Source organism: Phoenix dactylifera, chromosome 2 (genome assembly GCF_009389715.1).
Source record: "Phoenix dactylifera cultivar Barhee BC4 chromosome 2, palm_55x_up_171113_PBpolish2nd_filt_p, whole genome shotgun sequence".
In the NCBI taxonomy this organism is placed as follows: Eukaryota; Viridiplantae; Streptophyta; class Magnoliopsida; order Arecales; family Arecaceae; genus Phoenix; species Phoenix dactylifera.
In genome coordinates this window covers 21,063,805-21,135,893 of record NC_052393.1, presented here as the reverse complement: position 1 = coordinate 21,135,893, position 72,089 = coordinate 21,063,805, and the positions used below count along the sequence as shown (strand labels likewise).

The 72,089-nt window shown below is 40.8% G+C and overlaps 2 protein-coding genes across 6 annotated transcripts; one reads left to right on the top strand and one right to left on the bottom strand.

Annotated features, from left to right (window-relative positions):
* Positions 1-5,442: 5,442 nt before the first annotated feature.
* LOC103720772 lies at positions 5,443-15,459 on the bottom strand. Its single transcript, XM_008810652.4, has 8 exons — positions 13,606-15,459; positions 11,721-12,250; positions 10,624-10,674; positions 10,428-10,535; positions 6,269-6,364; positions 6,067-6,168; positions 5,928-5,987; positions 5,443-5,823 (listed from the first exon to the last, which is right to left on the bottom strand). Exons 1-8 carry the CDS (start codon positions 14,120-14,122, stop codon positions 5,758-5,760), a joined length of 1,530 nt encoding a protein of 509 aa, XP_008808874.2. The 5' UTR covers positions 14,123-15,459; the 3' UTR covers positions 5,443-5,757.
* Positions 15,460-31,498: 16,039 nt separating this feature from the next.
* Positions 31,499-64,861, top strand: LOC103720771 (pre-mRNA-processing protein 40A-like). Of its 5 annotated transcripts, XR_003388227.2 has the most exons (32): positions 31,500-31,695; positions 32,271-32,346; positions 34,177-34,239; positions 34,386-34,454; positions 34,543-34,872; positions 34,983-35,186; positions 36,358-36,434; positions 36,645-36,714; positions 39,625-39,677; positions 40,007-40,064; positions 40,149-40,534; positions 40,635-40,707; positions 43,588-43,686; positions 43,756-43,824; positions 43,904-43,981; positions 44,155-44,241; positions 44,325-44,359; positions 44,549-44,654; positions 45,840-45,920; positions 46,013-46,105; positions 46,187-46,240; positions 46,323-46,439; positions 46,542-46,640; positions 48,438-48,485; positions 48,570-48,662; positions 50,167-50,274; positions 50,409-50,473; positions 50,569-50,671; positions 53,829-54,155; positions 54,265-54,394; positions 62,634-62,758; positions 64,273-64,861. XR_003388227.2 is itself a non-coding variant. In XM_008810646.4 (31 exons), exons 3-31 carry the CDS (start codon positions 34,207-34,209, stop codon positions 62,642-62,644), a joined length of 3,156 nt encoding a protein of 1,051 aa, XP_008808868.2. In that variant the 5' UTR covers positions 31,500-31,695; positions 32,271-32,346; positions 34,177-34,206; the 3' UTR covers positions 62,645-62,994. The 5 variants fall into 5 exon arrangements, 4 of the variants coding, with proteins under 4 accessions (XP_026665667.2, XP_008808868.2, XP_008808869.2 ...); XM_008810646.4 differs by lacking the exon at positions 64,273-64,861 and having other exon boundaries at positions 62,634-62,994; XM_026809866.2 differs by lacking the exons at positions 53,829-54,155; positions 54,265-54,394 and having other exon boundaries at positions 31,499-31,695.
* Positions 64,862-72,089: the final 7,228 nt, after the last annotated feature.

Here is a 72,089-nt window from a genome sequence, read left to right as displayed (position 1 = left end):
GATTTTCAGCTAGAGCCTCCCTGGGTTCTCCCACCGGTCCGGCAACATTCATAGAAGCCTCGGTTTGGATGCCGCCAGCGGCCTCAGGAGCAACGTCGGGCGCTCCTTCAAAAGCGCCTCCGGCAACTCCCCCGGTGAAAGTCCCCCGAGCGGTCTCCTCAACCGCTTCGACTTCAGCCTCGACCGCTTCTTGCTCGACCTCAAGGCCCGCGGGCATTCTGCTGGCTGAATCGCCGTTCGTCGGACCTTCGAGCACACCCTCGTCCTCGTCGATCCCCCCGTCGGGCTGAAGACTACTAAGATCGAACTGAGGGCAGATACGCTTCAGTTGTCTCCAGAAGTCTTCAAAGCCGCGGATAAGTCCATCCACGGCTTCTTCCTCCAACAACTCACGGAACTCTTCCGACTCTTGAAAGAGTTGCACCGCATTTTGGGCCTACTCCAAAGCCCTCTTCTCTCGAGCTTTGAGATGCTCGATCTTCAGCCGGGCGACCCTCGCCTAGTGTTGATGGCCGGCGATCACGGAGCGAGCTTCGGCTAGACGCGCCTCGGAGGCGCGCACCTCCGACCTAGCCAAAGCATGCGCGGCCCTCTCCTCCTCGAGCTCCGCAGTCACCGACCGCAGCTCGGCCTCGGCGGATTCCGTCCTCGCAATGGCCTCCCTCCACGAAGCCTCGATTTTGCTAAGCCTCTTCTCGGCCTCCTCCTGCCCCCTCAAGCACCTTCAGGCCTTGTCCCAATAGTCGGCCGCCACAGAGATCAACATATCGACCTCATGAAGAAACTACAAATAGAACAACGAAGTCGTGAGCCGAGACCGAAAATCGAATACGGGAGTTAAGGCCGAAACTAACTTACCCGAATGGCGGAGCAAAAGGTCCCGTCGATGAGGCTGTTGAAGTCAGCAGACTGGAACTCGGCCCGATCAGCCGGAACTAGTGCAACGCGGAATACTTGACGCGCTATTTGGGCATCGTGAAGAGTCGAGTCGCCCTCGAAGACCACCCACTCAGGGCAGTAGGGCCTCCTCTCCTAGAGGGTCTCATCCCCTGAAGGACCCGAAAGATAGGGCCTCACTGGGCTCGGCGAAGACGAGCTCGGGACCCCTAGACCGCTCCCTGCCTTGGGGACCGAGCGCCGCAACCGGACGACCAGAATGCTGAGAAACGGGGGCTGGACAAGCAAGGGCCGCAGAAGTCCCCGCAGAGCTCGAGCCCGCACGATCGGTGCCCGGAACCTCCTTCCGGACAGGTCTGGAAGTCTCGACCCCGAGGGCACTCGCTTCGATGGCCGCGCCCGCCGAAGACTTGGCTTTCTTCCTAGGCTCGGGTGGGACCCCACCGGCCTCGGCCGTCTTTTTTCTAACCAAGCGTAAAGAGCCGCATTTTTGGTCACCATCTTTGGAATATCTAAAAAGACGAAAAAAAAAGAAAAGCCCAGATGTCAGGTCGTCACCAAAGAAGAAAGGGAAGGGGAGACGAGAGAAAAAGTAAAACGAACAAGACGAAAAACGACAGAACAGAGCCATGTAACCGCCCTTACCCTGGGGGCGCGCCGATCTCAAACCGACATTCACCAAAGCCACCTCGCTCACGAGGTCGTTCAGAAGAATATCCTCCTCGAGGCCGTAAAGAGCGTCGAGGATCCTCTGCTCGCTCTCTGAAAGTATGGGGAGCTTATTGGCGGTCTTGAGCCGGGCCTGCCCCCACCTAGGGTCAAATCCCCACGAACGCTCGAAGAAAAGAAAGAAAAACTTCTTCTTCCACCTATGAATGGATGTAGAAGCACCCCGGAAGAGTGACCTACCGCCCCGAAGGGCAAGGTAAAGCCACTCTCCATCTCCCGAATTGGACTTCAACAAGAAGCACTGACGGAAGACATTGATCGAGGTCGGTATCCCGTGCACAAGGCAGAGGGACAGAAAATCGACGATGGTCCTCCACGCGTTCGGAGCGAGCTGCGCTGGGACAAGCTGATATGTCGTCAGGAGCTCGTTTACGAACCCGTGTAGGGAAAACCGCAGGCCGGCCCAGAGTGTCTCTACGTACACCCCGATCCGACCTGGAGGAGGCCTCGTCACCCGATCCTCCGACCCCGTAGGTTCAAGACGAAACCCGCATCGAGGAAAAAACTACTCGGTGACCATTTCTAACTCCTCCTCGCCCAAAGTGGACCCGACTTCATCTGGACCATGACCCATCCCAAAAAGAAGAAGAAAAAAGAACAAAAACTTTCCGAGCAAACGAGAGGGGAGGCACCTACTGAGATTTCCACCGGAAGCGCCGACGACCCGGAGGTGAAAGATCAAGATGATTGCCTGAAAACGCCTCGGAGTGCCGCCGGAAGAAACTGGACAACAGAGAACAAGGGGAGAAGAAGCAACAACAGCGGCAGCCAAACATGAGCTCTTAGGGCCAAAATAAGGGTTTATATAGACCTTTTCAATGGCCCAGATCGGCAAGATAGGATCCCGCCTTCTATCCAGATCGTGACACGTGCCGGCTCCGAAGATCGAAGCGGCATACCAACCTAGATCAATGCCTCAGAAGCGGAATTGAGGTGGCATCCCGTCGGATCCCGCAGCATCATCATGAGCCCACGATGCGAAGCAACCTCAAAAAACAAAAGGGCGTCGCCCCGTCTCCTCTCATTAAGGATGCCCCGAAGCGCGCGAAACGTCGAAATATTTTAAAGCTTCCTAGCCCCACTAGTACAGTAAAGGCAACTACTTTCCTCACCCGAGCTCGTAGCAGCTCGAACTCAGAAGTCAGGGGGTAGTATTGGGGAAAAAATGGATCGCCCTGAAGCACATGAACGCATCGATAGCACGTGACTAAAGGCGCCCGGCCTCAGGGCGTCCGACCTAGGCACCCGACTTCAACATTCTTGACCTCGGAAGTCCGAACCCACCATCTACCTGCTGCAGTCACATCCTTCTGCGGCTCGACCACGCCCTGCCACCGCTGTCAACAGTTAATGCGCATGGCCTCCGCAGATCTCCGGCTCACTCAACAATTAATGTGCATGCTATCCACGGGCCTCAGGCCCCCCACGGCAACCAATTGACCTACATAGCTACATCCAATCACCCACGACGACTCATTGACCCCAGCCTGATCTCCCACGGCAATGCATTAACTCGCGCGATCGTGCTCAATCATGACGGTAACTCGTTTGTCCCGTCACATCATAGGTAATCCTGTACTCCTCTAAAAAAGGGAAACCTCTCCCTCTTGGGAAGGGGGGACTCGGAAAAAAAATGGATGGAGATAATTTCTCTCCCTCCACTCAATAGCTCTCTCTAACTTAAGCATCGGAGGGACGGCGTCGGAAACCCCGGCTACCGGCTTCTTGCAGGACCCCCGGAGGACACAGCCCGCCGACGGACCGCCACCCGCCACATTCGCCGGAGCCCCTCCTTCTCAGCAAGTGGTCGCCCCCGAGTTAAAATTCTTTTTTTTAGTGAAGTAGTTTAGAGCGTTTTTTCTAAATTAAAATAATATTCGAGGTTAAAATAACTGAGAAAAATGAGCAACGAGGCCCTTGTTATGTGCACAAGAATAGTTCTTGGCAACACCAAGAAAAGAAAAAAAAATTGGTGCAACTCGCAAGATTGTTTGCTAAACACAAAATATTTGTTGATTATGGAGTTGATACACAGCTGAATGAATTTTTTCATAGACAAATAACAAGCACCCGAGAGTATCTTTCAAGAAAAATAATTATCTATATAATCTCTTCTAGCTAATTCTGCATGCAACATTCCACATAGCACATAGAATTTTGGTACTAGTAGACGGAATTGATGTATCGCCTACTGGAAGGTGCTTAGAATTAGCAAGCCCAAGCAAGTTTACATAATCGATGCTTCAAGTATAAAATAGGTATATAAATTGTATATAAATTGAAATAAGCCTTATATCCACCAAACAATATTTAGGAAAAAGATATAATGAAGAATAATTATGAAGATCAAACTTGCTTATCACAAGCATATATGTTCCAAGAGGGAGCTGTTTGAAGTTTTTCCTCGACACAAAGGTACCTTTTATACATAACATTGTTGGGTTAAAAAATCACCATTCCGAAAGAATAAAGAATGATTTTGAGTGCAGAAACTTTGATCTTTCTCTGTTACATATGTTATTATTGTAGAATCGGTGGGCCATCATCGTCCCTAATTAGCAGGATCAATCTCCCTTTGTTCATAGTGCGGTCTCAGTGCTGCTCCATCCATCTGCCAAAATGGAGCTAAGGAATAATAAGGCGGTTATATTGGCATGGGGCTTGCTAGAGTGCACACAGCAACCACAGCAACAAGAGTTTGTTCGTTATGGCAGTAGACACGACAGTGTACGAAAGCACACCAACAAGGAAACGGGCAAAAGTGGAAGGAATGGATGGCCTGGATGGAAGTGAGGAGGGAGCAAGGGTTCTCTTTTGTCATACGAGAACCGTACGCCAGAGTAGTGGCAGCAGATGGCTGCAAATTATTTGATACTTCAGTCCCCAAGGTAGAATTGAGGGCTGCCTGCGGGCCTCTGACATGCGAGGCGGGTGCTACAGGCCAATTCGGTCATCTTGGAGGGCAACTCAGCCATAATAATCGGTTGGATCCAGGAGGGTTCGAGAGATGTGAGCTTAGATCATCCTTTGCTTCGGGACATCCGATGATAACAAGGGATGTTGGGGCCTTTCAAGTTGAGTATGTATTTAGAGAGGCCAACAAGGCGGCCGACTGGGTGACTGCTTATGTGGCTAACCATTCACAAAGCACCTTGTGATCAGGAGAGAAGAAGTTACCTCGGACACTCCGTGAGCTTGTGTTTTCTGATTTTATTGAGTATATTCGTACACGCATTGTATGATGAACCCGCCAATGCAAAAAAAAAAAAAAAAAAAAAAAGATACACTTTCCCTCTCACAAATTCACTGCTTAATGGCCCACCATGAACTCCTGGCCGTTTTCAAAGCAACCAGTGGATGAACCGATGGTAGATTCGTGCGAAGAAAGGTAATTTTTTTTATTCACACCAAAAAAAATCAGAGAAAACTAAATTACTTCTTTAAGTTCATACTTCATACACCTAAAAATGCTTACCGAATCCATGAAAAAGCAACGATGAATCCCATTTCTAGTCCCGCCCTAAATGTATATATCATAGGAACTGATGCTTTTCAGGATACTAAACCGGTCTTTGTGATGTGATGAACAAACCTAAAATGTAAATTGAGTTCCAGCGATGCTGAAAAATGACCTGGTGTACATATCAGCCTCCTATTTTTATAGATCCGTTTTGTTACTATTATGATATAATTTTATTGTCTTAAAATCATTCTATCTCTATTCATGAACCAGCAAAACAACACCCATCAGACGGTTAAGAAAAATAAAAATTAAAAAAGCTTAACGAAGAAAATTGAGCATGCATCAACAACATATTGATAGGGGTATCTTTGCAGATTTACCTGCGTGAGATCTCAACTATGCTCATCGAAAAGTCTGTCATGCCTAGAAAACCATGATCCAATCTTATCTCGTCTTCATATACATTATGCGGACATGCAAGTTGCTTGTGATTATTCAGTACATAGACTGGAAAGAGAGGATGGTTGCAAAAATGGCTAACAACCTAAAAAATATCAAGAGGATTTGGCTTAGCTTGCGGAGAGATATCCCCGTAGCCTGCAACACCAAGAAATGTTGCAAACAGAAGAATTTTTTATATTGTAATGGAGTGCTCCGATGTGATTGCTTCATAACAAGTATGTTTCAACAACAGTTCGTCCAAACTTCTCCTGGACATCCTTCGGAGTTTCAATCTGCATGGCAAAGATGACATCGAGCAACATGAAGTTCTGAACATGATGACCAATCATAAGATAGGTAAATTTCTGAGATCAATGTCAGTAAATGTTCGACTTACAGCATTCAATGCTTTGAAAAGAGCCTTCACAACATTAAGTGGGTTCCTTGAGCCAATGATCTGAAAGAAAACCCAACATCAGAATCATCTGCCATGGAAAAGAAACATAAGCATAAGTTTTCCATTAGCAGCAGTGAACCTTTGATTTGACATTGTTGAAACCAGCCAGACGCAGGACAGTTTCAACAGTTCTGCTTGCTGCTGACATCCCACTTCTCATTGGACCTGGCCAGAGGTATACCTGACAGAAGTTTCAACACAAATGGGACAAAGTTAAAACACATCAGACCCGAAATGACATGCAAGAAATTAAACAAGAAAAGAGCTGGGTGTGTGCGCACCTTGGTTTTCTCATAATTCATATGGATTGCATGAGCAATAGTATGCCCTTCATATCGCTCCACGTAATGAAGATTCTGGAAGCATTTCTCATATGCCTGAGGATTATAGGAAAAGCAGATATTAAATTTCCCATGGCAACCATACTTCCATACAAAGGCAACCTTTCACACAAAAGGAAACAATATCATCTAATTTTGCAGCAAAAATACATCATGGAAGGGAACTCCACCAAAGCATTATAAATCATGGTCCCCGTAAGTGCTACACTTAATTGCCTCAAACTTAGTGCTCATGAAAACCCAAATCATTTAACAGTAAGTATAGGCTCACACCATCTAACTTATATTACCTATCAAAGCACGACAAATAACCCAAATTCCTATCTGACGATTTCACATACCTTTCATTCGTCATATGAGTTGATACATGGCTAGCATTAATGTTTCATCGTAACTAGCACATGCGTCTCCTTGTAGGGGTGTATCTTATAGGCAGTGTACCCTTGAATATGTTATAGATCATTGCACTCATGAATTTTACCACTTCAACCACTGCTGCTAGAGTTTATTGATTCACTTGTCTGATTCGGTATGTAGGCACAGTAAAAGTGTTCCTGCTCAAGCCAAGAAAGTCTCACCCCTCTTGTTAAATACAATAGTCCATAGGTCTGAGGTGCAGGAACACAAAACATCGTAATAGACTAGCTAAACCCAAATGTATTACACTCTTTTAAGTCTTAACATTGGTTTAGATGTTAGTTGCATGCAGATAAATCTTAAGACAGCATTGGTGGTAATGCTTGAAAGTCACTAGTCAGAATTTGCAGTATAGTCAATAAGGTCAATGCATAATCATCTTCCTTTTATGCACACCAAGTATTCAAAGTTGTAGCAAGATCATGCAACTCTATAACATACCATTCAAGTCCACCTTTGTGCAGATCCCAACTATAATAAATTTATACTTCATATGAAAGGGCCAATAAATTTCCGTAATGAACAATCTCAAACACTAAACCCTGGTCGACAAAATTGTCAAAAAAAAAAAAAAAAAAAAACTTAAACAGCCAGATCAATTTTTGATTAAACCAAAATTCAACCCAATTCGTCAACCCGATCCGACCCACTCTCCTTCTCCTCCCCAAATGAACAGGGAAGGAGATGGCTTTTGGTGGTTGATCTGCTATGGGCAGCCCGGGCAATTTATCACGACCATCACTCTCTAGGACCCGGTGGAGCTCCAACCACCGAATGATTATCTATCCACTGATCTGAAGCACTGAAGTTGCCATAGGCTGATAGGCAGGTTTCGAGGTAAAGACCTAAAATCCCCTTTCTTCTCTTTTTCCCCCAAATCCAAGAGAAAAGTGCATTTCTCAGAATTCACTGCAGCAAAAGGTTCATTTGAGTTGAAATCCAACATAAAAGAGAGATTTTCTTACTTTGTCTCTCTTCTTTAGCTTGACTCCGGCTATCACCCATTAATTCCTTTTTTTCATCCCAATGGGAAGCAACCAATTGAGTAGAAGAAGTTAGCCAATGAAAGTTCTTCTTACACTTTCGTCTTTGTAATTCCGGGTATGATATACTACTTTCTTCATCTGAACTTGATCTCCTACATAATGCAATTAAACTGTTTATTGTAATGCCTCTTATGTAGAGATTCATGATTTGCATAAAATAATTCCAACATACCTGTCCAAAAATCCAAAAATTATTTGAGTTCAAGTCTTTATATTCGGTGAATAGATTCTTGAAACATGTGCTTTTGGATGAATTTCTTGCACATATACCATTCTTGGTAAATGAGGCTTCTTTGGCTTTATTTTATGCTAATATTTGTTTACTTTCCTGCATGAATACGTGCAAATGAATGAGGTTGTTCTAGATATCTACTAATCTATCATGTTGCCCATTTTCCTTTTTGCTATTCATGGGCGAGAATTCAGTACACCAACTCGTTCTCCTATTTGGAGGGGTGAAAAACAAAACAAAGGCCCCGAAAGAAAATACAACAATGGGCACCTACCCAAGCCAAATAACTAGGACAAAAATCAACCATCCAAATAGCGTCCTCTTTAAGGAATAGGGTACACTAACTTCCTAAAAATTTGATATCCTTACACCCAAGGTTTTATATACCAATACCTAGATGATACCACTTTTTGACCAGTATAGTATGGCATCAGTCCATCCTATACTGATACATGGTATGGGGCTTCGTCTCAATCCAGTATTGGAATACCCAAAATAATTGTTGTACTCTTAGTCCTTTCCAGGTTTTTTCAGATTTTATTCTTTAAGGGTATTAGGGTGACTTCGTTTTGTATTTTGAGTATTTAAACTATGTTTTTGGTGGGTTTGTTTTCTAGATAGTCTAATCTGAGATTAAAAAATTGGAGCATGCGCAAACTATTGATGCAAGCATGCAACAAATTTTATACTCAATTTCCAATTATTTTATTTTATTAATAGTCTAATATGAAAATATTAATAATTTTCAGAAAATAAAATATACAACAAAAAATAACCATGTTTTAGGGTGCTGTCCACCCCACAACACGTCAGGAATTTAAGAAAATGAGTTTTCCTAATTGTTTTTGTTGTTGCCATTTTTTGATCCCAAAAAGAAAAAAAGGAGGGGGAATGAAGAGCCTTACCAAATCCAAAAGCCTTTTCCTCCATGTCGCCGATGTCCTCTCCCTACTGAGACCCTCCACCGCTCTCCTCTTGCTTCCCTCTTTCTCTTTTTTCTCTCTCCCTCTTTTCTCATAGCTTAGGCAAAGGAGAGGCTTACCCTCTCACAAGATGCCTAAAGGCATCTTGGGACGCCTCGCTAGCCCCCCTTGACCTCCCATTACAAATTCTTTTAAAAAAATGCCCTTCTATCAGGACAACCATGCTACTAGTCAAATCAAACACGGAATTCGGTGGTGCCTGCATGCATCAATACGGGCCAAACCATGGTCTGTACTTATTGGTACCAGCTGGTATTGACCCCATCCAACCTGGATGCCCGGACTTAACATGTTTAGGCGACCAAAAGAATGTCTTGGCACTGATTTTTGGCCAAAATGGTATGGGATTGGTTGTACCATCCCATTCTAGGCAATATTTAAAACCATGCTTCCACTTTTTATTCCAATAGACCTCTATTTGACATTTAATGCAGATACTATTGAGTCGAATCCATCCGATTTTCAAAATCCGCAATACTAGTTATCATTCACTTCATACTCTCAAACTGATTCGTTTAGTTCATGTGTACATTTTTATTACATCATTGCAGTATTTTTATTTTAATAATTTTGCAAAATTCCTTACTCAATTTTACATCTGAGCCTTGTAAATATAGTAACATAATCATGGATCATGAAACTTACCAAGACAAAACATTTTGATCTGTTTATTAAGTCTTTGCCTAAAAGAAATGCTAAATGCGCATTGAGTACATATGAAAGTGTGCACCAAAACTCTCGTGTAGCCACTAGTTATATTTCATACATATCAATAGGTTAGACAGAGAGGATTGCAGAAGAGCAACCCACTAAGTTACTTCCTTGTTGATTGTAGGACACATGACAAAACATCTTCAAATAAACAATAACAATCAAGAGATGTTCATAATAACAACAATCTTAGAATTATTAATCTAGAGATTCAGTAATTTATCTTTTAGGTTATACGGTTTATTCAGCTTTTTGTTCAGGATCTCACAGATTTTCTATTTTTCATTAGGTTGCTGACAGGTACCAAAGTCAAGGAGTTAACTCTGGTTTGTCCATTTTTGCTAAAAATGCTGACAGGAACTAAAGTACTTCCTCTCCAAAATCTGTCACAAAGCCTCGGCAAGTATATCCAAAATCCCAAATCACCTTATTCTGGTAAATGATAACCAGTTGTTTCTTTTTCACCGACTCCTTTGTCTTGTTGGTAAATCGATTTAAATGTATGTACTTTCATCTTCTCTCTTCGTTAGATGACAAACCATCAATATTGAAGTATTCCAATTTCAGGTTTAGTTATATATACCATCAAAAGAGCACCCAGTACCTTATTGCGAAGAAACAAGCTAACGTGTTGAACAAGCAACAAACTCAGTTCTATTAGCATATAAAATTTATAATTATATCAATCTGGAAAAGTTTCACACTCTTACCCTTTGGATAGCAACCTGAGCTGTTGGAGCTTTAGCTTTAGCAAAACCCACAACTCCATGGTAGTTTCCAGTAGCAAGCAATGCAGTGTACTTCACCACTTGCCCTCCCTGAAATAGGATAAATTAGAAACATATCACTTAACAAAGAAATGAATCACCTCTAGTCAAAGATTCAAGTGAAGTGGAAATTTATCACCTTTGTAACTTTGCATGTCCGATTTACATCGATTACCTTCACATCAAAGCCCTGTATTGATCAACAAAAAAATTAACTTGTATATCAAAAGATGAGGTACAGCTTGTAGAATTCCCAGCAAGAAAAACCAAAGTTGAACCACAAACTTAGCATACAAATGTATCTTTTCAGGAAACTGTTTGTAAGATAGTATGCTACAAATGGCACATGTATAAGAAAACAAACATGTAACATTTTTCCATTTTGTATTACTAATAATAAGATGAGTATCAACGTAAGTAGAGATACACAGATTTTTTGAAAAAAAAAGAATAAAATGGATAAATCATCATAAAGAAATAACATGGCATGATAAACACCTCCTTGGTATGTCCATAGGTGCTCATTATGAATGTCAGAACAGTCACATGACACAGACTTTGATTTGCTTAGGGAGGAAATAAAAATAGTCATTGGTCTTCACAAGGATGATGCTAATATATCGCCAATAGATTTTAGTCTTAACCATGAGAAAGAGTTTGCATTACCGACAAGATATTATTATGCGTGGGAGTGATTACTTGGTGGACAAATGGAGGATCAAAAAATTGGGGTGCCTGCTCGTGAGGATTGTAGCGGTCCAGGCTTGAGGAAAGGGATATGGAAGGTATCAGATGCAGCTAGGTTGATAAAGAAGCAAACACGAAAAGGGCAATACTAGAGGAATACCTATACAGATACGTAAATGCTCTCAGAAGGATCTTCCCCTGAGTATATTTGCCCTTGTCTGCAGAAGGATAAGCTGGTCAACCTAGATCATGAAGCCAAAAAGAACTTCCTAAAAAACAGCCTCAAATCCACTCTATGGCTGCAAATCTAGTTCCTAGATTAAACACCTCAAAAAATATTGATCAATTACAGCACATAACTTTCGCACAGCTTATCTGCAACCATGGTCCGTGGATTGATTACAAATATCATTATAAGCTTCTTAAATAAATTTAAAAATCAAGGTAAAAAAATAAAGTCATAATATAAATATACAGAAAACATACTCCTCGGAAGATAAGTAATTGTTTAGCTTGTGAAATAAGCTTTGTAGTGATGCCAGCACTTACTTTCCGATAGAGAGGTCTTCTTTTCTTTTCTGTCAAAGAATTTCTCTCCTCTACCAGCTCTCTGATGTCCTCCTCCAGAACTCTGCCCTTCTTTCCAAATGTATGGTCCAGTTCTGCCAGCTTCTCCTCAATCCTTTTCTCTATGGCATTTAGTTTCTCCAATAGTAAATCATCCTTCTCTTTTGCTTCAGAGAAATCTTCGTCATCTTCTCCAAGACTGGCCCCTTGAATCATTTGCTTTTCCCTTTCAAATCCAGCATTATCCACCACATCCTCGGGAGAACCAACATGCTGACGCTGGATGACTCCAAAATTTCCAGGATTGTTTGGGTCATAGGCCTCTTTGCACTCCATCAGCCTCACAGCACGATTTAGCTTCTGTAGAAGAATGAATCTGTCTTTTCTCTCAGTTGTCTCCTTCAGGCGATTCATCAAATCACCGATAACCCTGTACTCCAATGGCAGTTTCAAATATCGCTCCTCAAATTTGTCAATTCTTGTCATCCATTTATGAGCTTCATCCAGAGTTTCTGTTTCAGAAATACAAAGACGTAAATGTGTTACCACAACTCAAATGTCAGTGAAGATGTAGCAGATTTTATCAGAAGATGTAAAATTCACTAGCTATGCCCAATGAAAGAAAAAAATCAGGGAAGGCAACTAAAATTATCCGAGACATTAAAATCAGTATCAAAATGTGGGATGTTCTGCATCTCATTTCACAATGATGCAAACCAGAAAGATTCAGAAAGGAGTAATATAAAGTCATAAAAACCTTGTCTAACAAATGATTCACCTTAGACATCTTCTACATATATTTTTGAACCCACTAAATTCAAATTAACAATCGACCATGCTCACAAAAAGAATGTTGGCAACCAGTTAGTTTAAGCATCTAAGCTGCGACATTATGATCACATTGATGAAAACAGACAAAATCCAATATCTGAATATCAAACACTTTTATGGTAAGTGCTTACAACCAATCAATTTAACCGTGCAGCTGAGAAATCTGCAAGACATGAGCACATGGAAGTAACATATATCTACAGAGTGAACAGAAACAACTATGCAGAATGAAAATGTTCTTTTATGAATCAATAACTAAGACATGAAAATATTTGTACGCAACCAGAAATTATGCAGGTTAGAAGGAATTGAAAACATTTGGTAGGACTATGCATCATTCATATGCTTGTTCCTTTGCTCAACATCACATGTAGTTCTCTCTCCATTATCTTTGACAACACCTCAAGACCTTAAAAACCAAAAAAGCCCCCAGTGCTGAAAACATAGTCAATGAAAATCCCTTGTACAAAAAGCCTATTGCTGTATTTTATTTCTACACTCAGTATTGTTAGATGTCTGAAAGGAAGTGCATCTCTCTTTTGTTATCTGCACCTTTAGTGTCACAAGATTCAGTGACTTGCAGCAAAGAAAACAGAAAAAACAAATGGAAGCATCCACCCTCGTCCCAACTACATGGGCTCAGCACCAAATATCCTCATGTATCATTCACTCCTCTCACTTAACAGGCAGTATATTAGAAATCAACTACGAACTGCTTTTAACACTCATTCTTGGATGACTTACATTTTCAGCTTCTCGAGAAAAGGGAAAACGAAAGTCATGTCTTTGGAACTATTCACCTTCCCTTCACAGCGAGAAGCAGACTAGTAATCACCATACCCAAAAAACAACAGCTTACCCTCTATTGAATCTAAGCACTAATATCTAAGCAGTTGGGCCATTCAAAAGGTCAGGTGGATGTATACAAGTGATACGATTTCTATTTCCTGTCAAACTCTTTCCACAGTCCATAAAACATTTAAATCCAAAACTTAGAGAAAAGGAAGGGCAAATGATGGAGATATTGTTCCGGTACCAGCCTCAGCGAAGTTCTTGAGCAGCTCCGCATGCCGCTTGCACTTCTTCTCGAACTCCTCCGCACGCTTCTTCACCTCGTCAGGCGAGAAGCGCTCGTCGTCATCGCTCTCGGAGTCGGTGGGCGCCCAGAACTGATCGATATTGTCGAGATCCTTGACCTTCTTCTTCTCCAGCTTCTCTATAAGCGGGCCCACCCCCATGTAGTCCTCCTCTTCTTCCTCCTCGTCGACCTCTATCCCAGCTTTCTTCTTCTCCTCTCTCTCTCGCTGCTTCTCCCTCTCCACCTCGGCCAGCAGCTCCTGGACCACCCGGTCCCCCATCACTGTACTGGCCGAGAAGCAACGGACGAGCTGGGGCTCGGCTTTTGAGGGGGGAAGGAGGGACCGGATCGAAGGCCTTCGCGCGGCGGCGAGATGGATTGCGGCGCCGTTGGGAAGTTGGGAGAGGGAGCGCAGAGAGAGGAGGCGAGCCCATGGCGCCTTGAAGGCTTTACTGGCGGTGGTTATTACGGCCATCTCTCGTTCGACCGATTGCGTCGCAGAAGAAAAACAGGAGGCGGCGACCGCAGGCTACTTAACCAGCGGCCCAAACCAATGAAGATGAGTGAACGGGAACGGGAACGGGAGCGGAGGTAAATAGACGTCCAACGGAATGAAAGGGTGCTCGGAATGAAGAGAAGAGACGGAAGGAGAGGGCCGCGAGAGCGAGCTCGAGCGAAGCTCAGGGTTTTCTTATAATTGAGAAATTCTAGACCTTTGAAGTTTTATCGAATGGCCAGGATTTAAAGGTCGATATCGGTGACGTTTGAAGATGCATGGCCAGGCTTGACCCCTAATAAACCCTCCCGACCCCCAAATGCGAGTCACTTCTTGGCCTGTTTGGTTCCAGGATGGATCTGAATAGACTTGAATCAAGACCGGTTGGTGAGTGCATCAGTCTTTGTGCGACTCAGCGACTTTTCATAGAGCACTTGGTAGTCCACGGAGATGAGTGAATGTACGGAGAAGACGGGGAGGCGATGGCAGAGGAGGAACGGAAGGCTAAGTGGAAGGATGTAGGTGGTGATCGGCCAGCTCCTAGAGGGGTGGAGAAGCTACCCTCTTGATCGACGGTGGCTCAGGCGCCACCACGTCAACCAATGTGGACCAGCCATCACATAACGGAGGAGGAGCTCGAGACCTTCCAGAGGCACTTCACGGAGATGCTTGAGCTGCCATCAGAGCGGGTGGGGAAGGCTTGGAGGGCATAAGCGTCTACGATGCTTATTGTCCGAAGTTTGGAAAAGAGTGCCGACGGAGTGGGTCGCCTGGGAACTGAGGCTCAAGGGGAAGCTCGACTACGATGTCGAGTCGTTCCCGATAGTGGAGGAGCACCTGACCCTCCGTTTCAGGTGCGAGGGGGACAAGGATGCAGCGCTCGCCAGTGACTCGTGGTTGGTGGATGGCCAACATTTGGCCATGGAGCAATAGATGCCGGATTTTGTCTTAAGCGTCAAGTCGCTGAATTGAGTAGTGGTGTGGATACGGTTCCTCTCCCTCCTACTAGAGTACTGGGAAAAAGATTCGATCTAGAATATTGCGGCGGCGGTCGGTCGGTCGGCCGCTGGCCCAACGGGTTCACCAATTAACTTCGAAAACTAGGGTATGCCAGGTTTGAGGTAGAAGTGGATGCTCTCAAGCTACTCAAGCCGAGGATCTTCATCAAGGGGGAGGTGATGAACTTCTAACAAGCTTTCATTTATGAAAACCTGTCGGCGATCTATTTCAGATGCGCCCGAATTGAGCATTGTCGGTTTCCTCCCCTTTCGTCGGTGTCGACGGAGAAGGATGGGCACAAGGCTTCTCCTGTGCCAATGTTCGTGGAGACCCCTTCGAAGCCGGGGGGAGAGGGGTTCGGTCAGGGCTGTCGGCCAATTTTCGGGCTGTGGCTGGCCACTAACCAAATCAGGCAACCGAAGGCGACCAAAGTTGGGCTACGGCTGAGAGGACAGCCGCATCCACCCCTAAATAGACTTTGGGCCCATCATTGAGTTATTCCAGACCAAGTTTCCCGAGGGTCAGACCGAGTTCGCCCGAGTCGCCGCCAAACTCAGATGGATGGCAGAAGCCCTTAAAGGTGGCGCAGAGGAGGTCACCGGTGAAGGGTGTCTCGGTTGGCGACTTGGCCACATCACGAGATGAGGTGAGGATGGGTGCTCCTGGCTCTGAGTTGGGGGCAAGTCAGAGCAGCGGCTTAGATCGGGCATAGGCTTCGGGCCTATCGGACCGAGCGCAGGCTTTGGGGCTATCGGGTTGGGCTGAAGCGGCCTAGTGCGACGTGGCCATGGGGGAGGCGGGCACTGGGCTTGGCCCGCTAAAATAGGTTAGGAGCCCGCCCAGAGCCCAAACGGAGGACGGGCCAATGGAGGTTGGGTTTGGCCAAGTGCGCCAGCCCATTGGCCATGTGGGGGGCGAGGGTTCAGTAAGTGGGTTGGGTTGTCGGGGTCCATATGGAGCCTGCATGAAGGACGAGACCATAGAGATCAGTCCAGGCCCTCAGGGTCAGTGTCTCGAACCTCTTCTTCGGAGGATGGAGGCTCGACTCAAGAAGGGAGGAAGGGGGAGTGCGACCATCCATAGACTCGAAGCCCTCCATCCTCTCCTACGGTAGTGGAGGTAGGACCTAGTGGAGGCAAGAAAGTGGTTGGTGGAGAGTCGGCTGATAGTGGCGAGAGTGTCCGGACGATGATCGAGGGCCGATCGAGACCCAAGATGGAGTGTTGGCTACCAGAGGCGGAGCCAGGCGGCCGCAGAGGGCATGGGCCATGGTGGCGAGAGCAGAAGCCCTCCTTCTCAGACAAGCAGGGCTAAGGCGGGGGTTGGAGGCGGGTCCAAGCAAAGGGGCTCAGAAGAGCGTCCACATAGCAATTGGGAATCGACCCTATGGTGGTGCAACGGGAAGCATCGATTAAGCTGGGTAGCATCATTGTGGAGGCTGACGATGAGGATCTGGTGATGCCACACGCGGGGCGGAGGAAGGATGGGTCGTAGGCATCTGAGGGTGGGTGGAGATGTGGCGGCAGGGGCATGAGCAGTAGAGGGAGCTCTAAAGAGATTGAAACTTCCAGCTTGGCTGGGGTAAGTTTGAGTCAGGCAGCCCACGGAAAAGTGCTGGTGCAGCTGAAGTTAGCCCTTTAGGGGCTGGTGGAAAGGCAGGACTCGAAAGAGATAGTGGCCAAGGAGGCAAAGGCAGTGGGGCTCGAGGATGGTGGCCAGCCCTTCTAATGTGATGAATGAAGATTTTGTTATGGAATTGTCGGAGGGTTGGGAAGCCATCCTTTTGCTCAGCCTTTCGCAGATTAGTGCACATGCATGATCCAGAAGTTTGTGTGCTCTTTAAAACACGGTTGTCGGAGAGTAGTTTGCTCCAGAACAGGTGGGGTCTACTAAGGTCTTGAGGGTTATATGCGGTGGAGTCACATGTGTTGTCCGATGGTATTATTGTGACATGGAGATAAGAGAATTATAACCTTGATATCTTCCATAAGTGTAATCAACAAATCATTATGGTAATATTAGAAGATAATGGGCCTCAATGGATCCTTTCTGCAGTTTACACTAGCACTGATTATAGGAAAAAAGGGTGCTTTGGGGGCGAGATAGCCAGCTTGGTACAGTAAAAATTTCCAACAGTAGTTGCAAGTGACTTTAATTGTATTGATAAGCCTCAAGAGAAATAAGAGGGCAAGGTGTTCACCACAAGATTGAAGTTAGGGAGTTCTAAGAGTTCATCACAATGAATGGCTTGGTCGGCTGGGGTTCACTGGGACCAGATTTATTTGGTGCAACAACATGCTGGGCCGAGCGAGAGACTGAGAGCGGATTGACCGAATGTTCGCTATGGCGAAATGGATTCAGCACCGGTCGGACTATCAGGTGAGCCATCTACCTTGGATAGCATTGGACTATTGCCCTATCCCAGTAAGTGCCTCAACTATGTGCCCTTATTCTAGTCCTTTTCGCTTTAAGAAGATTTGGCTTTCCTACCCCCGGTCTTGGGAGGTGGTGCGGGAGGCTTGGCAGATATCTGTGCGGAAAAATGCTATATATAGGGTGACCTGAAAGTTGGAGCTGACCAAGTATCGACTGCGAAAGTGGAACCGAGAAGAGGTGGAAAACATTTTCAGAAAGGTTGAGGAGATTAAAGCATTAAATGCTAACCTCCAGGATTGGAAGGAGTAGAGGGGGGGCCTCACAGATGAGGAGCAGGGTGAACTCAAGGCTTAGTTGGCCATGCATCACTCACTTCTTTAGCAACAGAAGATTTTATGAAGATAGAAATCGAGGATTCAGTGGGTTATAGAGGAGGACTGAAATACCAAATTCTTCCACCAATCGGCAATTATTCACCAACAGAGGAATAGAATCAGCAGCATCAGAGAGGGCTGTAGGCAGATGACAGAGGACCTTGGAACTATCAAGAGTGTGTTAAGAGTAGTTCTTCAAACTTTAGGTGGACGGACATGTGAGGTGGCAGGGGCTCATCCTCTAAGCTTGCACCGATGATGAGGGTGTATGAGGAGAAGAATATAGAGCTGATCATGCTGTTATCAATCTTGGAGGCCCAGGAGGCCCTCTAGTCGCTAACTGAGGACAAAGGCCGATCGAATGGCTTTTCCCAGTATTCTTTAAGAGATACTGGCACATTGTTAGGCAGGATGTATCTGAGGTTGTTCATCAGTTCTTCATCTTGGCGAGTATGCTCCGTGAGTGGAAGTGGACCTTCATCATCCTGGTTTTGAAAAGACAGAATGTCATAGAGTCAAGTCACTACCATCCGATCAGTCTGTGCACCACATTATATAAGGTGGTAACAAAGATTTTGGTGAGGAGAGTAAGAAGTATTTTGCTTAAGCTCATCAGTCCAGAGCAATTTGTTTTAGCTCGAAGACTAAGAAACGACTGAAAGAGACCATCATGGAGATCCTGGGTGTGGGCGAGCTGGGGAGCACCTTGAGATATCTTGGAGTTTTGATTATTGGACGATGTCTACGACGAGGTGACTGTTCATCTATTGAGTAGAGTACCAAGCACAGATTGGAGAGACGACAGGCGAGCACTTTATCGATGATAGGCAGAGTTACCCTTGTCAGGTCGGTTCTCAGCTTGATCCCAGTTTATCTGCTGTCAAATACTATTATGCCAGTGGCACCTCTGAGGTCTTTGGAGTGGATGTTCAGGAGCTTCATCTAGAGCATGCGAAGGGGGGGCATAGAGGGCGCAGTATCTACCTGCTCGCTTATGATGTGTTATGTTAGCCAACTAGCTGTAGGGGATTGGGCGTTCGGTCTCTGATTTATGGGTGGAAGATTATGGCGACCAGACACATGGCTAGGTACCTTCTGGAACCTGAGAGTCTCTAATGCACATTGATGAGGGCAAAGTACGGGGAGCGGGTGGCTGGGTCTATCTTTCGCACTGGACGTCGTTGCTCCTTCCTCTGGAGAAAAATATGTGCTCGTGCTCTGATGGTGTTTCCATTGATCAAATGGGCTATTGGGGACGATCAGGCTATTATTGCCCTAGAAGATAGTTGGGTGTCAAAAAACAGCCTCTCGAACGGTGGCCTACTACGTTTGACCCGGGTTGCCAGGCAGGGAGCAAAGTATGCGACTTGTTCGTACCCAAGGAGATAAGATGGGATGAGAACCGCATCCGTCGAGTCTTTGGAGAGCAGTTGGCAAAGAGAATCTTGATGCCGTTACTCACTGGGGAGACCATGGATGAGAGAGTTTGGAGTGCCGTTGGGGGGGACAAGGGTGAGTGCCTGAGACCTACAAATCTTGGTCAGTGAGGGATCAGCCCAACGGATTAACAGAAGGTGGATTTGGAGGATGCATATCCACCCCCGTGTCGCCCTCCTTTAGAAGGTGGCATAGGATTGCTTACCAACCAGAGATGTGCTGGCAAAGAGGGGGTGTGGGTCACTTCAGCATGTGAGGGATGCCCTGGTGTGGAGGAGACCATCAGTCATATACTCTTTGGTTGCCTTCGTACATCTCAGGTTTGGGGCTGTGTTGCAAATTCACTGTAGGGTGTGACTTTGATAGAGAACTTTCTAGGTCATCTGAAAGAGTCCCGACGATGACCTAGCACTATGGAGTGAGGCATTAGATGTAACTATGTGGCCTATCACATATGGCTGGACAGAATATCCGGATCTCTGAGGATAGGAATGTGCACCCGAGGACCATGGCAGACAGTGGTTTACTTTATGCAGTAGAGGTTACCAGTACTACTTCTAAAACCTTACAAGGGTTGACCAGGGATATTTAGGGTTTCCATTTAGCTCGTGTAGTGCCTAGGACCATTCTTGTCTCCTGGGAACCCCCACCCCTTGTCTTCCTCAAGGGTAACTTTGGTGACAATATCTTTAGAGAGGGAGGTTGAGGAGGAGTGGTTTATGTGATTAGGGATCATGAGTCTAGGCTTGGGGCAGCCGGGGGATGGCATATCCTCGATGAGTCTGTCAGTGGCACAAAGCTGAGAGCTGCTTGAGGGGCATTATCTATATCAGGCTTGCTCTGGGAGGAGAGTATATCCATCTTAAAGGTGACGCGACCATGATGATCGGTTAGATTCGGGAGAGTGCTGACAGGCACAGTCGTATTGACATGCACCCATTACTACGAGATATATATGAGCTCATGGGAGGCATCGTATCCGTTTGGGCCACTCATATTTATCGAAAGACGAACAGTGCTGCTGACTGAGTTGCCTTGTTCGTTGCGCACCATTTAGGAGAGTTTTATTAGGAGAGTCTTGAGTCTACTCCTTCCTCCCTTAGTCGTCTTCTTTTTTTTTGACCCTTATGGGTGTACTCATGCACATACGGTGTGAATTACCGTTGTATTAAAAAATTAAAAAAATGTTACCATACATAGGAGGATAATCACGATCAAATTTATCATCGCATATGGGTGTACTCATGTCTACCATCTATTCGACCGTAGCTCAACCCGTTCAATAAAATGATGATAAGGATATCAATGAACTTGAGGTTTGCACTTCTAAGGAACTCTATAAAGGAGATAACAACTATTTTGCAATCAAATATAAAAGAAAATTGTGGATCATTTTTGCCTCACATTAGATGGAATATTTTAGAACTAGATAAGACATACCTACTAAAATAGCTTGTCGTTATTCGAGAATAGCAAATAATGACAATAAATTTTCTTATTGCCAAAAGAAACTAGTTTGTGGTTGCATCTCCCTACAAACCAATTTTTTTTATAAAATATAAAATATCAAAAACAGTTTATAGGATAGATTTTGCAAAATAGAAAATCATTACTACATAATATCCTCCGCAAGAAAAAGCAATTTGGTTTCGTACATTTTTCCTTTGCTAAAATAATCCTTTTTCTTTTGAAGCATGCGACAAGGATCATCCTTCCCATATATATATATATATATATCCAAAATTATAGTTTTCTTTGTCCAGCTAAAACAAGATAGGAAACTGATCACGATAAGCTAAAAAAATGCATCTAGGGGGTAGATACATGTGAGATGCTTGACCTTTCTCTTGAATAGCTTGGTAAACCATGTTATCTTGATCAGATCATTCTCTCTCAGTCTAGTTATACTCTCTTCTTTAGCTCTCTCTTTGCTAGGACAAACTCTCTCTATTTTCTCTCTCCCTCTCTCACTATATCTTACCCTCTTTGTTAGTATTCTTCAATATGTCTACTAGTATGTTTGATGCAGCACCAGTGTGGGGAAAGAGGAGAAGAAGGAAGAACAAGAGAGGGAAAAGGAAGAAGAGGTTGTAGAGACGTAGGAAGAATAGAGGAGGAGAGGAGAAAAAGAGAAAAAAGAACGTAGGGGGAAAGAAATTCCAAATCACTTCATTAAACCCTAATCATGAAAATAGTTCCCTATATATAGGGCCCAAATACACAACTTGCATAAACCCCCTTACACAACAATAAATCCTAATAAGCCCACAAATAACACAAATAAACCACAAATAAGCCCTAAAATGCAAATAAACTCAGAAATAAAATAAACCACAAATAAATCCCTAAATGCAAATAAATGCGTCTGGCTCAATCCGGAGGCTCAGGATCATCTGGATAAAGGGCTCTGATGTCCCCATCAACTCCTCCCGGGTGAGAAAAACTCGACCCCGTCGAGTACAAGTCTGGCCGGCTGTCGTACTGCTCCAGAAGATCGGGATCAAGGCGCTGCAACTGTGCTCTGGAAATCCACGTCACATCAGACTTTGGTCGACCTTTCCACCGAACAAGGTAACGTTGGTAACTACCATTCCTGGTTGAAATAACCTGCTCATCCAATATATGTTCTATTTGTTCTCTGCGTGCATGAGATTTGGAAGGTGGTGGCTCAACAGCAGGTAAGAGGTCAGGGTGTCCAACATGGGTAGGTATATCAATAAAGGGGTCAGAAGGCATGAATATTAACTTTTTGTATGGGATTAAATCTTCAATATAAAATGTCGCACTAATCCCATAGTCATCAGGAAGATCCACAACATATGCATTCGAACTGGTTTTCTTTAAGATTTTGAACTGTTCTGCACTACAAATTTGCAATTTCTTAAACGTTTCCGAAGAAAGTCGTTCAAACCTAATTCTTATCATGATGTAATCTCTTTCACTTAACTCATTATAACGTCTGTGTAAATCAGCAAAGGATTTATATTTTAAGTTATTAAAGTGACTACAATTGCTGATTTCTCGATGCAATGAATGTGGATGTGATACAATTGATTGTGCAGACTCAAAGACTCTATACTGATGAGACATGAAAAACAGGTCTATGGGTTGCCTAAGTTTGTAATCATGCACTACTTCGAATGGACTCATACCTATGGACTTGTTAACCGAACTATTACATGCAAACTCAACTGTCGGTAACATTAAATTCCAGGTCCTAGCATATGCATTCGGTCTGAGCCTATGATGTAGAAGGTTGGACAGAGATGCTCCGGGAACTAGATCGATTGCGCGTTGGATATCATGCATTGGAGAAAGTGCATCCGGAAGATCATCAGGGAGTGCATCATGAAACTCCTCTAGAAGGGAAACTACTACCGGGGAATGTTCAAGGTTGGACTCCGCATGGGTAACTTTAGCTACAAGTGCCAATTCAGATGATTGGCTCTCAATATCTGTCACTACCTCTTCCACAGTTGTGATGTGAAGTGGCTTGGTTGTACTTAGATCACTAGTCTCCCTTTGGGAATCATTTTGGACAAAGTCTAATTCTGTAGGTTCGTCTTCAAAGTCTTCTTCATAGTCTTCTATATTTGGTTCATAGACTTCTTCGACATATTCGGCCTCTTGGTTCCTAACTTCTGGTTCAGTAATCGGGTAGGTCTTAGTGGAACATTGGGGCGCTATATAGCCGAATTGTTGACACCTAGAGTATTGGGTTTGGTGCCTAGGAGAGTAGGGAAGGACTACAGGTGGTGCGACCAAACCGATTTTAGGTTGGGCTGTAACAGGGGTTGGCGATTTAGGGGTCCTAGAATGTTGCACGAGCTCACGGATCTCTTGTCTGAATTCTTTGTATCCAGCCCGTATGACAACGATCTGTTCTAAGATAGACCTCAAAATGTCGGAATTCATGGTAGCTACAGGGGTTTTAGGTTGATTGAGATAGTACTCCATATCACTACAGGTTGGCATGCAATGATGACACTGGGTGATGATGTGAAATGCAGTGTCACTAATGAAACCCTAATAACTATGATGTAGGACCAAATTTGATGCAGGACAACCTACTAATGCAATCTATTATGATTTCAGAAATCAACAAGTCTTCACAATAATAGCTTAAATTTAAATGTTGCTGATTTTTACTTCGGTTATTCAGAATTAAGGATTAAGATTATTCAATTTAAGAAATTAGATTGCAATCAAGTAGTACAGTTGTTCTGATCCTAAATCAATATGATCGAATAATGTTGAGAAACGTCCTGTTACTAGGGTGTGCTAATTTAATGTCAAGATTTAAAGGGTAATAGGACGGGTTCGGAAGTAAGAGGTTCAATGTTCTGAATTATAACAGCAATATAAGTTTTCAAAATGTGGCTATCATGCAAGAGAACTAGAACATAATTAAATGAACAAGCCAGAAAAGTAGAAACCTATCACCTGTAGCGGATGCAGTCAACCAGAATCGTCTGCTCGTGGAGTCTCGGACACGAAGTTGGCGCCGGGCAGAGCTAGCTGGAGTTATGGACCTGCATCTACAGCACAAGGCTTCCGGGGCTGTTGAAATGGGCTGAAGAACAATCTGGTTTGGGCCTGAGATCGGACCTGCAGCCGCTTGGGCTTGGGCCGCGCTCAATTGATGGCGCACGGGCTTGGGCCAGTACAGAAGCAAGAGCGGCTGGGGCCTTGGTTCGTGCGGGAAAGATGGATGGCCAAGGGGGAGAGCAGATGAGGGAGGCGACGGTGATGGCCAAGGGGGAGAGCAGATGAGGGAGGCGACGGTTGGGATGGCGGCCGAAGTCGGGGAGGTGCTGTGGTGGTGCTCGGGGTGGCGGTGGCGAGGATGGCGTGGGTCCGGTGTCGTTCACGGGAGACGTCCTCGGGTCGCAGTGAAGGCGGACACGGCGGCGGCGGCGGACGAGGCTCGGTGGAGACGGAGCCCGGCGGAGGTGGCGCAACAGAGATGGAGCGGCAGAGAGAAGGCTGCCGCGAAAGATGAGCGGCGGCAGACTCGACGAGGCGGCGGAAATGGGGTTGGCACGACGGCGGCGAGGAGGAAAGGCGGAGCGGCTGGTGGTGGCGCTTCAGGCGGAGCTCGGCGACGGCGGCGAAGGGGTGGCACGACGGCGGCGAGGAGGAAAGGCGGAGCGGCCAGAGGCAGCGCTGCAGGCGGAGCTCGGCGACGGCGGCGAAGGGGACGGTGGAAACCCTAGGGTTTCCTTTTCGGCAGAACAGAGGTTGGTTTTTTTTTTTTTTTTTTTTTTTTGAGGGGAAACACGTGCAGGTCACGTGATCCGACTTCTTTTTTTTTTTTTTTTTTTTGAGACACGTGAGATCACGTGTGTTGTTATAACCTTGGATCCGGTCGGATTCGGGTTGTCGGGCGTGAACCGCTCCGATAACCCGTTAGTTCCTCACGTGCAAGGCACGTGTATTTTTTTTTTTTTTTTTTTTTTTTTTTGGAATGGATCCGGGCTAGCAGAGAAACGGGTAACGGGTTTGGATTTTACCCGTTAGGTTTGTTTTCTTCAACCTCCCGATGGTTTCGGGAGAAGGCTCCGATCTTCACGGCGATGGCGGTGGCCGGGGCTCTGGGACCTATGGCGGCGGGCGGGGCCGGTCACGGGCTCCGGCCGGCGGCGCTTCCGGTGACGCGTCGGCAGTCACGGCTGCGACTCCGTGACCTGCAGCGGGGATGGCTGGCGTTCCCGGGTTTGCCACGGGTCGGCCGTGGGCGGCGCGGGCGAGCTGGTGGCGCTGCTGACATTGTGCGCGGGGTGAAGGCGGCCGTGGGCGCGACGGATGGTGGGATTTGGCTCCTCCGACGGTGGGCTCGGGCCTTCACTGGGCAGCGGCGGCGACTGATGGATCAAGTCAGAGAGACGCGAAGGAGAGTCTGGTGCAGGGGCTGTGGCTCTTTCTTCTCTCTCGGCTGCAGAACTTTTTTTTTTTTTTTTTTTTTTTTGCTCTGGTGAAGACACAGACCGAGAGAGAGGGGGGGTCGGATGCGGATGGCTGTCGATCTGGGCCTTCACAGACTCGGCAGTGATCCTTTTTTTTTTTTTTTTCTTTGGTGAGCGGACTGACAGAGGGAAGGGGTCTGTTCTTGTTGTTGATGGTAACCGAGGGAAAGAAAAACTGTTGACGGATCGGGGCTTTGGCAATAGAAGCAAAACCGGTTGCTCTGATACCAAGTTGATGCAGCACCAGTGTGGGGAAAGAGGAGAAGAAGGAAGAACAAGAGAGGGAAAAGGAAGAAGAGGTTGTAGAGACGCAGGAAGAATAGAGGAGGAGAGGAGAAAAAGAGAAAAAAGAACGTAGGGGGAAAGAAATTCCAAATCACTTCATTAAACCCTAATCATGAAAATAGTTCCCTATATATAGGGCCCAAATACACAACTTGCATAAACCCCCTTACACAACAATAAATCCTAATAAGCCCACAAATAACACAAATAAACCACAAATAAGCCCTAAAATGCAAATAAACTCAGAAATAAAATAAACCACAAATAAATCCCTAAATGCAAATAAATGCGTCTGGCTCAATCCGGAGGCTCAGGATCATCTGGATGAAGGGCTCTGATGTCCCCATCAATGTTTCTCCTACATCTATCTTGGTAAAAATCTTAGACAAATCCTTCATTGCTTTACATTTCGAATATAGTGCATGTTTTTGTTCCTGCTTCTCTAAGGACCTTATATCCTATTCTAAGATGTGCTTTCTCTTCCTCTTTCTCTACTCTCACTCTATATTGGTGAAATATAGTTACATGCTCAAGACTAGATCAAATCAAGAGTTGATATAGTCATTATCGAGTAGTATGCTAATACTTTAATTATTTACATTTTGAAAAGTTTTAAAATTGTATAAGATATCTAATTTTCTTATTTCATTAATTTTGCTTGTTCTTCATAGGATTAGTGCAATTTTAATGTTATTATTTATGCACACATGACACTATTTTTGTCAAAATTAATAAAACATAATATATAACACTTTTAATTATCATTGTTGGTGATTTAAAAGGTACATTCTCTATTAATTATAAACATTATTTGACAGGATTCTCGATCTTCTTATTGAATTTTATAATTATAGCTTTCTAGTATTGTATAATATACTCTTACATTCATATATATTCTAGCATTAAAATCTACATAATACTAGGATCATGTTGACATGGGATAAACTATACTAAGCCCCCACATCATATCAATAACAACCAAGTCAAGTAAGTATGCCCTACACCATCGATAATATATGTACCAACCTATATTTGAATTTTTTAACAGTAACCTATTCTCATATCCGGAACTTTATTTTGTAAAGTTAAGCTAATTTATTATATATAAAAAACTACTCATATATCTTACATTGACTTGACATGATCTAGGATGCAAGAACTTGTAGGGTTTAGATATTTAGCGAACATAAAAGTAATAAATTTTTAGAGAAAATAATTTTGTACTTAAATCAAGAAATAAACAAGAGAGATTTCTAGTTTTAATGTATTGAAAGATAATGAAAATCCTATAAAGAATAATTAAATTTGACGGTGAAGATATAATTAAGGGTTTTTTATATACATATCCTCCTAAATATTGAAATTTTATGAATATCCTTCTAAAATTGATATTTGTATGTATACCCTTGTAAAATACTCATTTTACATGGATATTTTTTATTTTTTTCTTATATATATGCCTGCACCATCTAACGCTGTCAAAAAATTAGCGGCTTAAAATTAAAAATAATTGAAATATCCTTAGTGGGTAGATATGCAAAAAGAAACATTTATTAGGCTATATATGCAAATAATACTTTGCGAAGGTATTCATGCAATTTCACATATTTAGGAGGATTTACATACAAAAAAATTTAATTTTGTTTTTTCTATTTTAACCTGTTTTAACACTCGAATTTATCTAATGCCCGCTCCTCAATGTTTTTCATAAAAATATTGCTTAAGAAAAATATTGAAATTGACAATTAGATAACAAAAAGAGTTATGAAAGTTTTTTCACTAATTATGAAATTATTTTACTTTATTTTTCTTTATTTATAACAACCTCTATATCTTATTTCATCGAAATATAGCTTATAATATTTATTATTATAGTACGTTTATAAAGACATGTATTAGAATATAGAAAAGGATTAGAATCTCTTAAAGACACATTAGAATATTTTTCATACTACTGCTATGCTCGTGGGTGGAAGAACAATATCAATCATATCCAAACAAAATCATTGAGAAACTTCAAATATTTAGAAGGGCATATACGTAAATATCATTTTGGAGGGCATTCATGCAAATTCTAATATTTAGAAAGGACGTATCTATGCAAAAATTCAAGAATTTTTTTTTTTTGCATATATACCCTTCTAAATATATAAAATTTTATGAATACTCTCCAAAATTGTTATTTGCATGTATACCTTTATAAACATTTATTTTTGCATGCTTACCTACTAAGGGTATTTTCGTCATTTTAATTTTAAACCGCTAACTTCTTAATGGTGTTGGATGATATGGATAGATATACAAAAAAAAGAAGGATATATATACAAAACAAGTATTTGATGAGGATATACATGCAAATATCAATTTTAAAATAGTATTCACGCAAATTTCAATATTTAGGAGGCTATGTACAAAAAAAAACTTTATAATAAAATGATTAAAGTTCTAAAATTTAAAATAAATAAAGTTTATTTTCATATTTCAGGTATGGTAAAAATTGTAAAAAGGTTATTTAATTTTAAATGTCACAAATAAGTTTCATGTTTCGTAAAAATAAAAAGGAGTAGAGCTGGAAATCTATATTTCAGATCTTATGTATGAAACAAGAAATAATATCTAGAATTATAAGTTCCAATTTTTACAGTATTTGATTTCAAACAACTAATTATCATATGTTGATGTATTTTATAAAGTTTTGAGAAATAAATTTTGGGCTTTAAGTTCCACATTTTGAGTTATAACACAAAAATAATACAAAATTTAGATAAACTTGACCAATTATCCAGCTAGAGGAGCCAATGTCAAGTGGGAAGGCAGTTGCCGATAAAGTGACTGCTATTAAAGATAGAGAAGTAAGGAGAGACTATCTCCAATGAGCACAAAAATTATAGGCTCATGCTTGATTTCCAGCTTGAGATTAGGTACCCTACTTTGTTTGTTGTGATTTCTTGTTGTATGGATGTTGTGGTTAACGGTTTAGGGCAGGGGCTTTGGACCAATCTCTACTTCTCGAAAAGAAAAATTTTAGTAAATGATATTTTTGGAAGAAACTTTTATCAACATGGGCTTATAATAGTCATGTGCTGACTTAAGTTACTAGCTAGTTGACATCATAGATGGATGGAAGAGCAGCATTACACAAATTAAAATTTGAAGGTCTAATTGAGACTTTTTCAGGAAAGGAGGTGTTTGTGCAAATAGCTAAAAGATGAGGGGGTCAAATAGTAAATGTATTTATAGTGATTAAGAAGATTATGGGTTTCTATCATAGTATGCTCGTGCTGCGGTTGGAGGTAGAGCTGGCAATTTATGATTTGATCCATTAAACGGACATGTAAGCAACCCGTTTTAAGTAGGTTCGAGTTTGACATAAATGGGTGACGTGCCTAGACCCATTTATCAAATAAGTTAGGTTTAGGTTTAGACTTTTGACTCATCTAGACCATTTCAACTTGTTTGATAATTGAAAAGAATCATGATCTAACCTATTTAACCCATTTAAAATCTACTCAACTTATTTTTATCTTGTTTAACTTGACCTGCTTAACCTATTTAATTTGTCTAAATATATTTAACTTGTTGAATACTTACTTAAATTGTTTAACCTAATTCGACCTATTTAGTAAATGAATTATGTGGATTGGCTTGATTACATGTTTAATAAATTGGTCAGGTTTAGATTTGAATCTTTGCTCTATTTAATAAATTGGTCGTGTTTAAGAGATTATTCGAAAAGAATTGAGATCCGTTGTACATGGGAGCATCTTTATCGGCCATCCGCACAAGAGAATCAATCTTGCTATAGGAAAGTATTTAGCACACCTTTAAGCTAGGCAAGTTCACCTATCTTTCTAGTTTCTATTCTTCAAAAACTTCAAAATATTCATATTAATCTTTTTAAAAGATGATTTCCTAAGAATAATTCATATTTGTGGTACTATTTGTTTGACATTTTTTCCCTCTTTGTTTGCTCCATTAGCCGATTGGTTTCTTGCCTTTATTCGAGCTTAAGACTCTATATTGGCATCTCTTGAAATCCCTATGAGATATTCTACGCAAAATATGTGGAGCATATTTAGGATCCTTTAAATATAATTTGAGTTATTCTCATGAGCAATAACATACCATTTTGAATAGATAAATTACCAATGATTTGAGATATTTCAACATTTAAGAAACAAAGTTATTCATGAGCATCTTGGGGGGTTGCTAGGCAACTCGGTTCATTTAAACTTCTGCTAAGAAGTGTTTGCTTACATCATTTAACTTGACCCATCAACTTGATTTGATATGTTTCAGTTGTGTGGTTGTGAATCTTACAATGAAGCCCTGAATTTTTTCTGCAAGTTGATTTCAAGTTGGAGCAATGACCTAATTCATGTCTTTTTGGGTCATCATGCATGTATAATATTTAGCTTAACTTCCCCACCACCCCCCCCCCCCCCCCCCCCCCCCCCCCAAGTGTAGATGGTCTCCTCATTTTGCTTCATGGTTGCACTAAAGCCGCCTCAACTTTAAATACAAGGCTTCGGTTGCCATTTCATCCCCTCTCTACAAAATCTGCTAGCCCTAGATCCCCCTCGCTGCTATCACTAAGTAGCAAGTCCAATAATGATCTCTTGCCTCTTATTATCTTGACCTCTTTTATCTCCTGGTAGATCTGAAAAAGATTTGCATATTTCAACACATTCTAGAGCAAACCACCAAAATTAGGCAAGGAGCTTGGGTTCTGAAAAGATTTGTTTTGTTAACTTAGACTCTTTATTGCTAAAAGAGGAACTATGGTTCTTGATCATGGGATCTTATTAAGATGATTTTTGGCTTAGATGATTTGGCCAATTGAGAGACTGACAATTTTAATGTTAGTTTACTATTTGAGATACGAAAACATGTTTATCAGCTTGTGTTTGTTAGATCTGAGATGCAATTTTTTACTCAGTAGCATATTTGGTTCAATAATTGCAATCTCGATAAGCAATCAAGACCGATTCGATCGATCTAGGACATACCATAAAATAGTTTCTTGGCTAAAATTTAATTTAATCTTATCCAATCCATCTCTATACGTATTATTGTAACCAATATAAGGAGATCGAGAGAGACCGAAATTCTATTATTATAATTCACAAACTAAAATCACAATGTTCGGCCAATTTTCATCACCATGAAAGTAATAGTAAAACTTAAATCATCCGCGTCAACTTGCATAATACCTGCTTTTCGACATTACAAAGACCCCCTAAAATGTTTTTCATTCTAGATTTCTTCTGGAAAGGATCTTCAAATCTAGAATTGCATGAACGACAAAACTAAAATATTAGCCTGCCTATCTATGGTATTGTCAACAATTGCAAATCTAATGAAACCCATCATACCTAATTAGGTCTCTATAATCATCGTATCACCAAATCGATTTTACATTCTATGCTCCAATAATGATCAAAGGTGAGCTAAGATTGTTAGATTGCCGTTAAAAATATCCAATGACACCACACAACCTTGTGTGCGCAACCAAATCAAAAGATCAAATGACAATTTCTTTTTGCTCTTACGTCACATTCCGAAGGAAACCAAGCGCAAGCATTGAGAGAGGCAAATACATGCAGGATCAAAGCCTATCAAGTTGTACCACGTCGAAGCTGAGCAGCCCACGACAATGGCAGACATTTAGGCGACGGTGGAGCATCGTCGACTCAAGAAGGTGACCAGAATTTGGAACTTCGGCAGCATGAATGGACATACCCGACCGCTCACTGGCGGTGGCGGTTTGGGTTGGGATCGTTTGCTGCCGAAGCCACCCGGACCAACACCGACCGCCCCGTGCAGCTCCTGAGACGTTGGATCGAGATCGAACGGAAAAAAACAGAAGACAGCGCACGCCTCTTCGCTATAAAAGGCGGCAACGCGGGCGCAGCCTCCTTCGCATTGTTCGCACTCCAGCGGCAGACCAAGCCCTCCCTGATCGGTTCACGAGGGGAGAGAGCGAGCGGAGCGACCGAGGAAGAGACAGCGAGGAGAAGAGAAGGAGCGGGCGAGAACGGGAAAAGTGGCCGTTTTTCTCTCCTTTCGGGCATCGCCGCAGCGTCGTCTCCCCCCCGATTCTGAGCGAGTTCAGGTATTTCCCCCTTGTTTCCCCTCTCTGCCCCCTCCCCTCTTTCTCGATGTCGGTACTCGACATCAGGAGGGCCCTAGAAAGTTTTGTTTCTTTGTTGAACGATCGGATCAGGGCTTCTTTCTCTTCAGTTTTAGGGCGATGAGGCGTGTTCAAAGCGCTGTGGCCCAATTTTGTTAATTTTTCTTTAGAATCCGGTGATTATTGGATCCAAGCATTCGATTGTCGGTTTGCTAGGGTTTTTCAAGACCAAGCATAATTCGTTGTAGGCTTCAAATTATATCAGGAGGCTTGTTTTCTAATGCCCTCAGGCATCAAGATTGGAGCCTTTTGCTTACAAGATCCCTAATAGCATACGTGATTCTTGAGTAGGGAGGGTCAGATAGGGTTTAGGTTTTCCCCCTCTCCTATTTAAATTTCCACCTTTGTTTAGGGTTTAGGTGTTGAGTAGAGAGGGTCAGATAGGGTTTTGGTTTTCCCCCTCCCCTATTTTAAATTTTCACCTTTGTTTAGGGTTTAGGGCTTTTATTGATCTTGCATCGAAGTTGGAACTTTGCATTTGTCTCCTGCTGTATCAGGGCAAAACCAACATTTCCCTCAGCGCATTTCTGTCTACGGAATCCATGAATGGCAGTGCCTTTCTCTGGGTGAAGGGTAAGCTCTTTCCCTCAACCTCTTGTTTATTTGCATGGACTTGGGAGTATCGGATTCTGATTTTTTAACTTCAACTTCTATCTCTCTGTATGAAAAAATTGTACGATCCATGTCTTATTTCGTTCTTATAGTCATACATATCAGTGCTGATATTAAACTGGTTATCTAGCCAACCTTAACCATCCGGCCATGACTTAAAAAAGTATTATGATCGAATGAACATTTTTTATTTTAGTTTTGGTATCAAAATCAAACATGAAGGATCACTAAAGTCAACTGAAAAATTGTTCCTGATAAGACACTGTAAGTTGCAACTTTTGGCTATTCAAAATTTTAACGGTCATATGAGTTGGGACATGCGTGTTACTGTAAGGTGGGTGTACTGTAAACCATTTGCTGTTCTTTTTCTTTCCCAACACCTTGTTTTCTCTTAAAATCTACATTTCAGTCAATTGCTTTTTCACTATCGTTTTTTATTAAGGAAAATAACAATATTTACCTACATATTATGAAAGCCATGTGTAACAAGAAACGTAGGTGCAAGGGTGTAAACTGGAGGAAGTGAGTTAATTGTTTAGGTTTTTTATATAATAACCCCAAGTGGTTATTCCTTCAAAATTCTCTTTTGGATTATCAGAGCATCGGGCTTTGTGGGCTAATGCAGTATTCATCAACAAGACCATCAGGGTTATTTTATGTCAGCTGCTGCCTTGTTTGCTTTGAAAGGCTAGAAATTTATTGAAGAACAAAGAATTATCTTTACATTGCAGGTGCATCTATCTACACATATAAACAAGTGTGCCTATTTATAATGAACATAATGTGCAAGACTATTCTAAATTTTTTGGCATATTAAGTCATCTTTAGTTGGTAAATTTTTTAGCTGCATCATGAATCACGAATGCATTTATAAACTTCCTGAAAGATCCTTGTCTCTATTTTCTAAGGACCGTAGGAGACAAGCCTCTTAAATCATGTTTTGTTCCCTAAGAGGGATTTTTGTATCCTATATATTTTTAATATTCATCCCTGTTACCTACTTATCTTATCAGATATAGGGACATAGATCTCCTGCTGTCCTTTACTATAATGGTATCAGCATTGCTTCTTCTGCAATAGCAGTACGCATAATTATTTTGTTGAATGGTGTAATGATGTTGAATGACAATGTCATTAGTTTGTTATCATTTAGACATGCTTGAGTAAATATCACATGAACAATTACATTATAGTGACTATTTTGTTGGGTCCTTTTAAATAGCATTTTTTTCTAGAAATGAGGTTTTTATGTGATGAGATAGTATATACTGGTTAAGTATTTCTTTTTGACGGAGATTATCAGGGTGGCATGTAAGAAGGTTGAGTAGGGAGGGTTTATCAGGCCATTTACAATTAGGTCTTGCTAACATTCATAATGTCCTTGATGAGACTAGGGATGGTTTATCAGGCCATATAAATTTAGTCCGGTCGACATTCATAATATCCTTGATGAAATTTTAATAACCCAAATGTTGCTTGTGTGCTAGAAAATTGACAGGTGGGACACAAAGTAATACTGTATGCATTTTCTCATTGTTCATTGGTAAGGAATTTAGAAAACTTCAGAAGAAACCAAAGTCAACCGAATGATTATATTGCTTCTGAATGAACATGAAACTGAGCTTATTTCACTGACAGATGCTGCCCTAGATGCATTTATTTGTATTTTTTTTTATAGATTTTGAAAGTTTGTCAGGGTCCTCAGAGATTTGGATCCTTTACTGCCTTTTCATTTTAATCCAATCCAGTTATTCGTATCTACTATTGATGTTAGTCTTACCGCTATTTTAGTGTTTGCTGCCGCTTAAATCTCTGTTGGGAATGGCCAGCAATCCGCAGTCTTCTGGGGCACAGGTAGCATATATAACTCGACAACATCCTTTTGCCATTTTATGGTGTACTGTCCTGTTAATCTGAATGAATTTGTTTGATTTTTCTTTGTTGTTCTTTTTGCCATTGCTTGAATATAATGTGTTTTTTTTTTTTTTTTTTTGTAAAAGCCCCTTAGGCCTGCAGTGGTGGGGTCCACAGGTCCACCTCAAAATTTTGGTCCCCCAATGTCTATGCAGGTGAGAATTTATTTCTCTGCTGGAATTTCAGATATGTTGTTATTGCTTGATTCCCTTTATAAAGCACGTGATTATGTGGATGTTGCAGTTCAGACCTGTGGTTCCGGCTCAGCAAACACATCAGTTCATCCCAGCAGCTTCTCAGCAATTCCGACCTGTTGGGCAAGGTGTTCCTGGTTCAAATATTGGAATACCTTCTGGTCAGACTCAAATGCACCATTTTCCTCAACCTGCACAGCATCTGCCAAGATCAGGTCCGCCAGCACCACCTTCTTCACAAGCAATTCCAATGCCATATGGTCAGCCAAGTATGCCCATGACATCTGGGTCACTGCAGCCCCAGCAAAATCCTCAGATGCAAAACAGTCATCTGCCTAATTTAGGTGGCATAGGAATGCCCCTTTCTTCATCTTATACAGTAAGATCTCTCTTATCTATATTTTTTAGTAGCTACTAACATATTTTCCTCCCCTTTTTTCCGCTTCTGTTAGTTTGGTTATGTGACGGCGTGCTAATACATGACTGCAGTTTGCAACATCTTATTGCCAGCCACCAAATACTCTTAATAACCCATCCCAGTATCAACCAGCATCCCAGATGCAAGCACCCATTACACCTGCGATGGGACAACCGTGGTCTGCACCTGGGACTCAGAATGTACCTCTTGTTACACCTCTGGTGCAGGCTGCACCACAATCTTCAGCTACGGGGGCTGCAGTGGGCACAGCTGCTGTGAGAATCTTCTGTACTTTTTTGAGACTATATTTGGTTCACTGGAATGGACGTTTGAATGGAATGGGAATTCTAGCTTTGGCCCCATTCAAATGTCTAATATGGCAATAAATTCAGAAATCACATTTTCTTTGGAATCATAATTACTTCAATTAAAGAATGATGATTGCTCTTACAGGGGAGGAGTAATCATTGAATGGGAATGAATCATATTTCTTGAAATAGGTTAATTAGTGATATTATGATTTAAAATAGCAACAAACAATATATTTGATATGAGTTAATTATTTGTAATAATAATATAAAGTATAAAATAAATAATTTAATATTAATTAAAAAGTGTAATTTCATTAAAAATTAAAAAAATCAAGTAACATTTATCCTATATATGTAACATTATATCAATTATTACTTAGAGGTTTACTATCTAGTATGCTAACAAATGAGCATTTTGCAATTTATAAATATTAAAATAAATTATTAAATAGTTTTGAATAAAAAAATCTATTAGATAACTATTAGAAAATCAATTAATAATATAAAAATAAAAAAGTAAAGCATAAAAAAGAAAAGAAACATAAAGAGTAATGGCATACCTTATTAGTTATATAAGTATAAGAAAACTTGTTAAATAAAATACAAAATGAATTAAAAACAGGATTAATAAACATAAAAATATAAAAAATACAAAAATAAAAACAAAATGTTAAATACTAACAAAACAAAAGCCTCAATTAATAAAACTAGAAAACTTAAAATAAATAGTATAAAAAAATATAAATTCTAATAATCAGAAAAATATAGAAATGAATAGAAATTAAAATTATTAATTAAAATAAAATGAAACAAAATATAAAAAAATGTAAAGCAAATAATATTACATTGGGTACATTCTAATGCATAACTAGCTAATTTAAAGATTAGAATTGAATTGATATTCCTTTTCCTTTCATTCCTTTCATTCTCATCCAAACACTGGAATAGAAATTGTGATCCCCATTCTTTGCCTTCCATTCCCATGTCATTCCATTTCCCATTCTGATTCTTTTTGATTGTTGTGAACTGAACGTAGCGTTATTTACTTTGCGAGAAAAATATTCATCCCAAATCATATTTGTCATGGACCTTTCTTGCTCATATCTTCCTTTTGTCCTTTTGAAAAAAAATCCAGACAACAAATGCACAACCTAGGTCTTCTGAACAGGTCTCTTCTGATTGGCAAGAGCACACATCTGTTGATGGAAAAAGGTATATGTTTACTGAACATCCATACTCTGCATTCTTTTGCTTAGAGTGTTTCCAGATCTCTGTCGTCTGTGGCTTTTGGTTTTGTTATAAGTGTATACAATCCCTAATGTAATTTCTGCATCGTTCGCCAACTCATTTGAATCTTAAGTTTTGTCTGTTGTGTTGGCCAATTATTTGTGTTCTGATCAGCTACAACATTTAATTATTTAGATATTACTACAATAAGAAGACTAGACAATCTAGCTGGGAGAAGCCCCTTGAGTTGATGACGCCTATCGAGGTGAGTCACATTATTGAATGTCTTCATACTATGATTCTACTTCCTTTTTGTGATCATACAAGTGGTTGCTGTTATGGTTGCTTTCATGAATGCTGACAGTTGTAAACTGTACTAGTGTTGATCAAATTTGTTTTATGTATATTCTCTGTTTCTTTGCATGTTCTTCTACTGGTTTGTAGATGTCTTTTGGCACGTCTGGAGCAAAAAATGACTGCTTTATGTGGTCATTATGAAGACGGGGTTTCAGTTTTCTCAAGGCAGGCAATGATTGCTATTTACCTTTCTTAAATCAAGGGGCTTCCCCCTCTTTTTGTAATGCTAGTGGTGGGTGTGATTTGTGATCTGTTGAAAACATGGAGTAACAAAACATGATGCATTTCCATGTTTAGATAATTTGGCATGATTTTTTTTTGCTTTCAACTGCTGTTAAGACTTAAAAGTTGTCATGTGCTGAACTATCAACCCGATGAAATCTTTAGTTGGCATGAGCAATAGAAATTCCAATAAATAGTTCTTCCCATGCTTTTCATAAATTGTGGATTGTTTTTGAAACTGTGCATTTGCATAATAGCACAGATAAATTCATTTGATACGGTAAAATTCTTAAAATACACATGCAACATTGCAGGCATATATGATGATCATGTGCATGTATAAATACCTATACTTGCATCTGTATGTTAAATATTTTGATGTAGCTGACATGCCTAATTAATTTCAAAACCATTTGTAATAGTACGATCAGTGACTTGATTTCAATCACAATAAGTTATTTCAACTATCTTTATTTCTCACTTACACTATCGCATACTTAATTTACTTTGAATTGCATGGGCAAGATTGGTACTGATGATGAACACAGGTACTTGGTAAAATGACACTGACTTGCCACAGATACTGAAGCTTCTATCTGAAAATTTGATTTTGTTAAGATGTAGACATTATGCTACAATTCATGAGTTCTTTATTTATGTAACTGACATAGCAGATTGCAATTCAAAATTTAACTACCTCAGCATTAATTCCAGTCTCATTTAAATGTCTAAATGTTGTGTAAAATTTTTGCTTTCCATTATGAGCTGGGATTTCAGGACATGTCAAGTTCTCTGTGACACATGTCGCATTTTATCCCTTGCTTATGATATATCTGAATTTATATTTTGAATTTTACTCCGGGCACCTTTTGATCATGAAAAATTATTTTTCCTGTTCGGTTTATAATGGTGATCTATGTAATAGCATAATTTGGATTTGCTTAATGCTGATTCATTTGACACCAATAGTTTCTTAAGGTTGCTCACAGGTACATGATTTATATAGTCACAGGAGAGGTATGACATGTTATGTGTTGAATGTTCATTGCAATATTTCTTGTTCAGATTAAGTTACACTGTATTTATTATTATCTGTTCATCTGTTGCCTTTGAGATTGCTGCGCATCTCTTGTTGAGGCTTTCTGCTTGCAGTTTATTGTGAAGAAAAGTATTTTCCACGATCAAGTCATGTTGCATTGAATTGTGTTACTGTACATGCATAAGCATGTTGTCTCCAGTTTAAACAAAATGTTAGTCACTTGATAATGCATTTTTTGGGGGTAGAACTTCATGATCACTTAGCATATATTTATATTTCTATTAGCTTCTTTTTGTAGCTTAGTACTGTAATTATGGGTGCATTGTGGATTTATTTACTTCTTAATATTGGTGGTTACATGACTTTCTTTTATTCTATAGCTCCTCTTGCTGAAACTCACGCTATGAAGTCTTTTTACTGAAGCTTTAACTCCAAACGCTGTCAGTGAAAGCTTATAAGGGCTATATGGGATCTGCTGTATTGATCATAGTTTGATTAGTTAAGGGTTGAGAATTTTTTACTGCAGGATCTGAACCCTGACATTGTCAATCTGTATATAAATTATAGTGGACATGATAGGCTAAGAAATAACAAGTTGTATTTTATTTCCTTCTTTTGTTTGTTGGCAATCTTTATCTCTTTATAATCTCTCACCTTCTGATTGAATGACATTAGCGGTTACCTTTACCTTAAAGGTTGCAGTATTCATGTATACAAATCTAAGTTTATTTTTTTGATGAATGGGAGCCTCAATCAGATTCTAAGTATGATTCATTATCTAAAGGTAAGTTTTCTTTATTTTCCTCAAGTGTATAGCTGCCTTTTTCCCAATTGAACTGGGCAAGAGGTAGACAAGTTGCAAGGGAGCGAGATTCATTATCAAGAGTTCTAGATTGAATACAAGTTCCTCAAAAGTCTTGAAGAATATCACATATTTTGTGCTACCTGTGAGAAATGAGAGAATATTGTCATATTGTTGGCTTTTACTTTTTCTTACTTTGTATATGAAAAAAACTTATGAGACATTCACATCTATGTTACATTGTTGATTTTGTAGAATTGAAAGAATTGCAAGGGATACAAATATGGTTTGCCAATTTATATGCCTTTAGTTGACTGCAATTTGACATGATTAAGGTGGCATAGTTACTGTGCAGGTAGATGAATCACTGCAGCTATATTTTGGCTATAATCAATTTAGATGAAGCTTTGGTTTTTATTGTTATTGCATGTCACTAGCAGAGTGCTACAATACTGAAATTCTAATTTAACCCTGAGCTGGATAAATTACTAATTCCAGTGAAAGGATGGTATTGTTTGCAGCTGCATATTGTGGTACATAAAAATTTACTACACAATGATTGCTTATCCAAAAATTCTGATATGAATTTGTGTAAGATGCCATGCTGGAATTTTGCTAAGATGAATAAAAGATCTTTTGTTAGTCACTTTGGATGCGCTTTAGTCCTTGATACACACTTTTTTATTAGTACTTGCTTTTTATCAGATACATTCAGTACTCTTCTTTGTGCTTATTTAACCTTTTCACCTGCACAGAGGGCTGATGCCTCGACTGATTGGAAGGAGTTCAGCACTTCAGATGGACGAACGTAAGTAATTTTCTTGTACTTTTAGCCATGGTTTTAAATCCCTCTGGGATGTCCCATAGGATACTGGGACGGGGTACTGTCCCAAATGTTGGGAGTGGACCGTCCTGCGATCATTCTAGGATCTTGATCGGTGCATCCTGGGACATCCCCCCACCCCAGGTATCGGGATGGGGTGGGAGGTGCTGCATTCCATTCCACCAAGCAAACTGGGACTGCCCTGTCCTTATTATTGTTTAATTTTTTTGCCAATGCATGATGTAGTTTGAAATCCTGCAGATGTCTCATGTTGTTTAACAGTCAATCTTTTCTGTGTTCTGAATATTGTACAGATACTATTATAACAAGGTCACAAAGATATCAAAATGGATAATTCCTGATGAGCTCAAGGTTTGAATATGATCAGCCTCGCTGCTCTCTTGTGCTTATATCACCTTTTCAGTTCAATTCTGATTAAATGCATTTATTATTCAGTTAGCTCGTGAACAAGCATTAAGGGCTGCAGCTCAGCAGGCACATACAGAAACTGGAACAGCTTCCGTTGCCCCAGTTGCTCCAACTGTTTCGTCTGGAGAGATCCCTTCTGCCACAACAGACTCTGTGACTCCTGGAACAACATCTGCAGTAGTATCAAGCTCAGTTCCAGTGGCAGTCAACTCAATTACACCACCAGCTGTGATGGCTTCGGTATCACCATCTGTTGTACCATCAGCTGGAATCTCGTCGAGTTCCTCCTTGGGAATTCCAAACACAATTGGCTCATCAAATCTTCAGACAACTGTAACTCCATTACCTGCACCTGTTTCTGCTAATACGGTGGTATCTACTGTTGCAATAGAATCTGCATCATCTAACACTAAGTATGGTTTAATGGGTTGCTATGGATGCATTGGTTTCTTTTATCCTTTGTTTTTGTAGTTGAAAGTAGCCAATCTTCCATTACTCTCAATTTATTTTCAGGAGTAATCATGACAGCTCATCTCTCCTAAATACTGCAAGTGTGCCTGATGGTGCTTCTGCTCAGGATTTGGAGGTATGATTGGTTTGTAACTTCCTGATTGAGTTCTTTCATGTGTTCTGATTTGTCACTTCTGTAATATTAAACTTTTGTCATGGTGGTGTTTCATTACTTGTATTTTGTTGCATATTTAGTTTTGGTTTGTGGTAGAAAGAACTAGCATCTACTTTCATCCTAAATTCAACAATGATTTATTGGTTAGTTAAGTTCAGTATTTTATATATTTATGTATTTAACAAACAATTCTAGCAATAACTTTCCCCTTTAGCTTGGTACTATAGTTATTCGTGTATTATGGTTTCCTAGCTTCTATTTGTTTGATTGCTAAGGACGGACATGTGGCAAAAAGAAATTTCTGATACTGACAATCCTTCTATTATTTTATTATGCATTCACAGATTCTGCTTTTCCCATTACTCTTGAAGAGATGGTGATGATAAGTGCTTTTGAATCTTCAACACCTTGATGACACATTGACACTTAGGACTGTCACATGAAAAAGCTGTTCATGAGCAGTTTGGCTTGAAAGTTGACTCTTAAGAGGGTTTGCTCAATTAGTGAATAAACCAGGCCTGAGCCTAGAATTTGAGCTAGAAATGTAGACAAATTGAGCTTGCTTGTGTTCGGCTTGATTTTTCTGGAAATATAATATAATTTGCTATCTAAAATGACAATTCAGTTCTGTATTTAGTTAGCTTTATAGCTATAATTGATACAAGCACTTAGTAACTATAATTAATATGGGTCTATGTCTAATAGCTGGAACATGCTAATGTTTTTAGATGTTGGATCAAGGTCTAGTGACTGGGACAAATCTTTGAGCTAGCCTTATCTCAATTCAAATAGAAGTCCTATCTTTTGGAGGATTATTGACATGCAGACTTCACCCATTGCATGATATAGCTTCTAACTCCTTTCTCCTTTTCCTCTTCCCAAAGCCTAGTTGCTTCCAAGGGAGAAGTGACAACTTGCAAGACAGATGGGTCCAGTGGATGTCCATGCACGATTGTCCTAGGTCTAGGAATAAAATTAATGTGCAGGCACTGGGAATGATTTATGGTGAAGGAGGCAGATGGGTTTGTAGGTTGTTGGCTACAGCTTCAACTTGGGAGGGTTTCTGTGGGGTAAAAGGGAACTGAATGAAGTCTTGATCTATATTTTACTACTGTTGCTCTAGACTATCTCCCTTCTCGTCTCTCCTTCATCCTCACTCTTTTTCCTCTTGCTTGCTTGTTCACCACTTAAGCTTGTGAACAGCTTGTGTATGCTCGACACTCACCTAGAGCTAATTTTGAGCTTGCTAGCTTGGGCTTGTTTCAAGGATGAGCGAAACTTGAGTTAGGTCGGCTAACAATTGAGTGAAGTTTGAGCTGTCTAATGACACCTAGATGGACTGGGTGTTACATATGGCAGTTTCAATGGAATGGAATATCCATGACACCAATGCCTGGACAAATCGACTATTTTTTTGGGGTGTGATCTGCGATTCTTTCCCTGTGGAGACTTGTATCCATTTTACCTGCCTTGTTGGTTGGGTTTCCTTTCATTAGTCCCACTTTCTACCTTGATCATTTTGTTGAGTGTAATGTACTTCCCATGATTACTTATGTTACTTTATGGTGCATGATAATAGTCGAAAAATGTAGGTAAAAAGCAGGAACATTGAGTGGGTGAAAGTGAGAAGTACACAAATGCAAGAAGATCAATAACCTTGAGTGTCGGGTTTCTGAGCTGAGGGGAGGTGTTGCACCACCTTGTTTGCTGATTAGTTGAAGCTCTAACTAGTCATGTTATAAAGTTTGTGGAGCACCTCCAGCATCAACTTAGCGGCCATATAACTTTGGTTGGTTGCTGGAATATCCATATGCCTTGTGAATTAGAGCTAGGTATGGGTTCCCAAACGAGCCCATCAGGATCAACTAAATGATCTAATTTCTTGGGCCTGGTAGTCTGAATGGGCATTAAGTTTGGGTTCTCCTGTTGTAGCAAGGAGTTTGACCTGGAAATTGATCACCTGACCCTCCTGGCCCAGTCATTTGGTTGTCCTAGCCATGGATTTCCTTGTTTTAGGTGTGCCAGGGTTAAGTTTTCATGCTTGATTGTTTTTTCAGTTCAGCTTGTGCTCACCAAAATTATCCTGGCCTTACTTGCCTGAAAACTTAATAAATATATATATTGTGTACTCAGTACTATATAATTTGGCGAGCACTTTATATATAATATTAATGTATGATATTATTGAATGTTAATGCATAATATATATGTCAAAACACTTTCTGTTTGCCCCTTAGCCTACCCTTGCCTCCTTTGCTTCCTCACATTTGCTGCATGCAGAACCATCACTGCTTGATTCTGTACCCAAATCAGGTACCCTGCTTACTACCACTCTGCCTTCACATCCTCTCTCTGTCTACTTTCCTCCTATTGCTGGCACCTCACCACAACTGTATCCATCTCTACCACATCTGTCCCTACGCCACCTCACGCTCCTGTGCTGCCACCTTTTTTTTTCCATCATCACTTCTGAAACTCATAATTAAACCTACCAAATCCTATGGAAACCAAACTCGGTGGGTATGACTGAAACTCGAATTCAAATATTTGAGCTTTGGATGGGCTACTCTTTTTTGTGATTATTACTTAAACAGAGCGATGTTCTGGTGTTTTTGCAGAACTTTTACCTAATAATAATGTAGGCTACATTAAAGAAGAATATATTGAGTTACTTTCTGGTTATTGTTCCTGTAGTTGTGTTAGGTGAGCTCTGTAGAATTTTGGATCGTGCTCTTAATAGTTGTTGAACTTTGCGTTGTTACTGTTGAATACAATCAGCATAGCAGCTATTTTTAGTTTGATGTCTATTTATAGGCATTTGTGTTGGTGAATTTGTTGTAGGAAGCTAAAAAGGCCATGCCAGTTACTGGAAGAGTCAATGTCACTCCATTGGAGGAGAAAACAATTGATGAAGAACCTTTGGTTTATTCTAATAAGCAGGTATCGTAATTGGTTGCACATCAGCTGGTTTCTCTTTCTTGTTTCTGATATGCTTGGTGTTTCTTTCAGGAGGCAAAAGCTGCATTCAAAGCCCTACTGGAATCTGCAAATGTTGAATCTGATTGGACTTGGGAGCAGGTATCTTTTTCCTGAATTAATAATGTGGGCATTTTTTTGACCTTTACACAGTTATATGATATTGCTTGAAACTTTTTAGGCAATGAGAGTTATTATCAATGACAAGAGATATGGTGCGTTAAAGACCCTTGGTGAGAGGAAACAAGCATTTAATGAGGTGAGTTCACAGATAAATTATTCTCTTATCTGAACTTAAATTTGACTTAACAGGTGGCTGTAGGCACATCGTAGGATTGGTTTTCATTCTTCAGTACTTAGTGAAGACACGTTATCTACGAGTTATTTATATTTTTGCTCTTGTTAGTTAATCTCATCTTCATTTTATCTCAGTACTTGGGACAAAGGAAAAAACAGGAAGCTGAGGAAAGGCGCATTAAACAAAAGAAAGCACGAGAAGACTTCACCAGAATGTTGGAAGTATGTTACATTTTTTTTCTTTAAGAAGGTCCACATAGTAGTTTCTCCATAAGATTAATAATTTTTAATTGTATCTTATGCAGGAATGCAAAGAATTAACTTCGTCAACCCGGTGGAGGTCTGTTCTCTATTTCTGTGCTTGTTTTTATGTACACAAGAAAAGAACTAGTTAAAAGTCTAAATCATATTCGTTACAAAGACCTGCTCGAATTTGAACTTAGAAACTAGCTCTCTGAGCTAGGATTGCCTATGTGCCTTTATGAAGTCTTACGTCATTATTACTTAGTACTTGATTATATCCATTCAGTAAAGCCGTGACCATGTTTGAGAATGATGAACGGTTTCATGCTGTTGAGCGGGCAAGAGATCGTGAGGATCTATTTGAAAGCTATTTGGTGGATCTCCAGAAAAAGGTCAGAGCTTGCCGGATTTTTTTTTCATGTGGTCCTGATTTCTTGTTCTTCTAGAATTGTGAAATGTATTCTGTTTCCTAGACTCAAGATTAATTATTTTTTGGACAAACCAAATATATATAATTAGTTTCTTGTTTTTGTTGCTGATATTCTTGGTGCTCCTACTCTGATGTTAATTCTGCATCTAGACCTTTTATTGATGTGAGATATTTATATTGCTCCGGCACAAAGCAAAATGTGTTTATTTGATAACAGTAGCTGTCAAGCCTTATCCCAACTTTTTGGCCCTGACTTTGTCAATCCTCATTTGTCAGGCATTGAATTTATCTAAAACAGTTGTGAAATATAAAATTTGGATCTTATTATGGTCTATACATCTGCATTGCAGCTTACATATCAGACTTCGGAAACAATGCCTATGGTTGGAATTCACTGTAAGGTTCAAAAACATAACATTTAATTTAAATTTAATATGTATGATAGACATTACAGAGAAACCCCTGATTTTGACATGTGAACTTAGAATTTTAATACCAGACTTGAAAAACAAAAACCAAGTCTTGAATTCAAAAGCACGGAAAAGTTACCTAAAATAATTGTTTTTAAGGACTGATTGTAAAATTTATACTTTAACACATGGCAAGCTTCCATTCACAAAGCATTATTCAAATTCAGGCTTGTTTAATTATTCATTCTATTACATTGAGCTGCTTATTTTTTTCAAGAGAAATGCGTTGAGCTGCTAGTTTTTCTTAACCAATGTTTAGTTTCTTCATTCACATAGTGAAATGGCATGGAAATTGAATCGTGCTTTGTGTTTTTGTTTTTGATATCTTATTATATTAAAATGTGCTTTCCTTCTAATATATCTTAGTAGTTTTGATATCTTCTTTAGGTTGGAGTATTGTAATATTATCTGCAGATGGATGTTTGAACACATCATTAATGCCTTTGCCTCTAACAGTTTGATGAAGCCTATAGCTTGAGCAAGGAAGTTAGACTTATAAAGCCTATGGCCTTTTAGTTCTTGGCTTCCTTTGGGATGTCATATCTTTGAATTTATTCCTGATTTTTCTTTCAGCTTGTTATTTCTTTATCATTATTGACGTTTACATAACCTTTCATTAAGTATTTCTAGCACACTTCTTGTTCCATAATTTTACTGTAATGTGGATACCGCTGCAGGAAAGAGCGAAGGCTGCCGAGGAGCATAAACGAAATATAATGGAGTATAGAACTTTTCTTGAATCTTGTGACTTTATTAAGGTACTGTTCCAAACTAAGTGCCATAATAAGGATACAAACATGGTCATTCTGCTTTAGAATATGGTTACTTATTATTTTCCCTGTATCTTTAGGCAAACACCCAATGGAGGAAAGTTCAAGATCGACTGGAGGATGACGAAAGATGTTCTCGACTTGAAAAAATTGATCGTTTGGAGATCTTCCAGGTAAGCTTTTCTCATCATTTTGTTACCTTGGGAGGTGCTTTTCTTATCTTCCATGCTCTCAAGCATGTCAATTTATTGCAGGAGTACATACATGATCTGGAAAAGGAAGAGGAGGAACAGCGGAAGATACAGAAGGTGCATTAATGTTTTCCTTGTCATAACTTGTGAACTGATTTTTGTAGTATGCTTATATATCATTCATCAATTGAACATACAGGAGCAATTAAGACGGCTGGAGCGCAAAAACCGTGATGAGTTCCGCAAATTAATGGAAGAACATGTTGCTGCTGGAATTCTTACAGCTAAAACTCACTGGCGCGATTACTGTATGCAGGTAACTTAAAAATTGTGGTATGCTTTCATGAGATTGTTGTTCATTTGGAATGTTATCTAACTTTCTATGTCCATATGTTATAATGTAATTGTTGTTTTGCAGGTGAAGGATTTGCCACCTTACATAGCAGTATCATCAAACACATCAGGTTCAACACCAAAAGATCTGTTTGAGGATGTTGCAGAGGAACTTGACAAGCAGGTTGGTTTGTCATTATCCATTTGAAAATTATGCCTTGCCTGTTGAGTGTATTAGGCATGCATTAATTAATAAAGGTCAATAATGAAGTGGGAGGTAAGCTTTGGAAAGTTTTTGATGGTTTGTGAATTATAGTTGAATTGCTTTTTTTTTTTTTTTGTAATTTAATTGAAGAGAATTTCAGAGGAATATGCTGCATCTATACTAACTGATTTCCATTTGCCTAATGATTCAAGTCAACTTAGGTTCATGTTATTCTCTGTTTGACATTTAAATCATATTTTGGGGAGCTTTCAATGGGTGGCATGATTAAATTAAAATGAATGTTGGGGGACTATGCTAATTGTGTACTATATGACTGCCTGTTACCTAATAAGTAATCTAAATTTCAGGTGTCATAATTCGCTCTTAGGTCTACCCTAGCACACATATATATTATATGTGTGCATCTTTTTGCAATCTTTGTGTGTATTCAAGCTTTAACTAGCTGAACTTGACTTGGTTCAACTTGAAATTAATTTTGAATCTGTCTTGCTGGCTGAAGCTTGGTTTGTTTAATTTCTAATCGAGATGTTATTTAGAAATTTAGTTTGTTTGATTTGATCGAGTTTTCTTCTTCCTCGTTCATGTATCCCTCTTTATTTTTTTTTCTTGCTCCCCTTTTGTTTCTTCCCCACTGTCTTTTCTTTACCCCTTCAATATTTAATACTTGCAACCCCATGCCCGCTCCCCCCTTCACCCACCGGGGACCTTACCTTTTTCCTTTTCTTCCTCATATTATGCCTTCTCTCCTGTTTATTTTTCTGTTGCCTAGGACACTAGGAGGACACTAGGCATCTGCTTAGTCTGCCTTGGCTTTAAGCAGGTGATCAGTGTTTCTTTCTACTTGTCATTGACCAATAGATAATTTTTTCATCATTGTAGGTATGTTTTTTAAAATCTCAATTTATTTAATAATGCGGAACAATTTTAGCTTGAGGAAGTGCAATATCCACATTGTTATTTTTCTGTTGCCTAGGACACTAGGCATCTGCTTAGTCTGCCTTGGCTTTAAGCAGGTGATCAGTGTTTCTTTCTACTTGTCATTGACCAATAGATAATTTTTTCATCATTGTAGGTATGTTTTTTAAAATCTCAATTTATTTAATAATGCGGAAAAAATTTAGCTTAGGAAGTGCAATATCCACATTGTTAGCATCTCACATACATGGCTCCTTAGAAGATTTCAGAAACCTCTGTTGGTTGCCTTTTTCATAATATTGTGGGTGGTAGGAACTTCTCTAACTGGTGTTGTCTATGTTTGACCAGTTACTTAGCTTAGGTGTTATGCAAGGCCAATCCTGCCTAAGCTGCTTAATTATGTGAATTAACTTAATGTTGATCTATTATTATTATTATGTAGATTAAAGGGTAGAATTTAAGCTGGATTTTATTTTTTTATTTATGTTTAATCTACAAACATGTACTGATTATTATGCTTGTGAAGTGCATACCACTTTTCCAGTCTCTGTAGTACTGGAATGTTATATTTGAATGCTAGACATGGGCCAAATTGTGAGGGTTAAATTTTTGTCACAGTTGCTGTATTAATTCTTATAAGATGATCAGTGATATTTCTGTAGAGGCCTCTGCCAAGGTATCATGTAAGCTTTTCTTTTGTCTTCCAACAAATGAGTGGAAAACCTAGACCTGATTACTTCTTTGCTGTTGGAGAATGCTGATTATATGAATGTTCCAACTTTAATTCTGAAGTTGATTTTAAGCTGTTTTTCTGATCATTTTATGCTCCATTTTCTGCAGTACCATGAGGACAAGGCCCAGATCAAAGAAGCAATTAAGATCCGAAAGGTGATTGATAGCTCTCTCTCTCTCTCTTGCTTCTGTGTCTTACAATAAAATGCATTGCTGTAATGGTGAAATTCTTATATCCAGATTGCTTTGGCATCTTCATGGACATTTGAAGATTTCAAGGCTGCTACTTCGGGTGATGACAGCCTACAAGGAATATCAGAGACAAACATGAAGGTAAACTTTCCATATTTATGTCCTGTCATCTTTTTTTTTTCTTTTTGCCTTTTTTTAAGGTGGGCGGGACATTTATCCACATTGGTGTGCAGAAGAAGGCCTCCTTGTACAGTTTCTTCCTTCAGCTCTAATTTTCTGTTTGTGATTAACGAAAGTAGTCCTTTAAGAACATTTATTTGTTCCTCCGTTGACTATCTCAGATCTCCTTAGCTTTTATCATTAGACATCTTTCTTGCTCTATTCTCAATCATTTTGCTTCTCCATTATGTATATCTCCAGGCCCTAATTGTCTAACCTCCTTACGAACACTATCCTGCTGTCTGTCAATCCCCTTCTAACTCTCTAAAGCTCCGAAGGAAAATGTGGGCACTCTTGTCTCAAATTTCAGTTGATCTTCTAAGATGGAAATAAAGGGAGAAATATGAACATATGAAAAGACAAAGAAAGGAGATTAATGAAAGTATGAATGTTGGAATAGGAATATTGTAGTTAAGTTAATAAGAAGGAGGTGAAGGGTTGACTAAAAATATGTTCATATAAAAAGGTGATTCTCGGAGCATCTTTTTCTTAGATTTTGAAACTTTTGTTAGATTGTATTTGTTTGTGTGTATTCTCTCTATGTATTTGTACATAGTTAAAACTATACCTGTGTATAATTTATACATCCTCTGTTGACTCCGAACTTTCCCATAGAAACCATAACTTCCCCATAATAGAGTCTGTTTAAAATTAATCCTTTCCCTGCCATTCAAAGTGTGTTAGGTTTTCAAAACAGTTTGCCTTGTTCATTGAAATTTCCTTTTCTTGTTCCTCTGTTGAGATAGAAAACTTACGAATTTGCTTGTTGTAAAGATTAGAGCTGATCATGGGGTGGATCTCGGGCCTAAACTATATTCATTTTTAGTTAGGCTTCGGGTTGGGCCTATTTAAAATTTGACATTTTCTGTACCTAAGCTTGGCCCATGATCAGTGCTGGCAAAGATATTACTTGTTGCTGTTAAGAGTCTTGAAAATTTTAAAGGTTCAATAGTAATCTTATTTATTTTTTAGATTCTAACCTACGTAATGTCTTCTATGATGTTTCAAAGTACTGTCATAAGTCCTTTTCATGATCACGATTCCACTTTTAATCTATAAGTACCATTCCCTACTAAAAGTCATCTTGTCCCAAAAAAAACACACCCACAAAAAAAAGATAAGGAAAAAAAGGAAGAAAACACTTACACAAATGGCCTCCTACCCACTGCCAAATGCACAAAAACATACCATGAAATCCTAGAAATACCAGGTAACTGAAATGCATGTTGAAGTCGTTATGCATGTGTCAACAATTCATTTGTTATTTTTTCATTTTCTGTTCATGTCAATTAAAAATTAAATTTGATTTGTAAATTTTTTTGTGGATCTGCCGTCTTGTGCTCAGAACATCAAGAACCTGTTAATTAGGCAATTTGCTTTTTTCTCTATAGTATAGACCTGATTTGTGGTTTACCCCAATTTGTAGCTTGTTTTTGATGAGTTACTGGAAAGGCTTAGGGAGAAGGAGGAGAAGGAGGCTAAGAAGCGCCAACGTCTTGCAGATAATTTTTCTGACCTGCTTTACTCAATTAAGGTATTCTGAGAGCATGCTCCTAAGAGATGTATGAAGCATTGGTTGACAGTTGTGAAATTTCTGGCACATTGTTGATGCAGATATATTTATGGATATATGTTATTTATAACTGTTTGGTCTTTTTTTTTTTATAGGAAATAACTGCTTCATCTAGATGGGAGGACTGCAAATCACTGTTTGAAGACACCCAAGAGTACAGGTATGCGAAAATATGGCTAGACGACCTGAAAATTTATGGCTAATCTATTCTTTGAGTATCTGGTTTTCTTAAGCAATTGATTCATGCTTTTTTAGGTCCATTGGTGATGAGAACTTTGTAAAAGAGATTTTTGAAGAACATGTAGCCCACTTGCAAGAAAAGCTGAAAGAGAAGGAGCGTAAAAGAGAAGAGGAAAAGGTACCCAAGGTTTTCTGTTTTTCGTGGTTTTCATATTTACTTGATTCTATGTGTACAATTCTAGAGCTTTCCTAGGTTATGAAAGGCTTCACTTTTGATTATAAGTTCATGACCTGAGATGCAGCACATTTCTGTTACCATAATGTGTCATCACAGTGAAAAATTAGATTTTATCATTGTTAATGCTTTTATTCAATCATATGATTGGAAAATGTTTGGTGTGAAAGTATACACATGAACATAGTATGTGTGCGGTTTGATTTCACATCTTACTGTATCAAGCTATTTGCAAACATGCACTGTATAACCTTAATGGGTGTGGTTCTGGTCAGGCTGGGTCTACGCGAAGTTGGCCTATGCATCCTAATACCTGACCCCAACATGACCCAAAAACCTGTCAGCTTGGCAAGATTTGCCAACCACAAGATGCACAATATTTGAGTTGGAAACCTGCTAGCGTCTAAGTTTTGGAATCGGGTTGGGTGTGGTTTTGGGTTAGTAAATGTTATCTATGGGTTTCTAAAGTGCAAGGCACACTTGGTTGCCACCTTGGCACCTTGACTGCCGAGGCGAGCGAGTCCGTGTAGGACCTCAAAAGGCATGCCTTTCATGTGCCTCAAGAAAAAGGCTGGGTGCGAAAAGAGCACCTTATCTACATTATGCATTAGAGGATTAGATCGAGTTTTAGACTTGAGTAGCCAAGGGATAGAAAAAGTATTGTCAATTTAGAAAGGCAAAAGAGGTGGGCCGAAGTGATGAAAAAGGCAGTCTAAAATGGTCACCTTCTGGGATGACGACTACAGCTAAGAAATTCCCTTTACCCTTCTTTAGAAGATGGGCTCATCTTATTTCTTCCTCCTATTCTTTTTCCCCTTCTCCTTCTTCTCTTGGTTGTGCCTGTTTGGCCATAGAAACCATCCCCTATTTCTTATGGCTAGAGAAGCATGACCAAGAGGGGAAGAGATAAAGTGAGGATGATCGGTGGTCCCCCACTCCCCCCCCCCTCTGATGGAATTGTCTGTTACAACCTGCTGCTTTCACTATCTCTCCCTATTTTTTTGTGGGCGCATGCGATGGTGTGGGTGTTTTGTGTGGTGTGTCGACTATGTTGGTCATTGTGGTTTAAAATTTTTCCATCTTTTTAATGCCCATAATACCCTAGTTACATTCGTTCATAGAAGAGTATTTGCTTTTTAATGTCGATAATAACCCTAGTTAAATTTGTTCATAGAAGCAAGGATTGATGTGTCAAAACTGGGGCATGGTCCGATTTTTCGGTGGCATGGGTTGGTACGCCCCTGTGCTGGGCCTGTCCCAACATAGTAGACGAGGCGGGGGAGGGAGAACGGGAGAGAAAAAGAGAGCGAGAAGGGTGAGAGAGGGAGGATGAGAGGAGGGTGGCGGACATCCGGTGGAGGGCTAGGGAGCTGCCCGGAGGGGCGGAGGAGGGTCTCCGCCTCCGGCTCTCTTGTTTCGTTACATATAGGGGTCCTAGAGGGGGTCCTTTTTTATTTTTGAATTTCTTAAGTGAAGTTGTCAAACCCTTTGAAGCCGGCAAGGAGTTTGCCGATTTCACTTAAAAATTTCGAAAATAATAAAGGGCCCCCTCTAGGACTCCTGTTTCAGACAAAATAGAGGAACCGGAGGCGGAGCCCGTCCTTTGCCCCTTCGCGCGGCGCCTCGGCCCTCCGCCGTCCGGCCGCCACCCTCTCTCCCTCTCCCTCTCCCTCTCCCTCTCCCTCCCTCCCTTGCTCTCTTTTCCGATATTTCTTTCTTCTCTCCCTTCGTCGCCGGTTTCTCGTTTTGGTTGTCGGAACCGTTCTGCTTCGCCATCATTATGACTCGGTACGCCTCGAACCGGGTGGTTTGGGATGGTCCCGCTGACTATGCATAGAAGAGTATCCCTACTTTTAATGTCAAAACACACTTCCTAATCCTTCACCTATTGTCACTCGAACTCCTTGTCATTCTTGTGCCTAGGAATCTAATCTTTCTCCAGTTTCTACTGCATGTGGACTCCAGTCCAAAAAAACTCTTCAGCTCTTTCAGTTTGGCAACCCATTAACCATTTTATTTAAAATTTATAATATAATCGAATTGTCTTATGTCCAAAATTTTCAGCAGAAATGTGCATTTGCATAAGCAATATAACTATTTCACAGGCTAATTATATATATATATATATATATTTATATATATTTATATATATTTATATATATATGATGTCTGCATACATGCATGCATGCAAGCTTAAATGCATGTATGTACATATGCATGCGTGTGTAATGTGCATTTCTATATATGTATCTACATAAGTGTACATTTATGCTCCTGATTTTTCCAAAGTGCCGCGCCCTTGGGTTCCAATAAACCTTGGTTCCCTGACCCCTTGGCCGGTAGAGTATAAATGATGTTGATAACTGATTTTTAAGACATTTACATGTTCTCTCTCTCTCTCTCTCTCTCTCTCTCTCTATCTATCTATATATATATATATATATATATATATATATATATATATAACAGATATACAGTATAAATAATTTGGTTGAGCCATAGTCAAGTCAGGTCGACCTAAATCTGGGCCCAGCTTGATTTCTTTGTTGGCTAATCAGGTCAGTTCAGGGATGATAACTTGTTCTATCGAAAACTTGGTTTGTCAGGTCGTGTTCTGGTCAGATCATGCACGCCATCTGTTACATTGATTTTATAGTAATATATCTTCTGCAACCCTCCCATCCCTTGGTGTATCTTAATTTTGTTTCTTCCGTACTTGAATTTTCTTTCATATTATATTTTAGAAATATGATGTTTTTGCATATTATGTCTATTAATTAGCAATCATAGTTATCTTTAACTGTAGTCCTGACACCTGCCCATTCACATACAAACAGGCACACATGTTTGCATATGGATGGATTTCAAGTGTCTAATTAACGAATTGAAGATTATGCTGCAAAAGCTGTTCTCTTATATGACTAATGAGCTTTCATGCAGCTGTTTTTAACAACTATAACATGTCATGATTTAAGTTCCATGCTTGCTTGTTGTCAGTGTTTTTTTTATACTCAAAGCAACGTTAATGGGGGCAAAATAATGTAGTTCTATATGACATCAATGTGGACTGAAGATTTATGCAATTTTTACTTGTTTATAGGCAAAGAAAGAGAAAGAAAGAGAGGAGAAAGAGAAGAGGAAGGAGAAGGAAAGGAAAGAAAAGGAAGAAAGGAAGGAAAAAGAGAGAGAACGCGAAAAAGAGAAGGGAAAGGACCGATCTAGAAAGGATGAAGCAGAAAGTGAAAATGTTGATATGATGGACAGCCATGGCTCGAAGGATAAAAAGAGGGAAAATGATAAGGAAAGAAAGCACCGGAAACGTCACCACAGCATGGTTGATGATGTAAGCTCTGAAAAAGATGATAAAGAGGAGTCCAAGAAGTCCCGTAGGCGTAGGCATAGCGGTGACCGCAAAAAATCGCGTAAGGTACAAAATGTTCTTTTCCCCCTTGTTTTAAATCCTGAAGTGGCAATACGATTATATTCCTATGATTATTTGAAGGTGTGTTTAAAATTCATGTTGGTGTTTTTGGCAGCACACTTACACTACCGATTCAGATAGTGAAAATCGACACAAGAGGCATAAGAAAGATCGAGATGGGTCCCGTAGAAATGGTGGTTATGAAGAGCTTGAGGATGGGGAACTTGGAGAGGATGGGGAAATACGTTAGTGCTCTTCACCTTGCAGCTTTGTTAGTCACTTTATATGTTCTTCACTTTTGCTGATCGAAACTTATTAGGCTTTAGTTTGTGAACAATTACTGGTTGATGGTTGTACTGGAACAACCCTCATTTTCTGTATTGTAGAAATCAACCGTTCACTTCTCACCATTACTTTCTGCATATTATTATGGATTGCTTAACTAGTGCTTCATTAAATAAGTCGAACGTTTGTGGGTAATTGCTGGTAATGTGATCTCTCTTAAGATTGCAAATGATTCTCGGATGTCATTCATTTCATGATAACAGATGCCCTTATGATTCTAATCAATTGTATGACTATTTGGCTTATCGTTGCTTCAGGTGTATCTGTTCATAGTAGTGACTTGATTCTGGACAATCATGTTCCTAAAATTTGTTCTTCTTTACATTCTTTTGAGAAGTTGCACATCAATTCGTCAGTCTGGTATTGCAGTAGCCTCCATCTTCCAGTCTTCATGGTCAATGTCCTCCCTGTTGTTTTCTGGTGCTTAATATTTCATTGCTATATGCTCACACTTTTTAAGAGCACCAGGACATGATTGAAAATGCTGAGTTACATGAAACTGGAATTAGTGGTAACTCGTGTCATTTGGTTGCACACAAGGGTAGTGACTGTGAATGATCTTCTTTTGTTTAGTTGGATATATGCCCCCTTTTTTTGATTCTGTGGGAGGACTAGAAAAAGGTCATATGAACCCTGATGGGGTTTGATGAGGTCATGAACTTGCATTTTGTTTTTTGAATACAATTATTATTTGGTAATATTTGATATTTTTTGATGGTTCTCTCTCACTGATTGTGGCACGTGACTGAGCTAGGTTGGCCATGTTTTACTCCATGGGCAATACTGTAGCCTTTTCACTCTAAGTGCCTATCCCATTCATTATTGACGTTGTTTTGCTACATTTTGGACATTGTCCGACTATAGGCGACCTTTCTGGCCATGGTTGATGATCAATTAATCAGCGCCTGCTGATTGCACGTGGTAAAAATTATTACATATTGTGTGAACTAAAGTGAGGCTAACCAAATTTGATCACCGGAGGCAATTTTCTTCTTGTTTTGACATTGTTGATTGACGCTGACCGAAATCAATCATCTATGCTAGTTTCTGATGATATAGGGCACAACTAGTCATTTCTCAGCTATTTTACCATGCCAGTGCATGTCTAGTCATGATTTTTACCAAGTTCGGACTTTGCTTGACTATGAGTCATTATATAGTTAGCACCCGTACCTGGCCCATAAAAAGTATTCCCAGCTACACTCATATTTAGCTGATCAGGCTGGTTTGTATCGGCAAGCTTTCTCCAATATTGGCACCATACTTTAAATCATAGGTGCTATGGAGCAGTTGCTAAGTGCCAAGGATAATATGCAAAACCTTTTGTTAAGTCGGCTAAATTTTTTGCCTTCTAAGAGTATTGCAAAATCAATGGTGTAAAACAAATCAGAGGTCTTTGTTATGAGAAGTTTCAAAAAGCAAGCAGCATTTCGAGAGCAGCCTATGCCCAAGTTTGAGTGTTGAGTGTGATCTTTGAATGCACACAAGGCAAATGAAACAAAGATTGATCTTGAGGAACACAAATAAATGAAGAAATATGACACGTGAAACCGTGATAATTTGAGACATTAGTGGAGTATGAGATTTACTAGATAAGCTTTTTACTGTGAGCAATCTATAGCATTTTTAAATGAACTTAATGACCTTTATTTGTTGAAAAGTCATGAATTTTAATGCTCTAAGATCAAAACTCATGCAATGAAGGCAATACCTAGAACACCTGAAACATGTGCAGTGTGCTAAGTTGTTAACAAGTGGGTATGGGTTAATAAAAGTAGTGGCATATACGAGGAAAACATGAAAACCTGTAATGCGAGAAATTGAAGTGCAGGAACACATGAAATACATGTCATATTAACTCAATGGTGAACAACATTGGTGACTTTGAACACTAGTTGAGCACCTATGAAGCATGGGCATGCTATAGAGTGTGTATACAACAGGATACATACACATCAATATGGCAATTCCTGAAAAATATGATGCGATATGACTAGATCTTGATAATGTACATAAAATAAATATCTAAAATGCCATATGTAAAGCAAAATATGTTATCACTAGTGAAGTGCTTCGTGCTTCGTAAAATAGTTTCGGCATCCACAAGCTTAATCATTTGGTCTAATTCTAATTCATTCTTTATTTTTTATTTTAAACACTACCTTTTTATTTGTAACATTTAAACGGTTGAATACATAATAATTATTTGAAATATATGCTAACTGTTCTGATGAGTATCAATATCCAGTATGTATCAATACAAAAGATAAGTTGGCATTTTTGTTACTAGGCTATGCAAATAGGATGATACCATCAATTATTGTATCATGTGTAAGAAATGCAAATAGCTAAGTAGAATAGAGTCCATGGAACATACATAAAATTTAAGAGTCTAAGAAACACCAGAAGATAATCAAGTTCAAATGAAACATGTGAAATGCAATTTGAAGCATAGACTTTGTTTTGCAAAGATAAATTGGCATTTTTGTTACTAGGCTATGCAAATAGGATGATACCATCAATTATTGTATCACGTGTAAGAAATGCAAATAGCTAAGTAGAATACAGAGTCCATGGAACATACGTAAAATTAAGAGTCTATTAAACACCAGAGGATAATCAAGTTCAAATGAAACATGTGAAATGCAATTTGAAGCATAGACTTTGTTTTGCTGCAAGCCTTGGAAACTGATCAGAATCTTCATAGCCCATGTCTGAAGTTTAAAAAAAGCTTATACAACCAGTACCAGAGCATAGTTGCAAATTCTGCATTTTATTGTTGTTTTGGTAAAGGAAACAAATCTGAATTTGTTTCGATGAGTTTAGATGGGGAAAGTTTTTAAAACTTTAAAAAGTGAAAGATATTTAATATTGTTGAAACACTTGTGTGTTTTTATAGAATAGAGTTGATTTGCTCTGATTGGGGCAAGACTGTTAACTTGCTGCTGCCTTAAAATTGTTGCTTTTACCATTGATTTTGTATTCATGGGGCTAGTTTTACCATTTAACACAGAACCTGAACCAAAATGTCAAGTAATCATCACAAGAACTATTAGTTATGATGGCATGATTTAAATAACCAAAATAGCCCTGCAGAAAGAAAGCTGGCCAGCGAAATTCATCAGGGGTAAGCAACTTCAAACTTGCTTTGTTGGACCAATGCAGTTCAGCCTACACATACACGAGTATAATGCACGCGGTGCGCGGAATAACAATTTAACGCATCAGTGAATTCAAAGTTGGTTATGGTCTATAAAGTCTAAAATGCCTATTAAAAAGATACATGTTTTATTTACCCATTGCCTATAAATCAAGTTGTCTCAAAATTAATTAATGCTATGATACAATGTTTTAGTTTTAGGACAACTTGATGAGTAGGCAAGGGGTCTTTTAAACATGTTTTAGATTTGTAGGAATGCTAGACTCGTGGTTCTTATCGAATATATCAGATTTTTCATTAACCTCAATTTTTGAACTTTGTTTGAACTTTCTCCGATCCATCTATATTAAAGCTTTGTGCTCATGCTCACATACATATATGAAAACAAGCATTAAAAAGGCACAGACAATGAACAATGGCAACAAGTATACCACCAGCAGCAATGGCTGACATCGTTAGTTTGTAACTCATACTTGTTTCTTGAACTAGTTGTGATAAATTCATGAATCGATCGAAAAATATGTGAATATTTAAAACAGTTCTCGATTGATTTGTATAGATAAAATAAATTATTTTAAGACAATTAGATTAACTGTTTGCACAGTTAGTTGGCACCTCGGGCTTGCCCTTTAGGAGATCCAGGGTTCAAATCCTAGGTATTGGTCAGAAAAAAATTTGTTTAAAGAGAATAAACTGTAATGGCAGAGTAAAAAAAGTTCTAGAAGTTTTTAGAATTTCAAAAAATTATTTTATATAGCACGAACATTTGGACTTGTTTATGCGTATAGGCTTGTTCATTCAGTCAGTATTTTGTACCTGATGTTTCATAAATGCTTTCTTCCTCTAAATGGATTTGATAAGTCATTTATAGGTTCAATTATTTTCTTTTGTAATAGTTGTTTCTTCTGAGAATGTCGCATAGCTATCAACAACCCGGTATAAATTGAACCAGAAGTTGATGCAATGAATCACCCACCAAGCAACTACACATTCATTAAGTACGGATAACAAAAAGATAAACAAATCATCAACTAAATCAATGTCCCATTGTTCACATAAATAAACCTGAAATTATAATATACCTGAATTAATATTTCTACAAAGGATCAACAATTTAAAAGACAAAGAATAACTATTAAAAGGGCTCAAATTTGTAGTGAATCACATAAAATTGACATTTATAAAGATATGAAGCGTTTTTGAAACTGGCAAGGAAGTATTTTGGAGTTGGCATTGTTTTTTAGGTTTTGTGAGAACCATGGACAAGGTGGATGGGTGGGGTTCGGGAGTGGGGAGGAGAGCAAGCACATGTGTATGTGTCAGAGAGAGAGATAGAGAGAGAGAGGGAGAGAGAGTGCCTTTGAAGTCTCCTATGTACATCATCTTATGTCTGCATATTTAATGTCCATTCCCACAAAAGTGGTAAAAACAAATATTCCAAAGTGCAGGTGCGCCCTGCCTGTGGCTGTTTCCTCATAATTATAATACAATTATAGGTGTCCTTTAAAGCTCTTTCTTCCCCTGTAAGCTTTACAACGTTTGGGATGGTCTGAACTGTTTATCCCTTAGAGCATAAAGGAATGGTGTAGGATGTAGGAAGAATGTTAGAAGAGAGACATGGTAGTATGGGCGATGAAAATGTTTAAGAGTTTTGGTTGAGAGATACTTGCAAGAGGATAAAAAGATTGTGAGGGAGTAGAAAAGATAGTGAGAGGGTGGCATTGGTAAAGGTTGTAGATAGGGTACATGCAGTGGTAAATGAGTTATGCTTGAGGTGGTGCTGCACGATCTTGTATTGGATGGGAAAAAGATGTATGAGGTTTGGGCGCAGCAGAAGCCTTGCTCCCTAGGAGCATTGCATAATGAAGGACAACCAGAGAAATCACATGAAGATGTTAGCTAAGAGATCATAGTTTTGAATTCAATACTCTTGGGTGTTGTGGTTAGGAATTCTGTTTTGTTGTTGTTGCTCCAATGTCTCGTATAAGCAGACCTCAGGCCTTGGCCCCTTGATTGATCAATTCCTCTCTTATTCCAATCGGTAAGGAGGGCACCATCTTTTAATGAGCAAAACATTATGCTCATCCAACATTTTCAAATTAAAATCATATTCGGACTGTTCTTTTCATGCTGTAAATGCTTGTTGCTGCTGCTACAACATCCTGTCTAAGTACATCTTTGGCCCTGGCACTTTGATTGATCAATTCTTTTATGAATCTAATCAGCCAGCAAGGCACAATTTTACGATGTTCAAAACATTATGCTCATCCAAGATTTTCCAATTATGAGCGTGTGTTTGAGAGAGAGAGAGAGAGAGAGAGAGAGAGATGGTACGGTATGTAATTGCCAAGCCAGACACCGAGCATTATAAAACCATAATTTGTACTGACAAGGAACTTATAAAGTTAGAAATTGCTGTGATTTTGTAGGATATTCAAAAAGACCTTATATATATATATTTCATAGGAAATGAAATTATATAGTATAGAGCCTTTGCAGCGGAAGGATAGGTTTGTTTTTACATTTGCATTTTATATCTGGTTGTTGGAAATTAAAGTTTAAAGAAACTGTCATAGCTTATGTGATATCTGTTGCCAGCCATTTTAGTGGGAACTAATCTATATTTTTTATGTTATCTCGTTCCTATGTTATTCGCCATACTAACAAGAAATAACAACAAACAGCAGTGATGTATCAAAAGGAAGTATATGAAGTGCTACGGTTAATCAGATTATTTTACTGTTAAACTTGTGGAAAATTTTTGGAGGTGATGCATGATGGAGTGGAAAGTTTTTGTGGGTGATGCATGATGGAGGGTAATCAGAGAGGCAGCAGCAAAATCAATGTTGATAACAATGACATGACAATGTATTACTATAGCGTTTTCCAAATAAAATTGTGGACATAGCAAGTTCCGAATAAAGGTATGATTAATGTTTCAACTAGAATTGTTAGCATTCTTGGGCTTTCAATCCTCACTTGGAGTCACACACCTATGATTTACAAGTGTTCTTGTTCGTTGAGATGGAGTTAGAAGTTTGATGCTTAACGAGGTTGCTCAAACCAATAGCTAGAATCAAATCAATGGCTTTCAGCTATGAATTGTTAAGAATTATGGGGTTTGCCTCTAAGCAATACGCAAGGCAAACTGTCTTAAGCAAGGCTTGCCGTCTCGATATCGGATTCTATATTGGTACCATCCTATTATAGTGTTGCTATACGGTACGGTACGAGACGATGTGGCGTGTTGAGTGTTAGTACGGTACGAGACGTGTGCTGGTTCGGTACGGTACATTACAATACCGACCGGTACAATGAATCTTGACGCTTAAGACTTGCAGTTGTCTTGAATTGACTTGTTTTTATTGAAAGTAGGATAGAAATATTTGTAAGATTCAAGGGGGCTGTAACTAGCAGACTCATCTCCTATTAGGACTTTAATAAAATTGAGAGAAGGAAAAAAATGTATAAAGCTATTTACTAATTTTGACAGGAGCTCTATCTTAAGTGACCACCTTTTCTTATACAAAAATGTCCAGGAAACATTTAAAATTCATGCTTGGGTGGGTCTAGGGATGAAATGACAAATTTGTGATTATTGGAATGACCACAACTTCATTATTTGGGCTTTGATTGATGGGATTGTTGATATGCCAGGGAGCTCTTCCAATGTAGATGAAGTTGTTTGCTGCTCATAATCCACATGTACTGGCCTTGGCGAATCTTTCTTTTAGTTGTTCTTTGGTGGTGTTGTTTTAGGAGGCTGTTGTGTCTAAGACACATTCTCCAGTATAAAAGCTACAAAGTTTGTACATCTTGCCTCATGGGTCAAAGTTTTGAGATATGGTTGCCAGTTGATATGGTGTCAAATGTAGTTGACGCATTCTAGTCTTGTTTGATTTGGCTCCCATTGAACATCTGGTCTATTATTTCTGCCTCTTCAAGTCTTCTTAGTTCTTGGTTTCTTCATGCAACCATCTAGTGAAGAGGTTTTCATTACTAGTGTTTTTGCTTGTGTGGAGGTGTATGTTTTCCCTCTTTTTTTTGGGGAGGGGTGGGGGATTCTTGTACTCTTTCATTAGGGCAGACTTCTGGAGCTTGCGATGGGCACACCTAGAGGAGCGGATGAGAGGGGGTGGGGGACTAGAGTCATTGCCAGAGCATCCAAGGATTGCTGGGTGGATTTGGTTTATCTGTAATAGGCAGAGGTACCTGGTGGAGCATCTGGAGGGCTCAGCCTGAAGGAGTGGATCTGAGGGTGGGTCGGAGTCATGGGAGGAGAAGCAAAGGGTGGAGTCTAAGCAGCCATGTGGACTGCTGAGTTGGCAAAAGGCTTGTTAGAGGAAGAGAGGAATGTGGCAGAACAAGAGCTATAGGGGCAGATTAAGGTTGTGGAATCAAATTGGTTGTTCCATAGGAGAGGCAGGCGGGATCATAGGGGAGGTTGTTGTAGGTGGGTAGCCAGGGCATGGCATAGGAAAGCATGTACAGAAGATTTGAGGATTTGTGTGCAGATTGACTCATCAAGTATTTTCGCATGTGCCTAAACCAACTTTAGAAAGGATCTGAATTTATTGAATTTGATATTTCAGATAACTATTTGAACATTCTATTTTGTTTGAGGCACGGTTATCATCAGTCAATATGTTGTGTTTGTATACTATGAGTGCAGAAAATAATTTCTAATGTCCCAATTTACATAATATAAACTAGCTGCAGATTGCTATAACTGATTTTTGATATAAATATGTATTAGCTGTTTTATCACTTTCAGAGCACAGTCCATTGGCTTTTCCTTTTTCAATATTGTAACAATATAAACATAATTTTTTCGATAAATTAACTATACAACAGTTCTCTTTGGGGTAAACCACCTTTTTTTAAAAAAAAATGTTGGCACTTTGCCGTATGCTGGATTAATTTATGGCGATTTAATTAATTATGCTCTTTCATTGGTCTGGTATACATCTTTTCTCTAGATGCTGTCTAAAAATGTGAGAAGGGGCAAGGATGTCACTAACGGCTGCGCAGGCAGGGCAGTCCCAGTGCCTAGGTGCTTAGCACTTTCCAGGCTTTCCGGCAGGACAACCACCCAGGGTTCTAGGTTGGTGCCTAAATGAGTTCCTGACAACTGATACGCTGCTTTCTTACGACGGATGGTACCAATTATGATATTGTGATCACTTCAAGTTTCACCTGTTTTTCTTCATATATATTTGGAAGTTCATATGGTATCTAGTAAGTAGGGGTACTTTTTAATGAATCTTGGAGTGTATTTGTCAAAGTAATTGAAAGACTACATTTCTAGATCATAGCTATCATTTTTGGTATCCTCTCATCCTTCTAACGACTACTTTGATCTGCTCCTTTTATTTTTTTTGGGTGTTCATAGCAAGTTTCTGGAGATTTTGCTTGCTTGCTAGTTCATTTTATGAACAGCGCAAGTTAATGACCAATGATTTATGGATAAGATGTTTGTGATGTATGTTTTCTGTAAACAAAATATAGGCATTTGTGTACCATGTTTTCAGATCTTAGCCATCATATTTGGTGTCCTCTCATCCGTCTAATGACTACTAGAATCTCCCCTTAGATATTTTTGGTGTTCATAACAAGTTTCCAGAGATATTGCTTGCTGCTAGTTCATATTATGCATAGTTCAAGTTAATGAGCAACCATTTATGGTTAAATTTTTTTCGTTATATGCTTTATGTAAGCAAAATATGTGTTTTTTGTGATGATTTGTTGGTACTACAATATAATTTTATTTTTATTAATTTTTGAGGTTTACGAACTCTAGCCACCTGCCTGGGTACCCAGGCGTTCTACCTAGGCATTTCAGGGGGCCCGCTGCCTTGGATTTTAACAACCTTGAGAAATGAGCTCCATCCTCTAAAATGTGGGGCCTTAAATCTGTTTTAGTTCTTAACAATAATAAAAAATCATTACACTTGCAGGGACAACAACCATAATTGGTCATTTGAAACCTTTCCCATTGTCTGTAGTGGAGATGAGGAATCATTAATTGAAACCGTTATATAGGGAGACATGGGCTTGGTTTAGGAGTCGACTCATGGTAAGTATGGTTTGGTCCATCATTTTATGGGCCTACACATCTTTGGCTTCATCCTATGACGGGAAAATATGGTTTACCTTCTGTAAGCTCAATCCTGTTTTTTGCATTGAAGTGGAATTTATAATGGATTAAATACTGTTTATGTTGTTTGCATCTAGATAGTTTTCTTTGTAAGTACTGAATTAAATCAGTTTGTAAAAGTCTGGTTCCATTCTGCAGCTTACCATTTTATCTTCTATGCAACTTTCTCACTTAAAAGGACTAAGAAACATCAATTTTGGTATGGTCAATGACTGTAATGGGGTGTGCTCAGGTGGATATCATAATTTTTTTATATGAGATTTGGGTGTTATACCCATCCATCTGGGCGATGCAAGTTTGTCAAGATGCCATTTAAAATTTCCTGCTCCATTGTAGTATTTCCATTTGTCATCGGGCTGATGCCCATCATACCAATTTCTCCAAATCTTTTTCCTTTTTTCAAAATGAATATAATACATGGACTAAATTTGCTCAAAGTAGACATCTTTGTTTTCTGGCAGTTTAAGAATCATGTGCCAGGTACTGTGGGGCTAGAGATTTCCACGTTTATTCTGGTGATGGAATCCGTGCATCTCACTGGTTGAAGCATGCCTTCAGCAGCGTACCGTTCCATGTATTTTTCATTTCCTTGCTGTATTGACCCAGGATAAGGTTTAGAAGGTACCGAGACAGCAATTTTCCCTGATGCAACATCCTGGTATGGCTATGAGCTCATTTGAGGTGATTTGCTGAGGCCACAGGATATTGTCATTTGCTTCACCTTTGGGCTTCATGCTAAAACCCTACTTGTTGGATATAGCGAGTGCTTTAGATTTTCACTTGATGGCCTTTTTAAGTTTTGAGTGCTATGTTACCAAGCTCTTGGAGGTGTGATGCATCTGGCTTTTCGCGTGGAGCTTTCATTGCCCGAAGCTTTGAAAATGTCTCCTATGGTGGTTGTAATCACACCTATATCCTATGGTGGGTTCCGAATAGCTCTGGCAATTGTTAGGTATTGTTTCTTCGGTCAAAGTGTATCAGATTTGCAAATTTTGGTATAGATTGGGAGTAGGATAATGCAATATAGTTATTTAAATTTGTTTGCATTTACCCAATTATTGTTACATGTCGTTGAAAAAGTTAATTTAACTTTGTAACAAGCAAGCAGCTGGGTTTAGCTGAAACTTAATTGCCTTTTGGAATGGACTGCAATCCGTAATTATCCAGATTGGGTTCCTGGCATGTGGAGTGACAGTTGTTCAGTTTTTTTTAGATTTATGTTTTGTAAAGATTGATAGGTCTTCTTCTCCGAATGTTGATTGCTTGTGGGTCGCTAATAGAGAGCTTGATCTATTTGGTGCATGGTTGGTATTTAAAAAAGATGGGAGGGATAAGAGCAGGTCCAGTGCACTTCACAATCCTTACTAAGTCATGTGGGCTCTTCACTGGGGAATACTAGCAGTTAGGCTCCTCACTGAGAGATATAGATATAGGCAGGTTGAGTAGGATATGATATCGATATAGGAGGACTCGGTAAGGTCGAGCGAGACCTGGGTCATGGATGGATTTCTCCTTGAGCATGAGCCAGGACATTGTTGAAATTGGCGCTTCGTGTGGATTCTTATATTAGATGAACACAGGATTTTTGGGAGGGGGTTAGCCGAAGTCTGCTTGCACCATTTATACGGCACCTGCTTCGATGGAAGTTCTGTTTAACTAAGTGGATTTCTAACTGAAGCTGCCACTTCAATCTTCTTGGGTTAAGAGAGGTGAGAAGAAAATTGAACTACCGTTTTGAGAAAGAACAGAAGAGCTGAGCCGGAGGAGACTAAAATCTAGCGAACAGTAATTTTATGCGACCATAGACAATTAATTATTTTCAATTTGTCATCTTTTAAGATTATTGCTCTGTGATTTCAGGGCCTTCCTCTTTCTATGCCTACTTTTGGTCTAGAACCTTGTTTGGTGAAGCTTTTAGAGGACCAAAAAACACCATCTGATCCTCCAAAAGTACTTTTGAATTAAAAAATGGTGTTTTGGTAAAAATTTCGGAAAGCTGTTTTAGTTTTTTCAGAAAGTTAAAAGCAGCTTTTTGGGAGAAGCTCTATTTTGGAGTTTTTCTAAAAAGCTGTTTTGAGCTTTGGCGGAAAGTTATTTTTTTGACCAAAATATCCATAATAAAATATAACAATTACATACTTTGTCCCTTTATAAACTTAAAAATCTGCTAAAGTCCTAACAAAAAATTCTAGCCGTGGATCAGACTTCCTTTCGTGCAAGAAAAGAATTCTTGTTTTCTATATCATATATTTATGTATTAATATATATTATATTTTATTATGCTCTGTTGTATAATATTATGTAATATTCTTTATGATAATTTTATTATACAAAAGTACTTTTCAGTTTGTTTATCAAATATATGTTAAAGTATCACAACACTTTAGAAATGTAGTTACTAAATAACAAACAATTTTTTTATAAAAGCTCTACTATCAATAGCTCCTCTAAAGAGGGCCTAGGTCGTAGGATATTTCTTTTTACCGCAGGCTCCATCATAAGGGAACAGCTGAGTGAGTGGCGGCTCTAAAATCTAAAGAACAGTAATTTTTGATACCATAGAGAACTGATAATTTTCAACTTTTTCATTTTCAAATTAATCCTGCGGGAGTTGGGGGCTGGTTTGTTCAAGATAAATCCATTTCTAATTTAACTAAATTTCCTCCTCGATCTAAAATCTTTAGCATTATTGCTTATAATAATGCAAAAATATCATCATATCTTTTTTCCTTTATATTTCTCTATCAAAGATTCCCTAATTAATTTAACTTAATTTCCTACTAAATAGTGCTTATTGACTATTACTTAGAACCAGGTTTGAATTCCTCATATACACAATTTCATCGATTGGGGTTGAAGTTATTGAAATCCTGCCTTCATTAGGATTTTGGGGTACTTAGTGGAGGGTTACGCTTGATTTGTAGCTCCTTGCTTGCATACTCTTCTATTAAAAAACTTCTTCATTCTCTGAAAAAAAAAAGGGTTAATGGCTTTTTTGCAACCTCTCTTACAAAACCATTTATATTTTCTTCTTCTCTCCATTCTTTGGCTAAAGCTATCTATTGAGCAGTGCAGTACTCTTTCCATATGCACCACATGACCATATTGAAAGAAAAGGTCTGCTACCCTGCATTTTAATAATTTTTAATAATAAACTGATTCGTTGATGAGGGTTCTTAAATGAAAATTATAATTTTATTAGATGCTATCTCTGTCGATGCCAGCTGTGCCAACTTAATTATCCCGGCTGGGTGTTCCTCCGTTGCATGAGGTGGTAGAAGGTGAAAAAGGGCGAGAAAGTTGAAAGAAGGCATTGCTTCATACTTATTATGATGAAACTAGTGGCATGCACCACTAGTTACTCGGTCGCACATACTATTACTATAGAGACCCAAATTTTTGGAGACGAACCATTCTAGATCAGGTGTAAAGTCTTTGATTGCTAAGTTGAGAGGTATGATTGCTGTTGGGGGAATACGGTTTTCCCCAGCAATATAGTAACCCCGCCCCTAAGAAGCCGCATAGCCGCCGACCTTGGACAACCAAAGTCGGCGTCCGACCTCGGAACGTCCGACCTCGGAACTTCCGACCTGGAGAATTCCCGACCCCAGAGGTCTGTCCTTGTCAACCACCTACTACAGCCGTACCCCTCCGAGGCCCGGCCGAGAGCCATATCCTGCCACTACTCCAACATTTATTGCGCATGACCTCTGCAAACCTCCGGTTCACTCAACAATTAATGCGAATTTCCGGCCTACTCAACAATTAATGCGCATGGCTCCTATTATCTACGGACCCACGGCTCTCCACAGCAAATCAGCTCAGCGGAGTCCAGTCAACCGTGATAAGTCTCCGATTTCGGCCTTACCCCCGACATCAATGCAATGATTCACCTGATCGCGTGCCAGCTCGGGTCGTACAACGGCCTCATCTCTGACATCAATGCAATGATTCACCCGATCGCGCGCCAGTTCAAGCGACATGCCGAGCCGTACGACGGTCTCGCCCCATCACATCACAGGTAAACCGACCCCCCTATAAAAGGGAACCCTTGCTTCTCAAAGGGGGGGAGGAAAAAAAAACTAAAAGGATACTGTTCTTCTCTTTCTCCTTTAAACACAGATTGCCTCCCCTCTGACTTAAGCATCGGAGGGCCGGCGCCGGAAAACTCGGTCACCGGCTTTTCTGCAGTCACCCCGACGGAGGACGCCGCCTGCCGACGGACCGCCACTCCCCTGTGTCCACCTGCCGCTCCCCCTCCACGACCGACGACCGCCCCCGGGTCCAATTTCTAGCAACAGTTGGCGCTAGAGGAAGGGCCCGAGTCGCGATCATGAAGTTGAGAAGTAAGGGAGCCTCCAATATCTCCCGGCGTCCCCCACAGAGTCCTGGACACTCCGTCCAGAATTCACCTACTCCGGTTGACCCAGTTTCCCAGGTCCAGCCGGAGCAATTCAATGCTCTGGTGCAGCAAGTTCAGGCCCTGGCCGCCGCCGTTCAAGGCCTGCGGCCCGAGGAGGCCTTACCAACGCTTCCCCCGCAGGCCCAGGTCTTGCCGGAGTTTCCTCCCAACGGCCCGATTCTTCCAGGCCAGAACCTTCATGGCTCCTCCAGGGCCAACAACGAAGGGCGGGCCTCCTCCCAGAGAGAACTGCCGGGGGAAGGTCTCAACGGAAGACCCCAACCCTCCGAGGCCGAATTAGCCCCAGACCACCGTGAGCCGGAGCAAACCACGGTGACGATTCCACGGGTTGGGGAGCTCGACAGGAAAGTCGAACACTTGGAGCGTCAGATCGAAGCGCTCCACAGCAAGAAGACAAGACAAGAGGGGGATTTTGAATTCACCACCAAGTCCCCCTTCTCCCGCCAGATCGAGGATGAGCCGGTCCCCGCGAGGTTTAAGATGCCTCAAGTGGAGCCCTACAGCGGAATCACCGACCCCCTCGACCACTTGGAGAGCTACCGAGCTCTCATGGCCCTACAAGGATCCTCGGAGGCCGTACTTTGTAAGGCCTTCCCGGCGACTCTTCGAGGGACAGCTCGGCTTTGGTTTTCTGGGCTAAAGCCGAGCACGGTATCTTCCTTCGAGCAACTTGGCAGGCAGTTTGCTACCAATTTTGCTGCCAGCCGACGCCAACGGCGGACGTCGGACTCCCTCCTGGATATCAAGCAGAAGGAGGGAGAATCCCTCAAGGAGTATCTAGACCGTTTTACTGCCGCCACGTGGGAAGTTCGCGAGCTGGACCAGTCAATAGCCATGTCGGCTCTAAAGACTGGGGTTCGCTCTTATCGATTCCTCTTCTCTATCGAAAAGAGCTTTCCGGCCGACTTCACCGAGATGCTGGCCCGAGCTCGGAAGTATGCAAAGGCCGAGGAGGCAATCGCCTCCAGGCAGGGTGCGATTGAGCCCGCCTCAAGGAAGCAGAAGAAACACCGCGAGGAGCGCGGCCGACAAAGAAGCCGATCCCCCCGTCGAGGGAAGAACCTTCCCCGACTGAGGAGCCCGCCTCGGCAGCGGGGACAACCTCAACGGAGGACCCTACCTCGACCAAGGTCCCCACCACGGCCTCGGACGTCCCCAGGGAGGTACGAAAATTACACACCTGTCAATGCTCCTCGGGCCGAGATTTTGATGGAAATCGAAGGTCGGGATTTCTTCCGACCTCCTCCTCCTATGCGGGATACAGGGGTTCCTCGCAATCCCAGGAAGTACTGCCGCTTCCACCGAGACCGCAGGCACGACACGGAGGATTGCCTTCAGCTCCGAGACGAGATAGAGGCGCTTATCCGCCGCGGAGTACTCAATCGGTTCGTAAGGAACCGACGTGAGGAAAGGAGGCCAGCGGAAAACGCCACACCGCCCGAAAATCCGGACGACAACAGGCCTATCGCCGGCACCATCAATGTAATCGGAGGAGCCTCGGCAGGAGGATCAGCCCAAGGAGTCTCCCCGAAGCGCCCGCGTACTGCTGAAGTCATTTCGTTCTCGGACGAGGACTTGGAAGGGGTTGAGACCCCCCACGATGACGCTGTGGTCATCTCCATGATTGTAAATAAGTTTGATGTAAAACGTGTCCTAGTTGACAATGGAAGTTCAGCCAACGTTTTGTACTACCATGCCTACCAAAAAATGGGGTTGCTAGAAGGACATCTCCGGAAAATTAATACCCCACTAGTCGGGTTCACCGGAGACTCGGTCCCAGTTGAAGGTGAGGTCAGTTTCCTTGTTACGATCGGCCTCGCTCCCCAGGAAAGCACTGTGAGGACGGACTTCCCTGTGGTTCGTCTATCCTCAGCCTACAACGCCATCCTTGGGCGGCCAGGGCTAAATGCCCTTCGAGCCGTGGTCTCAACCCGCCATCTGCTCATGCGATTCTCCACCGGTCAAGGAGTAGGCGAGGTCCGAGGAGATCAGCTGGTTGCCAAGCAGTGCTACATGGCGGCTCACAGAGTAAAGCTGCCAACCGAGACGCCGACTCAGGTGACAGGCCCCTCGCTACCCATAGAAACCCTGGACGCGAGGGACAACCTCTGGAAGAAGCAAGTAGAGCCCGGTGAGCTTCTTGTTCAAGTCTCCCTACGAGAAAATTTTCCCGAGCTAACTGTGCAGGTCGGCTCTGGCCTTGGCGTCCGCGAGAGGGATCACCTCGTCAGCTTCCTGCGGGACAATGCTGATGTCTTCGCCTGGTCGCCCGCGGACGTACCGGGAATTGACCCTGAGGTCATGGTCCATCGACTCCAAGTGAAACCGACCAGCAGACCTGTAAAGCAGAAAAAAAGGGGCTCTGCCCCGGAACGACAACGAGCTGCAGCCGAGGAAGTGGATAAACTCCTTGAAGCTGGCTTCATCCGGAAGGTCTCCTATCCAGACTGGCTTGCCAACGTAGTCCTCGTAAAGAAGGCCAATGGAAAATGGCGCATGTGTGTGGACTATACCGACCTGAACAAGGCCTGCCCGAAAGACAGTTTCCCCCTTCCAAGCATCGACCAGCTCGTCGATTCCACCTCAGGACATCAATTGCTGACCTTCATGGACGCCTTCTCGGGATATAATCAAATCCGAATGGCGCCAGAAGACGAGGAGAAAACGGCCTTCATCACCGATAAGGGTACCTATTGCTACAAGGTGATGCCTTTCGGTCTGAAGAACGCTGGAGCCACATATCAGAGGCTGGTCAGCCAAATTTTTGAGGACCAGATCGGCCGAAATATGGAAGTTTATGTGGATGACATGTTGGTGAAGAGCCGAGCGGCGGAGCACCATGTAGCTGACCTCAACGAGACGTTCTCCAAGCTCAGGAGATACCGAATGAAGCTCAACTCAGCAAAGTGCGCGTTCGGAGTTACCTCGGGCAAATTCCTGGGTTTCATAGTGACCCAGCGCGGAATTGAAGCCAACTCCGAGAAGATCCGAGCGCTGCAAGAAATGACACCTCCGAAGACAGTCAAAGAGGTGCAGCGGCTTACCGGACGGATTGCCGCCTTGGGGAGATTTGTCTCCCGATCGGCTGAGCGCTGCCTCCCATTCTTCAAGATCCTTAAGCGGCCAAAGGACTTCCTGTGGTCAGAAGAATGCCAGCAGGCCTTTGAAGACCTCAGGAGCCTTCTGGCCTCTCCCCCGCTACTCACCAAGCCTCAGCGGGACGAAGTTCTTCATTTATACCTGGCCGTCTTTCCGGTCGTAGTAAGCTCGGTCCTGGTCCGAGAAGAGGACAAGCTTCAAAAACCAGTCTACTACATCAGCCGGGTCCTCAGGAATGCTGAGACCCGATATTCAAAACTTGAGAAGACAATTTTTGCTCTTACCATCTCAGCTCGGAGACTCTGGCCTTATTTTCAAGCACATACAATAGTCATACTGACCGACTAGCCTATGAAGCAAATATTGCAAAGGTCAGATCGTGCGGGGAGGATCGCCAAATGGGCAGTCGAGCTCGGAGAATTCGACCTCGAATATCGACCCAGGCCGGCCATTAAAGCTCAAATACTTGCCGACTTCCTTGTGGAATGCACCTTGCCAGACGACCCCGAGCTATCGTCTGCATCCGTGGGGGGAACCCCGAGGCTACCATGGGTCCTATATTTGGACGGGTCATCAACTTCGGGGGGTAGCGGAGCTGGACTCATCCTCACCAGCCCGGACGGAGTGGTGGCCGAACAAGCCTTGCGCCTCGAATTTCCGGCCTCAAACAACGAGGCGGAGTATGAGGCTCTCATTGCTGGGCTCAAATTGGCGAGGGAACTGAAAGTGGAAGACCTGAAGGCCTTCAGCGATTCC

Excerpts from the sequence above, each read along its gene's own strand:
- LOC103720772 (XM_008810652.4), bottom strand. The coding sequence starts at position 14,122 with ATGGCCGTAATAACCACCGCCAGTAAAGCCTTCAAGGCGCCATGGGCT. Across the intron at positions 10,675-11,720 it reads GAAGACCTCTCTATCGGAAA|GGCTTTGATGTGAAGGTAAT; the intron begins GTAAGTGCTGGC and ends TGATCAATACAG. Across the intron at positions 5,988-6,066 it reads TCAACAATGTCAAATCAAAG|ATCATTGGCTCAAGGAACCC; the intron begins GTTCACTGCTGC and ends GTTTTCTTTCAG.
- LOC103720771 (XM_008810646.4), top strand. The coding sequence starts at position 34,207 with ATGGCCAGCAATCCGCAGTCTTCTGGGGCACAG. Across the intron at positions 40,535-40,634 it reads TCTGCATCATCTAACACTAA|GAGTAATCATGACAGCTCAT; the intron begins GTATGGTTTAAT and ends ATTTATTTTCAG. Across the intron at positions 44,242-44,324 it reads ACTTCACCAGAATGTTGGAA|GAATGCAAAGAATTAACTTC; the intron begins GTATGTTACATT and ends TATCTTATGCAG.